General features: G+C 40.7%; 11 protein-coding genes across 16 annotated transcripts; 6 read left to right on the top strand and 5 right to left on the bottom strand.

The window, feature by feature from the left end:
* Positions 1–3444: 3444 nt before the first annotated feature.
* On the bottom strand, positions 3445–7088 carry LOC116198538. 4 transcript variants are annotated; one of them, XR_004155341.1, is made up of 5 exons: positions 6827–7088; positions 6058–6496; positions 5303–5462; positions 3975–4151; positions 3586–3796 (listed from the first exon to the last, which is right to left on the bottom strand). XR_004155341.1 is itself a non-coding variant. In XM_031528704.1 (3 exons), exons 1-3 carry the CDS (start codon positions 6876–6878, stop codon positions 5399–5401), a joined length of 555 nt encoding a protein of 184 aa, XP_031384564.1. In that variant the 5' UTR covers positions 6879–7088; the 3' UTR covers positions 4988–5398. The 4 variants fall into 4 exon arrangements, 2 of the variants coding, with proteins under 2 accessions (XP_031384564.1, XP_031384565.1); XR_004155340.1 differs by having other exon boundaries at positions 3445–4151; XM_031528704.1 differs by lacking the exons at positions 3586–3796; positions 3975–4151 and having other exon boundaries at positions 4988–5462.
* Positions 7089–11490: 4402 nt separating this feature from the next.
* On the top strand, positions 11491–12783 carry LOC116201836. The gene has a single exon (XM_031533261.1). The coding sequence runs from the start codon at positions 11650–11652 to the stop codon at positions 11959–11961; it is 312 nt and encodes a 103-aa protein (XP_031389121.1). The 5' UTR covers positions 11491–11649; the 3' UTR covers positions 11962–12783.
* An 8137-nt stretch (positions 12784–20920) lies between these two features.
* Positions 20921–23989, top strand: LOC116201539. The gene is made up of 7 exons (XM_031532801.1): positions 20921–21363; positions 21700–21786; positions 21870–22130; positions 22308–22472; positions 22560–22613; positions 22728–22874; positions 23307–23989. The coding sequence occupies exons 1-7, from the start codon at positions 21199–21201 to the stop codon at positions 23682–23684; spliced, it is 1257 nt and encodes a 418-aa protein (XP_031388661.1). The 5' UTR covers positions 20921–21198; the 3' UTR covers positions 23685–23989.
* Positions 23990–28073: 4084 nt separating this feature from the next.
* On the top strand, positions 28074–28630 carry LOC116199034 (arabinogalactan protein 13-like). The gene has a single exon (XM_031529321.1). The coding sequence runs from the start codon at positions 28205–28207 to the stop codon at positions 28385–28387; it is 183 nt and encodes a 60-aa protein (XP_031385181.1). The 5' UTR covers positions 28074–28204; the 3' UTR covers positions 28388–28630.
* A 3513-nt stretch (positions 28631–32143) lies between these two features.
* Positions 32144–35375, bottom strand: LOC116200812 (mitochondrial dicarboxylate/tricarboxylate transporter DTC). The gene is made up of 6 exons (XM_031531729.1): positions 35131–35375; positions 34627–34710; positions 34257–34318; positions 33702–34063; positions 32707–32921; positions 32144–32591 (listed from the first exon to the last, which is right to left on the bottom strand). The coding sequence occupies exons 1-6, from the start codon at positions 35242–35244 to the stop codon at positions 32535–32537; spliced, it is 894 nt and encodes a 297-aa protein (XP_031387589.1). The 5' UTR covers positions 35245–35375; the 3' UTR covers positions 32144–32534.
* Positions 35376–40666: 5291 nt separating this feature from the next.
* LOC116200408 (tubulin alpha-3 chain) lies at positions 40667–43020 on the top strand. The gene is made up of 5 exons (XM_031531253.1): positions 40667–40923; positions 41105–41319; positions 41495–41694; positions 41843–42351; positions 42476–43020. The coding sequence occupies exons 1-5, from the start codon at positions 40811–40813 to the stop codon at positions 42786–42788; spliced, it is 1350 nt and encodes a 449-aa protein (XP_031387113.1). The 5' UTR covers positions 40667–40810; the 3' UTR covers positions 42789–43020.
* Positions 43021–43458: 438 nt separating this feature from the next.
* On the bottom strand, positions 43459–44697 carry LOC116200409 (ethylene-responsive transcription factor ERN1). Its single transcript, XM_031531254.1, has one exon. The coding sequence runs from the start codon at positions 44523–44525 to the stop codon at positions 43650–43652; it is 876 nt and encodes a 291-aa protein (XP_031387114.1). The 5' UTR covers positions 44526–44697; the 3' UTR covers positions 43459–43649.
* A 5539-nt stretch (positions 44698–50236) lies between these two features.
* Positions 50237–53205, top strand: LOC116199293 (pheophytinase, chloroplastic). 2 transcript variants are annotated; one of them, XR_004155513.1, is made up of 9 exons: positions 50237–50630; positions 50768–50860; positions 51081–51292; positions 51396–51540; positions 51632–51704; positions 51792–51938; positions 52044–52169; positions 52271–52464; positions 52576–53205. XR_004155513.1 is itself a non-coding variant. In XM_031529601.1 (8 exons), exons 1-8 carry the CDS (start codon positions 50335–50337, stop codon positions 52349–52351), a joined length of 1173 nt encoding a protein of 390 aa, XP_031385461.1. In that variant the 5' UTR covers positions 50237–50334; the 3' UTR covers positions 52352–52976. The 2 variants fall into 2 exon arrangements, 1 of the variants encoding a protein (XP_031385461.1); XM_031529601.1 differs by having other exon boundaries at positions 52271–52976.
* Positions 53206–54877: 1672 nt separating this feature from the next.
* Positions 54878–57057, top strand: LOC116199294 (cytokinin riboside 5'-monophosphate phosphoribohydrolase LOG8-like). Of its 2 annotated transcripts, none has more exons than XM_031529602.1 (7): positions 54878–55157; positions 55241–55353; positions 55437–55467; positions 55563–55662; positions 55775–55845; positions 56632–56775; positions 56851–57057. In XM_031529602.1, the coding sequence occupies exons 1-7, from the start codon at positions 55062–55064 to the stop codon at positions 56920–56922; spliced, it is 627 nt and encodes a 208-aa protein (XP_031385462.1). In that variant the 5' UTR covers positions 54878–55061; the 3' UTR covers positions 56923–57057. The 2 variants fall into 2 exon arrangements, with proteins under 2 accessions (XP_031385462.1, XP_031385463.1); XM_031529603.1 differs by having other exon boundaries at positions 54882–55157; positions 55256–55353.
* Positions 57058–57262: 205 nt separating this feature from the next.
* LOC116199292 lies at positions 57263–59394 on the bottom strand. Its single transcript, XM_031529600.1, has 2 exons — positions 59232–59394; positions 57263–59151 (listed from the first exon to the last, which is right to left on the bottom strand). Exon 2 carries the CDS (start codon positions 59114–59116, stop codon positions 57455–57457), a length of 1662 nt encoding a protein of 553 aa, XP_031385460.1. The 5' UTR covers positions 59117–59151; positions 59232–59394; the 3' UTR covers positions 57263–57454.
* An 879-nt stretch (positions 59395–60273) lies between these two features.
* LOC116200573 (IQ domain-containing protein IQM2-like) lies at positions 60274–63281 on the bottom strand. The gene is made up of 8 exons (XM_031531408.1): positions 63088–63281; positions 62260–62665; positions 61984–62164; positions 61811–61899; positions 61609–61699; positions 61282–61521; positions 61082–61183; positions 60274–60984 (listed from the first exon to the last, which is right to left on the bottom strand). Exons 2-8 carry the CDS (start codon positions 62658–62660, stop codon positions 60274–60276), a joined length of 1815 nt encoding a protein of 604 aa, XP_031387268.1. The 5' UTR covers positions 62661–62665; positions 63088–63281.
* Positions 63282–68332: the final 5051 nt, after the last annotated feature.

Here is a 68332-nt window from a genome sequence, read left to right as displayed (position 1 = left end):
AGTACAGCGGAACAGTAAAACCCTAAAGATATTGTTTGCAAGTACAATGCAACAGCTCAAAGTCCGACGGAGGACTCGGTGAAGGCTACTAAAAACAACTATGAAATGGAGATAGTAAACCATAAATGAAGCAAAAATCGACCTGCAGCGGCGTTAACCTCCAGAAACGAAGAAACGAGAGTGTCTGCAAAACAACGGAAACCTAAAACACTAGAAACAGAGAATATGCTAGGATCTTAAAATGTGAAAGGATAAAAACCTTAAGAATTTGTACTTTCAAAACATGGGAGGGGAAGTTGTCGCGAAATTACCGTGATTTTAGGAAACAAATACTGGTAAATAAATCTTGGAGAATTTTCCAGAAAAACACATATTGGTTCATATCAATATGATAATTTGTCGGAGCGGATTATAAATCAAATCCCGCCAAGTTTTAAACGTGGGAGGGGAAGTTGTTGCAAGATGACCGTGATTATAGGGAACACTATTTGTAAATAAATCTCAGAGAATTTACGAAAAATCACATATATTTGTTAATTGGATGGAGTGAGAAAGAGCCCAGAAGGGCAGTTTGTGACTGCCCAAGAAGTTTAGGGGATGTTCTGTACTTTTCAGTTTTTGATGACGTGAAAAATGAAATCTACCAATCTGGTGTTAACCCCACATTACCCATCACCGTTCCTCTGAGCAGCAGAGCCGCCAAGTATTGGAGCACATTAAGCTTCACTGGTTCTCTCTCTCTCTCTCTCTCTCTCTCTCTCTCGGTGGTTTTGTTCTTGCCTAGCTGTCGTGTTCTCCATTGGGTTAACGAATTCAATTGTTGTTCGAGTCTCGATAAAGTTCAAATCTTTCAATAGATATGGGCTGAGGTTTGTTGTTGCGACTGATCGATTGTCTAGCTAGAAACTGCTAGAAGGGAGAACGATGGCTTATGCGATGAAGCCGGCTAAGTCTGGTTTCAAGGAATCTGAGCCGCAGCGGAGAAATCTTCTGGAGACTCTAGAGTTGACTTTACCGCTCGAAGGAGAAAAGGAATCTTGCGATGCTCAAGCTCGAAGCAGAAGAGCGAAGACGATCATGATCACTGATGAACTAACTCTCTGAGGTGAGGAGCAAAGATGAAGAACAAAAGGAAGAAGACTAGGGTTTTCGTTTGATTCAATTCTGCAATTTCATTTCGAGTCGGGAAGGGTTTTCTGTTCGGATTTCATTAAAAATTTATGAATCCATGCAACCGGCCGGTTCGAATGGGTTCGACGAGTTTATCTAAAAACCGGCCGATTTTTTGGATTCGTCGATTTTTTGCACATTTACGGTTTTTAAGCTAATCGGATCGGACATAGGTCGAGTTTTCGGTCCGACCAATCGAACCGGCCAGTCCAGTCTGATAACACTACTTATAATTGTTATAATTGTTAAGAGTTCCTATGAGTAAAAACTTAAAACGCTAATATTTTAGATGAAGGCATAATCTTTAGTTCTACCTATGTGTCTGCTTATTAAAAAGAAAAAGCATGAAAATCACATCATCAAAACCTCAGATACTTATCAGACTATTGAATAAATATCCAACCAAAATGAGGAAAGAAGCTTTTTCAATTATAATACCCTGTAAATAAGAAATTGTCCCTAAATTTCCTATCGTAAATACAAAGTGCCTTTCTCTTGATAGTGCAAATAAATATAACATATACAATAATTATAATTGGTTTTTAAATATAAAATTTTCTACGTAACATGAGATAATTGAATTTAGTTTTATTTATTTCAACAATTCCTTTTATTTGAATTCATATTTATTTCCCCTTTATTAATTCTACACGCACCGTGAATTGGCGTCTAATTATTAAACGATAATTTAATAACATTGCACCTAAAGTATGTATGATTTAACTCGATGTGTAGCACGGGTTACCTCTAATTTAATTAATTAATAAATGGTATCTATAGCGACCAGCAAGCTCGCTTGAGGTGAAGGTCCTTTCCGATGGACCACCGCCAGTGCTCCCCCTCATTCAATGGTTTCTTATTCCTTAAAAAAAAAATCTATATTTTAATTTTTTAAAATAGAAAATTAGTCAAAAGCCACGTCAACAGATATTTTGGCATGACCAAAATATAATAGCTGCCATTTCAAAAAAAAAAAACAGTTAACGTCATATTTTTAAAGTAGGGGTGCAAGTGACTTTCTACTAAATTGCAAGGAGTGTACACAGAATTTATCTCATTTAATAATAGATTCTTATAAAAAAAATTGAAAACTGTTAAAAGCGAAAAGGGGATGTTATAAATGTTTTGAGATTGAGCGGGACGGTGTTGTCGGGTTGCTTCAGATGCGTGCTAGGGCTATGATTCCACCATTAATCAACTACTTTACGGAGAAGATGTAGTCAGAGGTGTGACTTCATTTTATTGCTCATTTTGTTTGAATGACTCATTTGCCCATGAAAAAATTCATGCACCATGCACATGATAGATTTTGACCAGAAAAATCACCGGAGGGTGCAAGTTATTTATTTCATAGAAGGCCAGGGGATAAAGTACGATTTTTAAAAGGTTGAAGGGCAAATATTGCGTAGCCCCAAAGGTGACAGGGCAAAATATTTTTTATCTTAGTAGAGTGAGTCAAGTATCAGGAAAAAAAAAAACTCTAGAGATAGAGCAATGATTTACTATTTCGTAAATTCATATTTATTTGAAAAATCAGATGATGGGCATTTTCATATTCAGTCAAAGAAATGCACGAAACTATACTAAGGAACTTTTAGAAGATATCAGTAAGTCAGTTTATCTTGCTAAAAATGTCCTACAGGTCGAGCCCACTGCAGTGCCCTGGCTGATATGGGATAGGCCTCTTCAAATCAACACCACTTTAAGGCTCAAATTACTATACTTAGCCCAAGCCCATTACCTAAAAGCCTCAATTCTGTTATTACATCTATATTTTTTTTTTCGATTATAAGGAAGGCACATGTACCTAATGCAATGAAATATAAATCTTAATAGCTAATGAATGGATACTATTATATCGAGTAAACTAACAATTTCGTCCCTACGATGAACTATTTGGTTCAATCGGGTTCTTGTTTTGCACCAATTGAGTTCTTGTAAACACCAATTTGGTCCTTGCATACATCGATTTGGTCCCTTTATACTCATGAGATGCATCAATGTGGTCCTTACATTCGTAACTCCATTAACTGTCTGAATAATTTTATTATCAAATAGGTCATTCTGCTTTTTCTTAAATTTCTTATTTTCATTTATCCTTTTTTTTTTAATGTGAGAGGAGCTAGAGAGGAGTGAGGAGAGAAGAAAAATGGAGCGTAAATTGAGATCGCGATTGAAGAAAGTAAATAAATTTTAAAATTTTATTTTGCAAAGGGTTATTACAAAAATTAAAAGTTACACCCCAAAATCATTTTCCAATATAATGGTGCTAGATATTACAACTTTAAAATAATTAATATAACACTCTCTTTCCAATGTTCATCATGAAATATCACGGTTAATTAAGAAGCATTTAATTAAGTAGGCGGAAATTAAAGATAAACTAGTCATGTGACCCATGCATCGCGCGGGCGCTTGCAAATTTCAATTTTAGTTGATAATTTGTAAACTGAATTTGCAAAGATGTTTATAGAATATTAAAGTATCCAACTTGTATGAGTCTCCAATTTCAACTTCAGTGGACCATACCGGGAAATTGGAGGATGATACAATAATCTCTTTAGTCCTCTTAATCTTTTTTGTCCTCTTTTTCTTATTCCCTCGCTTGAACACTCTTATCAACTATCTGCAATCACAACCAAGTCGATCACAAGTCTTAGCAAAAAAATTATAAGAAAATTCAAGAAATTGTAGCAAGTTCAATAAGAGATCCATAAATGAATCAAGTTAGTAGGGGAGATGACGATATAATATAAAGAAAGTATAAATAGGGCATCGATCGAGCAGTTTATCAATTTCGTCACCGGTAATATAGAATTATTTAGCTTGGCTTCCCTTGCTTCTCGATCTCCTTAATTGCCCATCCTCCAAATGGTATAGTAAACCCCTGCTCTTTTACTGTTGTTGATTTTCTAGGCGCCTCCAGTCCTTTGCCCTTCGCTTCCGCTCCTCTCACGTTCACGTTCTTCTCGCAGAAGACCCTCATATGGAAAAAAAAAAAATTTACACTTTGATTTCATTCAATCAATCGTAAATTCAGAAAATAAGGAGTAAAGCAGAACACAAAAAAAAAATATCGCAAATTAAGAAAATAACAATGGAGAGCATAATTTATATAAAAACCGAGAGAAAACCACATATGGATTATAAATTGTACAAATAGAGACATTATGAGAATGAGAGAGAGGGATATATAGAGGAATCTTGGGTTTTGCTCCTCTTTTGTTCATTCAAGTGCAATTTCCACTTCCCTTGGATCAATTCTGTTTTAAGAAGAAAATATTGGCAGGTTGCATATGAGAACATTTATGGATTAATGGACGTTTTGCTCCCTATTCATTAATAAATTATGCACATCCAATCATAGAGGGTGTAGGATAGTGATGCACATTTTTGTATGATAACTAAGAGATTCAACATTCGATACTCATTGTGAGACTATATGTGCATCTTTATTAGTTATTAGAATTTTTACTTTATTTTATTAGGTCCTTGAGCCTCTCTTGTAACAAAAAAATTGTACACGTGCATATTTTACCCAAAAATTATGTACATGCATATGAGATTAATTCAATCATTTACATGTTGTTAATGCAATGCATGCATCGCCAGAGGCCCCCAGAAAAGTCTTCTCGGTATGCCAATCCAGACGAAATATGAAAAAAAAAAAAAATTTAGGGCGAAATATGACATTTTAAAACGGACGGACGGATACATGGATCTTTTTATTAGAAATTTAATTTTTTGAATAGGCCAAGAGATCAATCACAAGTTAATGAGGATTTGTAAAAGATGACATCTCATCAGGGCTTTACGATTTTTATATATTTATAAATTTGCAAGTTCATTAATTACCTATAACGAGTTAACCACCTAACTATCAATTAACAAGTTCATTGGGCTTCGCCCCCTAATTTACCCCAAAAATTAGCAAGTTTATTAATTATCATTTCTCCCAAAATAGAAGAAATGAAAGAAAAACAAGGATGAAAACAGAAATTTAGTGAAACGTAGAGGACCAAAGGTATAATTTTCCACTAAGGAGGTAATCCATCCGTTGCATCCAATATTTCTCATGGTTAATTTGCCATGAGCTGAAAAGTTGAAAGAACAAAAGCAGTTAAAAACACACCAGTCGGGAACTTCTCGGCAAACCCGAGATGAACGGAACTACACTGAGAATCGAAGTTCTTCGCTCATTCTACCATTCCGTGGATCGCACGCACGATCAAAGAATAACACAAACACAGCCTCTGTTCCCATCTCCCTCCCTGTCGGTGTCATCTACCTCGCTGCAAGAGAAAACCACGGATTTTCTGAGGACAAGAACCAAATTTAGCATATATGGATTCAGGGACGCAGTGAGACAAGTGAAGGCTTTGACTCAGGAGGATGAGAAAACAATAATTGTATCGATGTTTCCTATGCCTAAATAGTTCGCTTTCGATCAATGGTACACCCAGACCTTCAGATCAGAAACAAAACTACGACGGGAGACCGGTCAAGAATAATCTTCTGCAATGTTCTGAATGCACAAAAGGATGATGTATCGATGTCCAAAATCTTTTACTAAATAAAAATACGATTTTCTTCAATTTGTAACCAAACTAACATAGTATCCCCCCACCAAATCTCCTCAAATCTGAGCCTACAGAATGTGATGTTAACTCCCATTCCATTTACATTGCTTAACCATATCAATCAGGGATTCATATATTAACCATGTTCTTTGTTGTTGCTCTGCAGATGCAACTCATATGATCAATCAAATTACTCAGCACATGCCTTCTGTCTCGGATATAAAAAGTCCTCAAGAAACTATACCTTCGAGCATGCAGCATTTCAATTCCGTAAAGAAATCGGGTAAATAGGAGATTGATTACACACCTAGACTCGTACTCCCTGATCTCAACAAGTTCCTTCCCTAAGAAATCCACCCATTGCACTTTCTTCTTCTGATGCGCTTTTGGTTCCAATTCCGAAGGCACCCTCCTGAGGCTGCTCTTGGAGCAACGACCAGTTCCCTTCGCAGCAACTAAGCTGCCATCCTTCACCTCTGTGGTCTCAGCAGGCGACTGATCCGAGGCATTGGAGACCGAGACGAGGGTTGAAGGCAGCTGAGGGCCATTCTGCAGTTTCAGCGGCCCGGAGCCGGAGGTGTGGATGTGAGGAGAGGGCTTGCAGAAGCAGATGAAAGGGCAGTAAATTCTGCAGGATAGAAACTTCATGAAATAAGATTCTTCTTGCTGCGTTCTTCTGTCTTGTTCAGCCCATGGCTTCCTCTGCAACTGAACAGATTGGCGTAGAGAAGATAAGAGCTCCAATTCTACATCAAAATGGCGCATTCAACAATCGAAACCATTGGCAAAAGGTTGCATTTTTCCAGAAGAACAAAAACCTCGTGCTACACTAATGGCTCTGAAACTCAAGATTATAACCCCTCAGAGAGAGAGAAAGATGAGCATGGATTTGCGAGAAAGAAACACAAACCCAGAAACAAAAATTGAATCTTGCAAGGTTAGGTGGTGAAATCGAGCTCTCTACTGAAATGGGTATGCCCGAAATCGATTAGTTGAAAAGGTTTCCTCTTTTTGCTGCTCCTGGGAATGGACAGACAGCCTCTGCTTTAATCCACTAGGAAGAAAATGAATCCTACCCAGAAACAAGAAAATTCCATACTCAGTTTGAGGAATTCCACCCCCACTCATCAACCTCTGAGATTGATAGAGGAAGAAAGAAGTCCAATCCAAGCACGAAATATCAGAATTAAATATAAAAGAACAGAAAGAAAGGCACTAAGTCCATAGACCTCCATTGTAATCGGAAAAAAAAAATCTCTACAGTGAAGAAAATTGGACAACTGTCCGACCAAAACATTTTATAATGCAAACTTTTAATCTTAATCCTCTCCAAAAGCGAGAACTCAATTGGAACCGCCTTATAATCGTTTTATGTGTCCAGGTCTTTTTAGAATGAAAAAGTACCCCTTCTTTTCACTTTTCTTTTTTCTTTTTTTCTTTTTTTTTCTTGGCTTTCTTTCTCTTTCACTACCAACCAACACAAACATGCCTGGGCATCTTTTTGTTCACTTTAATTCCCGGAACAGCTTTGTGATAATCTTTTCGACGCATGTATTCCACCCGAAAAAAGGCGAAACCTAACGTGGTTTAATGAGAAGTCTTGCATTTGATCCAAGGAAATCTGTCGCGGATAAAACGGCATTTAAGCGACGAGAAAAAGAATTTGATTAGATTCCATACATATGGGGATGGGGTTGTAACATCAAAAACAGATCATCACCATCTCAATGCATATTCTCCTCGATCATCCGCAGCTCTCGTGCTCACGTTGGGTCAAACAGGTCCAGCACAAGAACAAAATAATGTCCTTCCAAGGTCAATGGTGTCAATTACTTTAATGTGGGCCGTGCTTGAAGTAATAATCCTTTGGGACGTTGAGTGTTGTAACTATGCTCGCAAAAACGCTTGGAGGATGTTGCGGTTTCCTCGTGTGCTCTTGTTTCTGTACTCCTGCAGGAAGTCATCATAGAATCTGCTTGGATTAGATGACGAAACACTCGAATTTTAACTAATCTCTTCATTGTCCAATTATACAACAGGAGAAGATATTCCTTTCCCGAAACATGTGATTTTCTTTGAGAAATCTCAAATAGTTTACACGATTATCCTTTTCTTCATCTCGCGTCAAATTGCAGAGAGAAAATTCTTACATTCCTTTTCCTCAGGCTTCATGCAGAAGTGCACATCACCATCGTTAAACATCAGCTTTTTGAGGTAAGACAGTAAAGAAAAGAAGGCCATAACTTTGTTTTCTGTCTGGTTTTTTACTGTTTGCCATTATGTCCTGTTGCACCCCCCTTGCTTTTTTTACTTTGGCCATGGCCGCAGATGATGTGATGATCAGACATAGAAAAAGTGGCTTTCGTATGGTAGGGATTGCCTACCATCGGTGGACTTACGTAATAAGAACCCGAAAGTGAAATTTCTTTAGAGCAGCAGTGCCTTAAACCCTCCTATATTGGTTTATTGGAAGTACAATTATGTCATTGTTGAGTGCCATGAATAATTTCAGACATAACGGTTGACGGAGTAGGACCGGCAGGCGGCCATTGGTGCTGGTTATGAACTTATGAGGCTCCAAAGGAAAGAAAAAAGGAAAAAAAAAGGCTTAGCACAAGTACTCTCCATGCTATTATTGATTAGAAAGAAAAACATTTTCCCGTTTCCATCCATTAGGGACAAGCGCATGCCCTAGTATGTTATTGATTATGGGTGCACAAAAAGGCCACTCCTTTTTGCAGCTCATGCGTTGCTCGAATTTAAAAAACGATTAGTGCTCTGATAGCACGTCGGAGATGTATAGCATAGGGTAACCAAGCTCAATGGTGTGGATAAGTTCCACTACAGGCAAATCGTAATGAGGTAACTGTTGGATTAAATGCCTTTACAGCTGATATCTTTGGTGTGCTGTCACATGGGATGGACGAAGAATGCAATATAAGTAATCCCTTAATTGTCTTAGAAACCTACATCCAAACCCCAGTGGGAGGGAGGGGACATGTGAGATGGCGATAGCATGTTGATTTAGTTTCAATCCCTAAATGACCCCGGCTCTGGCCTTTGCGGATGGTTCTATGAATCAGGACAAACTTTGACATTTTTGGACCACATAAGTACCTTGTGAGCACATAAGTACCTAGTGACCACCCAATGAGTTGTGAAGTAGAGTGGACATTTGGAGCTGGTATAATTACCAAATTTGAACTCACCACCATGGGAGCACCTAGAGAGCAATTTCATTGAGTTGAACCAATGGAAGCCGTGCCACGAAGGTAATGTTTAGGACCATCAAACTGCCTAGAGAGCAATCCGTTGGAATTATGATCTTTAACGTTCCATTTACCGAAATGGTCCTTTATTTTTTCTTTTTTCTTTTTACAGAAGTAACACTTAGGCTCCTTCTTTATGTCAACCTGAGCATGCGCTTTGCCCTTATCTTTATGCTTGGCATGAGTCTTTTTCCTCCCTTGCGTAGCCAGATGTGCACTCTCTCCCATCTCAGCAAATTGCTTCCCTTCCTCTTGCACACACATGGCCAACTGCTCATTCATTGACTATTTTCTCATTGTGAGTGTTATAAGAGATCTTAAGGCCCCATATTGCTATGGCGGTGAGTTCATAATGAAGTGCACTAGGAAGGATTCAGACATATCAACCCCCAAGTTTCTTTAGTTGCGTCGCGATACCTCTCATCCTCATGATGTGATCAAGTACACCCTTGACTTCGGTCAATCTCATGGTTGATAACCGGGTCATGAGGGCGCTAGCAAGTGCCTTATCTGAAGACACAAACTACTCATCTATGGTTTTCAGCAAATCCTTTACATTATTACGCTCTCCAATGGAACTACTCATACTAGCAGGTAAATGCATCCTTATAAACATCATGCATATGCAATTAGATCGCGCCCACAGTTCATAAAGAGCCACCTCATCCGAAAATGCTAGCATCCGTAGTATATTGATCAGAGGTCTCCAAGCTCGATTAATCGTGGGGTCACACACGCACCATCTACGTGAGATTGTGGAGAGCTTGGAAGGCTTCCGATCATTCTAAGAGTACTTCTTGGAGTCTTGGGTGAATTCCGAATATTGCTCATGATTGTTCGCTAAGCTCGGGATCGTCTAGTGTCTATGTGCAAGTTCTAATTCGGTCTCTCGGATAAATAGTTTAGAATCAATGGCTGGAGGTAATCCTAAGACTTGCTTCTGCTATTAATCGTGCACTCTGTATTCAGTGGGAATTCCAATATTTAATCCCTAAGCAATTGAGATTTGGTGATGAGAAATATATGGATGAGCAAAGCAAAAGTTACGCCATAGATCTAACGTCATCTAGGACCATGAAAAGTGTCCAAACAGCGTCTGGCACATCAGTAACAATAAAATCTTAATAACTATTAAAATACATAATTGTTGGAAGCGGAACGGAGAAATGCGACCCACAGACAACGAAAAAAAGAAGAGATGAACACAAGATATACGTGGTTCCGGATAGGGAGGGTCATTCATACCTCTATGGGCAAAAGAAACACTTCTAATCTTCGCTATGAATGACAATCCCATGATTACAGGGATTTCTCTTGGTTTTTAAAAATATCACAAGATTAGAAATTTTTGCACTTTTTTGCGATTTTACCACGTGAACTCCGTTACATATAACCGTTACACACAAGACTATCTCGTGCCCGAAGAACCTTAAGTAGGAATCCTTACCTCCAAAGTACAAGTTCTCCAAGTCCCCTTATGCAGAGGGAGTTTCGTTTGAAAGGTAACTGAAAGGCTCCATATGGATCGAAAGCATTACAAGCCCTTCGCTTCTGCCATAGATTTCATTAGAAATCCGCTAATTAGATTTTACAAATTTTAATCAGACCTAATTTACATTCTTGGCGCTGAGTTGTGGGCTATAATACATGGCGAATTTCTTCTGAGTTGGGACTCGGGATTTCACAGTCTCATTCTTGAGACTAATTCTGAGGTAGTTTATTGATTCCTTACCCCCACATGATCGTGATTATGGGTGGAATGGTGCTCTTCACTCAGATATAGGTGGGCTTCCTTCGCAGGGATTGGACGGTGACATACATACATACCATGAAGGAATGGTTGCGCTCATTGGTTTTATCAAATAGTGCTCATGTCTTTCCTTCGAGTTTGTCTAGTTTAGATCGTTACGCTCTTAGGCTTGATGTTTCGCTCTTTTATGATGCCGAGGCTCGTTTGGTTTTGGAGTGAAAATATTTTTCACTCATCCCCACTTCACTCCACTTTTTATTTAATTTAACAACACAATCATTATTTTTTTTCTTATTCTTCAATTTTTTTTATCTAAATTATTATTTAATTTAATTTTTAATATTAAATTCTCTTAACTATTTTTTTTTTATAATTCAACAATACAATCATTACTTTTTTATCTAATTCCTCAACCACATTATTATACCCCACTTACATATATATAAATATTTTTTTTTACTAATATACTTATTTGTCTTATATCTATTTCAATGAAGATGAAGTTAAATTTCAAAATTTAACTATATTATCAAGCGGATCTAATTTTTTTATTGCATCCTGGGCTTCGGCCCTTATTTCAAAAAAAAAAAAAGGAAACCCCAACAAGAATAGTAATTTAAGATATTATTGAGAGCAAAGTTATTAAAAAAGAAATCAACTTTTCGGGTCAAAGAGAGTGAAACCACCTAGAAACTAATTGATAAGACCGGCAAGATTAATTTGATCCGTATAATCTACGGAACAGAACAACAAAATCATACAGATTTTTCGAGCCGACAGAACAGTAAAAAAGAAAAAAAAATCTTGATTCCGAGGTTGTCCGGATTCTTGATTCCACGACCCAGCAAGAAACAGGAAAGAACGGAGCTATTCCGTCCAAATGGTGTTCAACAGCGGGATATTGATCAGAGTGATGGACGCATCGGCCGACATCTGCCAGTACACGGCGAGGATCCACGGCCAGGACCGTCTCGAGAGCGGCCAGCTGCTGGATCTCATCTGCTGCCTCCCTCTCCACCACGTCGGCCGCCTCCTCCTCTGCCTCTGGACCTACCTCTGCGTCTCTGCCCCCGACTCCTACTACTACTCCTCCTCCTCTTACTCTGACTCCGACGAAGATGCTGGTGACGGTGGCGCTTCCTCCGCCACCGCCGATTACGTTGTCCTTGACTACGACTCCAACTCCGACTGACTGACTTGTGGGGCGTGAGGGTTTGTGTTTCTTGTACAGTTGACACGCTTGAAAAGCTGAATTAAAGTCTGTATACTTCTCCTGGATTTCGAACTGAAGGAATTGGGGATTGGTGTTGGCTTAACCGCTGGTGGAGATGATGTATTTGATGGTGGCTGCTCGAAATCGGGTTTGTCTTTCGGTTTGTTTCATCGAGGATGTTGGATACTGGGTCATTGACTCATCGCTGGAGTTTGATAGATGAATAGAATACTCTGGTATATTCCTCTCAATACATTTGCATGGACATAGTGTTTGCAAACATGGGAATGATATTGTAGAATGTTTTCGGCTCCTAGGATCTCCTTTCCTGGGGTTATTATCGACGTAGAATGTCCCATTATCCTCTTAGATTGGTGTTTGATATTCGAGGGGAGTGAGTTGATTGATTTGTTGAATCGAGGACTTCAATGTCTGGATTCAATCTCCCTTTTGCTGATTGTAATTCTGTCTGTTCGGTGGAAAGGTTTCAGTTGATACTTTGTGTCCCCTCCCTCATCTCTTTAGTATCACATTCTTTCTCTTGCCCAAGTATATGCTTGTCATAGCAGAGTCCATGTTCCTTATGAAATATAGATGCTTGTGATATGAATTTGAATATGTGAATATGCTGAGGGTGCTTTTATTCTCAACTGAGCAATCACTTCTCAGGAGGAGCATTCTGAGTTGTTCTCTGGTCATCCTTGTGAGGCTTGATTGTACTACTGAAAAATAGTGAATCAAGTTGCTGAATGTATACCCTGACTTCATCATCTTGGTATGGTATGATTAATATTTGATTTTCTTGAACTTGGAGAGTGTTTCAGCACGTTTACCTTGCCTGAATTTGTAAGAATGATGCCAAACCTGAAGTTGATTTCTGCTCTCTTCACGTGATCTTTCAGATTGTTCATTCAGGCAAAACAATTTAGGTTCTTGCATTATTAGAAGTGGAGTTGGAAATAGGCAACTAGTTTGATTATCATCAGAACAACTGATCCTCATAATGAAGATGGTGCAGTTTCAACAGTTAAGGTCAGAGTTCATTTGCTGATCCTTGTGGAATGGCTATTTCCAGTTTTATTATTTTAACGTTTGAGCACTCCAGAAGTGAAGTCTCCGATGCTCGGTTTACAGGTGCTTCAGTTGTGACTTGAGATATGGATTTATGATAGTTAAAGACTTCAATATAAATTTCAGGTTCAGGCTAAGGACAGTTTAAGAACAGATTATAGACTTGTTTCTGCTGGAAAAAAATGATATCTGAGAAAAGGTCTGCCGAAAGTAGTACTGAATCTCCTATGAAATTCTTTCAACCAGATACTGATATGTTGTACGATGGGTTTTGCTTGCATGAGAATTGTCATACGAATACTTTTTGGTAGTTCGCTTTGTTTTTCGTCTCAATCATACGAGATCGCAATCTGTTCGTATGCAAATCGACAAAAATCAAAGTTGGTCTCTGCGGAGTCATGTTTAACAACTTGACTGACTGTACTACTTGTGTTAGCGTGCTTCAGACACAACGAGTAGCCTAAGCAAAGTCTCATTATTTCATGGCGCCAAGGAACCTCGAGATTGCCTTCTATAATTCCTTGTAGTCGATCTTAGCAGCGGAGGGGATGACGGTCTTAGATCCTCAAGATCTCCATGTATCTATCAGCACTAACCCTACATGGCATAATGCTCCTTCCCCCTCCACCTTCCCCCTCCTCCTCTTCCGTCTATTCCTTCCGTCTGTGCACATCGATTTTCCTGCAATTTTGAATGATATATGCACCCCCACCTTTGGCAGCTGAAAACCTTTAGTTGCCATTTCCATCTTGTTCAGCTCAGAAATGAGGAGAAAAATGATAGTTGTTTGCGATGAGTTCTGTGTTGCTGTCCTTAGGCATCGAAATTAACTATCAAGGCTATAGAATTTGGGGCATTCTCCAGTTTGTTTTTTGGCAAATGTTTTTCGGTCGCAGATGAAGATTATGCGTGATTGAGAGGAACGCAATTTAGCTGTGATTGCAGGTGTTTGTGAATTAATCACTATGCTCTTCGAGATTCTCCTTTTCAGTGTATGTGAAGTATCAGTTTGTCGAAAGATTCATGCTTTATTGCTTCATAATATGTCCTGTTAGTTAACGAATTTATGGGAACACAGTATGTCAAACTCCGGTAATCTTGAATATTCCTGTGAATCGGCCGGGAAGTCTTGGTTTTCTTGTTCTCTCTGAACTCGCACTTCAGACGTACTACCAGCAAAAAATTTTCGACCGCACGGAACAATGCCAGTAGATATATCTTTTGATGGGAGGAAATGAGTGAGTATATTATATGAACTCGAGTTTCATTGCTGGCACAGTACACTGATCCCCGACTTGCTATCCATGTGGATGCGGCCTCGAGTCTTTTGACTGGTTGTTAAAGGGGGTCGAAGAAATCATTGAGCGGCAGAAAGTTCAGACAAAGGCTGATCTATCCTCACCTCGTTCGTTATCATATGAAAACGTGCAATGTTCATTAAGAAAAGAAAAAAAGACGAGGAGATAAAGGTAAAAGAGGATCCCATTTTCTTTTCGTTGCTTAGAAATAGACATACTTATTGCTCCTTGATCCCAAAAATTGTACCTCTTCTTCTGGTGGTGTGGGATGCCAATTATATCTTAGCTTGACTAATCTTCATTACCGTGCAAAGTTTCATAGCTTTATGCTTTCGAACTTGATTAGTTAGCAAAACCAAATATCTGTGATGGATATATACGAATAAATCGGGGGCGGACAGAACGCGAAGTTTTGCTTTTGAAGTTAATGATTTGCTTATGACCGTTATTAAGATTAGTACTATCTGAACCCCGAACTTGCTTATCCTCTCTTAAATGTCTTTTGGAATGATCAAGGAATCTGTGTTGTGGCCATATATTGCTGGAGGGAAGAGTGTCGGTGCTCGCCGAAACCAAAATAATTGAACTCCCCAGAACATCAAGACAGAAGAGAGCAAAAGAACTTAAACCTCATCTTCATCGAAGAAAACTTCCAACCTCGTTACTGCACGGTTCGAATAGCTTGATGATATCGGGATGTTACTGATTGCTTCCGAGAACTGTTCATGAACGCGCTCGCGTTGTTGATGGTAATGCACTTCGATCGGAACATGACATCTGATCGTAAAGAGAAGATGACCCCAGAAGGGACCAAGAACGGCCAAGTTGTACTCCTCGTGCGAGTCAAGTGAGTGAAGACCCCCACCACATGAATCAATGCACTTTGTCTGATAATACAACCTCGTCACCCCCACCGCCACTTCTTCCACCACCTGTTTGGTCTCCTTGTCCACAGCACCACCTTCTATGATGTCCCCAAATGGTGCATGTGAACTGCTCATCTCAATCGACTCTCTGCATTTGCACTACTTATGATTGGAAACTCGAAGTTCTCCTTCGATACGCGTGACGGGACTCGGGTGGAAGACCTTGATAGCTCCCTGGATGCGAAAACGAGCTATGGACCGCCAAACTAGAAAAACCAACTCTTTTGGACCTTGATAAGCCCGGAGGGGCCGCATCACGAACCGAACCGAGCCGAGAAGAACGCAAAATCTGGGCTTGGAGCTGTGGGGCCTATGCAAATATTATGATTGATTCAAAAGGGGCAATCGAGAGTGGCAATGAAAGATGGTGATGATCTCTTTTCTGGGTGTGCTGGCCCTTTATGCAACCCAGGGACTGAAAAGGAAAATAAATAATAATAACAAAAGTTGCCTTTTTTATTATGGAATTTTATCTGTGGAAAAAGAAAAATCTCTATAAAGGTTAGTTTTCACGTGATGGGAATTTATCCAAAAAAAAAAAAAGAATTAGAGTGGATTTTTCTGAGATCAATTGAGAAGGGGGGAGAAAGATTACAGTCTTTTTTTTTAATTTATTCTCTATCTTTTTAGCTTATTGAAACATTAGCAAAATCCAGATAATTTTGTGAAGTCTAGACAGCAACAGACCCAAAATTTGGATCGACAAGCTGAGTTCTTAGAGGAGCAAATAAACAGCTAAATTTTTCTAATAAGGAATGAATATGAGTAATTTTATTGAAATAAAAACTATATATATATATATATATTTTAATATATAAGTAGCTAATTTTTTCTAATATGGAATGAATCTTTAAGGGAAGCCACTACCCATTCCAACCTTCTCAGTCCCTAATCCATCCCTAAGAATAGAAACGAATCAGAAGCTCACATCAAATATCATCTTGGATTTTGAGAAGAAGCTGATTTCGTTTCATAAATTTTAGCCTAGTCTAGACTTCTTTGATCTAAGCATATGATCTTATCGAATTGATCCATAGAAAACATTATTTTGTCTCGATCTAAATTATAGAAGACCACCAAAGTCTAGTGATATGGTGATTAAGGGTTGAATCAGTTGTCTTGACATCTCAAGTTTAAGTCGCTTCATATGCAATCAAGTTTAAGGAAAACTTGAACTTGGGGCCTATGGCAGTTGCCTCCACTAACCGCAAGGCACTAGCGCTTTGATGGAGGTTGCGTCCTGTGAGAATAGTTATACCAATTAAAACTATTGAAATTCAGGGAATGTGATTGTTAGTACTCCAAACTCCCCGCTTTTTTCAAAAATACAAAATTATTGAAGGAGCTGAAAACGATTTTACATTATTAAGCAAGATATAAATCTAATTTCTTCCACACTAATTACTTTCATGACGAGTCCAGTCAATTCGTCCCATAATTGTTCGAGCTTTCACTAATTGGATTCGATTGTGTGGGACCTGATGGAAACCAAGACGGCGGTGGCTATGCTGCGAATGAGTATGCAGATGTGACTCGCTCGTCATCTAAGACTGTAAATGTGACTCCTCTCTAATGAATTTTGCAAGCCACTCTCTCTTGTTCACCCTGTCCTCTCCATTTAGTTACCTTCTTTAACCTCTCCTCGCGACATTTCTTATCGACATTTCTTTCGGGACGGTTTTATTACTGTAATTCGATTTTGATTACGATTACGATTTGCAAATTTCTCATTCCAAAAATCAGAAACGGTCCCGGTTCAGACCGAAAACCGTATGCCAATCAATCTAATCTAATCTAATCTACTGATAGAAAGAAAGTTTACGGGAAAGAAAAGGGGAAACCGGGAAAGGAGAAAAGAACACAGCTACGTGTTCGGCCCAGATGAAGAGGAGCAGCTCCCGTCAGTGACCCGCGGGTGAGTTAAGTAACGGCGTCAAGTCCAGTGGTGCGCAACGGCTAGTTTCGCCTTTTCAATAGCAACAATTATGACCACCGGGCGTACGAAGGCCCAGAACTTTGTAAGGTGCTTGAAAACCGCGGGGCCCACCTGATTATGTTGGGCCTCCGTGCACCGGGTTTACACAAGAACGTAAAGCTTCCCTCGGCATCAGCAATAACCAGGAGAGAGAGGAAGAGCTGACGAGCTCTTCAATTCAATTCAATGGTTGGGGGAAGAGAGAGAGAGAGATAGAAAAGAATCTATGCTCGACTTTTTAAAACCTGTTTTTGAATGGAATCTCTGTCCCCAAAAAAAAAAAAAAAAAACAGACACGGATGATGACTCAAATTTGCCCCTATGATTTTTCATTGTATTTTCGACTTGATTTGACCAAAGTAAGAGTATTACGGTGCGTTTGATTTTAGAGTTAAGTAGAGTTGAGTTTTGATTTTAATTTGGCCGTAATGATTGTGTTATTGAATTATGAGAAAAAGTGTGAAAAAGTAATTAATAGTTGAAAAAATTTAGTATTAAAAATTGAATTGAATTGAATTGAATGGTTAAAAAAATTAAAGAAAAAAATGTAATAATTGTGTTGTTAACTTTTGTTGTGCAGTGAGTAGATTTAAAGTTAGAGTTAAAATTTTAAAAATCAACCTTAAAATCAAACAAGTTATTAATCTTCTTATCTCTCCTTGATGATAATTGAATCAAATTTATTCTTACTTACTTGCTATACCACTGCAAATAATGATGATTTAAAGTTTTCCTCTTCGTGTTAGCTATGATTCAGATTTTCCTAAAGATGTATATAGAAATCTAGTGCATAAGTTGTATCTGGTTTGATTATTATTCAGAACCATTGTTATCAGAACCGGACCGGACCGGCCGGTTCGACCGGTCGGACCGGGAACCGGCACCAAGTCCGGTCCGGTTCGCCTAAAAACCGAAATGGCAGTTTTGAACCGCCGGACCCATTGAACCGGTCGGTTTTAAGCAAAATTTCATTAAACCGGCCGGTTCTATGGGTTTTTATGGGTTTCCTATTTAATGTAAAAATTGGTTGGTTGTATAAGGATTTGAACTCATGACCTCTTACTTTTCATATTAACATACTACCAACCAAGCCACCACCACTTTTTTGTTCTTTTAACTCTACTTTTAAGTACTTATTAAAATAAAATATTTATTTTGAAGTAAGAAATATTAAATATAGATACTTTCTTATACTATTGTTATATTTCTTTAAAATCATCATACTTTTATCTTAATTATCATAATTTTTTTAATAATATGAATATTTATTTTATTTTAAATAAACGAGCGGTCCGACCCATCGAATCCCCGGTTGGACCCATAAACCCATGACCCCGTACCCCTTCCGGTTCATCATCCGGTCCGGTTCTGATAACACTGTTCAGAACCCTTATTACTGATGGATCATTTTCTTCTCGGTCAAATTTCTCTTCCGTGTCATTGCATTTTTTAGGGGGAATAAGTTACCATTTTAATTACAAGTGATTATTATATGCCTAAAAACCTTACAAAATTCTCACATCCGATAATATTGGACAGGGAGGAACTGGTTAACTTTTTTTATCCTTGACCCAAACGTGATGCGAGATTGTTTCTTAATTGCTTTTGTTTAATCTTACAATCTCGGAAAGGACCAAAAGATTGGCATAATCGGCTTCTCTCCTAACTACCAAACAAAATGACATGAAAACCTTTTATTAGTTTTTGTTTTTTCAATCAGCCGAAAATACTTGAAGAAAAATCTAATAATCAATAGTAATGCAGTTTATCTGAAATTACATGATTTGATCGATTGTAATGTCGCATTAATCTTATTTTCTATTCCCATTTTTAATCTTTACAGTTCACAAATCGATACAATGTCGCTCGCCTTATGACAATGTCCGGTGATCTATACATAAAAGTGCCAAATGAGCCATTAAATTGCTAAAATATGTCATCATCTACAAAATATAGTTTTCTTTCTATATATTTTTAATTTTTATGTTCTCCAAATGAATATAAAGTGAACCTTTCGTTCCTTGTGTAACTTGTGTTGGCCGGTAAAGGGATGAATAAAATATGTACTTGACCATTACCAGAAAGAAAAAAGATGTGTTTGACCACTCTCTTAATTGGGTGTCTAAATACTTTTTTTAATTATGTGCATCGTACTATCAAAATAGAATAGTTCACGCCTCTTTTTCATAATAAGATTTTAGATTTGACTCTTGCGAGTAAAGAGAATTTACGATTGAAAGAGTTTTATTTTAAGCGAACTAATCTGATTCAAATCTGAAATAATCGACACCTAGTTGAATTCTCAAATACGATGTACTGCACATCGAGGGGGAAAAAGAAAAACTCAAGAAGCTCAGCAGTAATTTTAGCCTTCGAAAATTATCAAATATATGTATAATGTGATCATTATTTTTAAAAAAAATATCTTTCTTGGAATAATTATACTGAGATGCAATAATGTACACATAAATAAATAAATAAATAAATAATTGAGTGAATAGATGAGGTCGTGGAGGGGACGCCACGGTGTAAAACGATTCGCTGACTCGTGCCTGCCCACTCCGTCAATAAAAGTGGCTTTATGGCAGATGGAAAAGAATTTAATTTTTTTCTTTCATTGGATTCCCTTTCAGTTTCATATCATGGAAAAGCGTATAATTATTGTATATATATCATACAAAAGTTCAATAAAATATTTATCCAAAAAAAAAAGTTCAATAAGATAGCAAAAGAAATAAAAGAAAAACGGAGAGAGGATTAAAGATGTTATTTTGTTTCGTGCATGAAATCAACTAATCGATGATGAATCGTCCTTCCAATTTTAACACCAAATTTTGCCCCTCCTGTCCGAGGAATTTGTTTGGTGAAAGTGAAGTTGGGATCCATACAAGTTTCCTTGCATGAAAAATAATTTACACCCGTTCGATGTTAATCCATAATGCCCGACTTCCGTCCCCTACTATATGAGATGCCGAAACATTTCGGCACATGCACATGCACTATGCCCCCAGGAGAGTCGTTGCCGCGGATCCACGGCCCTCTGCAAGTGAATATTATCGAATGCATGAGTTCCTTTGTATCATAAAAATCAAAACTTGATGAAGTCAAACACACTCATATGGAACCATTTCCATCTCGAAAATAGAAACGGCAATGGAATTGGGACGAAATTGGTATACACTCAAATAGCCTACTTCGAATAGATTCTCCAATTCCGATACCGGAAATACATTTTCCTTGGAAAGAAGGGACCATTTTTTTTTCCCCTCGAACAGATGGAAAATTGATCCCTTTTTTTCCTCTCTGTAGGAGTGATTCATAGATCGATGAGCTTGAGTGGACATAGACACGGGCAAGAAGCGATGGCAGTTGTCGGGGTGAAGACGATGGAGTCGTCATTTCCCATATTTGAAAGTGAGGGGCAAAACGGGAAGTTCGAGTGAGGGGCCCTGCCATAAGGACAAAAGATTTCCTACGCGAAATGGGAGGAGGGGGCTGTGCTCTCTGCTCTGTGCTTGTGTCCGACTGTGTGCGCGTGCTGCGTTGTCGTGCAACAGATGACACCATCGGTCCTAAAATCCCTCCTTTTCCCATTCTTACCCCCAAAGGACCCCAAAAAAGATTAACACAAAGGACATTTGCTATAAATAATCAAATGGAAAACGCCCCATTAAAGCTCTCTCTCTCTCTCTCTCTCTCTCTCTTCTGAGTGTGTCCCTACTCACCGGCGCAAGAGAGTGACCGAGCTAGTGAGGGGGGGGAGCTCGAACTGGCTGTGGGTTCCTTGTGGGCAGAGGGCTGTCTGAGATTTTGCCTTTCTTCTTCCCACATTTCTCTAATAAGGGTGTGAGAGCTTGTGGTCTGAGCTTTGCAGTTCCATCTGCTGTGCTCTTTGAGGGATTTTGCTCTGCTTTTTCTTTCTGGGTTTTGGGAGGAAGATTCAAGAATGAGGAGGGATCGGCAGCTCAGAGCTGCAGCCGCGGCGGTTGTGTGCTTGCTGGGTCTGGTGTCGCTGGCCTGCGCCGGGAGGGTCGATGGCGGTTCGAGGCAGAAGCTGGAGGTGGAGAAGCACTTGAGGCGCCTGAACAAGGCCCCTGTGAAAACCATTAAGGTTGTCCCTTTTCGTTTTCCCCTTCCTCCTGATTCTTGCAGTTGTCTCTAACTCTGCTTGCTTTCCCTTTGAATGAATGAGTGAGGAAGTCCCAACTACAGCTGACCTTAGTCACTGGATGGCATGATTGCATTCTTTCTCTCCTCAGAAAAGAAAAAAAAATGATTACTTTTTATTCAGTAGTGTTTGTTCTTTTTCTGGGCTTCTCCAAGATTTGTATTTTCCATCTTAGTATGCAGATTATGTGAAGGATTGATGGGTTAATCATCCTTCTGTCTGATGGGTTGGGAGAATCTGAGAACGTTGGTCTTATAATCTTGTGGTTTGGTCTCGCAGAGTCCCGATGGGGACATAATAGATTGTGTCCACATCTCTAAGCAGCCTGCATTCGATCACCCTTTCCTGAAAGACCACAAAATTCAGGTACCCATCTTTCCATTTCCGTCTTTTTCATGATCTCAAGTTTCTGATGTGTGACACTTGGGGTTTGTTCCTATGACATTCAGATGAGGCCTAACTATCACCCGGAAGGGCTGTTTGATGAGAAGAAGGAGGTGGCTGCAGAGGCCAGAGAGAGGGAGAATCCGATCAAGCAACTGTGGCACATGAACGGGAAATGCCCCGAGGACACAGTTCCCATTAGGAGGACAAAGAAAGATGATATCTTGAGGGCAAGCTCCATGAAGAGATACGGGCGGAAAAAGCACAGGACCGTCCCTGTCCCAAAGTCTGCTGACCCTGATCTCATCAACGAGAGTGGCCATCAGGTACATGTGCATTAGATTCTTTCTGAGGCTTGCAGCCACGTTGAACTTTTTCTTACTATTATTTTTCTGTTCCCTGAATTTTTTTTCTTTTCTAGTCCTTTCTTTCTTCTTTTCTTGCTTTTGTTAAGATATTGGGATGTTCCTTAAACTTTGTTCGGCTTTATTATCTGTGAGCAGCATGCCATAGCTTATGTTCAAGGAGACAAGTTTTATGGAGCAAAAGCCACCATCAATGTATGGGAGCCAAAGATACAGCAACCCAATGAGTTCAGCTTGTCTCAGCTCTGGATCTTGGGAGGTTCCTTCGGTGAAGATCTCAACAGTATCGAAGCGGGTTGGCAGGTAAAATCTTTAAATACTATCTTACCGGAATCGCTACGATTCCCACTTGGTTTTCTTATATAATGGTGCTGTGATTCCTACTTGCAGGTCAGTCCTGATCTATACGGTGATAACAACACAAGGCTCTTCACTTACTGGACTGTAAGTAGCTTCCATAGCACTTTTTACCGGGCAAATGTCCAAATTTTACGAATGAGTTGTTCTTGTTCGGTGTATTTGATAAATGTCTGGTTTTTGAAACTCTTTTTCCTGCAGAGCGATGCATATCAAGCGACAGGTTGCTACAACCTCCTCTGCTCGGGCTTCATTCAGATCAACAGTGAGATAGCAATGGGAGCAAGCATCTCCCCTGTCTCTGCTTATCGAAACTCGCAATATGATATCGGTATACTTGTCTGGAAGGTAAACTCCCAAGGCCATTAAAATGTGCAGGGCCAGCAACATTTTTATTTTAAGTCTAGATATTGAAAAGGAGACAGAGGAGAGTGTAGGTCATGTTGCCAAGAATACTTTGGGACACGAATTGAGATTGTCCTTTTCTGTAGAATGCATAAATAATTGAAAAATGGTGCCCCTTGTCAACACTAGAAGCCAGAACAGGACCTATGTGCAACTCTCAGAGAGGATTCTTAGAAGCATCAATTTTTTGTTTAGATGTTGCTAATCTTTGTCATGTTCTTAATCAGCGCCTTCTAGTAGTAATCTTGATATTTAAGTCAGTGTTCTGGCTCCTAAACAGGACAGAATATGGAGTTGTAGAACCTTTTAGGTTTGTCTTTTTCCGTTGTATTGTATTGTATTCTTAAAATTTTTAACTTTGAAACCTTTTTGCAGGACCCGAATGAAGGGCACTGGTGGATGCAGTTCGGGAACGACTACGTCCTGGGCTACTGGCCTTCCTTCCTGTTCTCATACCTAGGGGACAGTGCCTCGATGATCGAGTGGGGAGGGGAAGTTGTGAACTCGGAGCCCAACGGGCAGCACACCTCAACCCAGATGGGCAGCGGACACTTCCCGGAGGAAGGATTTGGAAAGGCCAGCTACTTCAGGAACATTCAGGTCGTTGATGGGTCAAACAACCTCAAGGCACCCAAAGGGTTAGGGACCTTCACCGATAAGTCCAGCTGCTACGACGTTCAGACAGGGAGTAACGGGGACTGGGGCCATTACTTCTACTATGGAGGCCCGGGCAGAAATCCGAACTGCCCTTGAACAATTACGACAGCCCTCTATATACTCACTGTTTTCGGTTATAGGAGGTCCGGGTAGTCAAACGGTGTCCTGTAAGCGGCTGGAAGTTTTTGTGTTGCACATAGAATATATCGTCGGTCCATGTTAAGAGGGGTTGTGACTTAGGAGGGATGACCAAAGTTTCTCCACTTACGTCTGAAAGAAACGGGTCATGGTCCCCTTGCTATCTCTCTCTTTGTATTCTATTTGTTTGTTGGCTCCTCACTTGGGAGTTGACTGCTTTGTTAATGAATGAAGTAATCTAATCCCTTATCTTCACAATCTCATCTAATATCAGTACTTTCCTCTTTGCTTACAATCTCTCTTTTTTGCTTTCTAACGTAAAATTACGATATGCCTTCAGTTTGTTGGCTGAAATAAATTACTGCTCGAGCATCGGCTTACTATATCCTTTCATTCGTGAGGACTTGGGATCAAAAAATGTCTGCCTGGATTAGATTCTCTCGACATGTAGGGGCTCTAAAGGTCACCAAGATCAAGCTATTTCGACTTCCACCACTTCAAACCCATCATCCGGAGCCAAACCCCATGCTTACCCCGATCATTCGGATTACGGGTATCGAACTATCCAGTATGTTTCACAATCGGGTCGAAGTTCGGGGGATGAATTTCTGCAGAATCATTTCGAGAAGGAAGGTGATTGAGCAGAAAGGCCCACCTCAACTTCTTCCACTTCCACCATTCCCCACTACCAATGAAAACTACATATCAGCACCATTTGTCAGTTTCTTCTCCATTTCTTCATGAACTTTGGCTATTTCTGGTTTCTTTTTTTCCCTGTGCTCATGACCCTTTTGAATTTAATCAATGAATTCAATCAATGAATTGTTTGTTTATTTGCTGTTTTTTTTTTTGTTTATTTGCTGCTGTTTGTTAACAGATGAAGGCTTTTTTGCCCTGTAGGGTTGGTCCCTTGGATTGAAAGGGTCATAAAGTCCTCATTTCTGGGATGACTAAGTCGAATCTATATGATGTTTTTGTTGCAGTCACTTTCAAACCACCCACCTAGGATGTGTTGTCTGAGGACATAGTGGGAAGAAAATGATTGACAGTTGTTTCCCAGTTCTCCATGTCTTAAATTATGCCAGTAACTATATCTGTTGAACCGACAACTCGAGCCTGATTCGGTAGACAAGCAGTTCATCGCAGTTCAAGTTGGACATTATTAGGAGAAGCGAGGCCCTCATTGTATCTGACGCGTCCAAAGGGGTTTGCTCGCCTCCCTTCTCTCTTTCCATTCACCTTAACGGCTTATGCAAGACTTGACCTTGCGAACCGTGGTTGCCTTAACCTGGTCATGTAAACGATCTTTCTACCTTTGCCAAGTGCAAATGCTCTTACTTGACCACAACCGAGCTTTCCTATTCGTCCCATTTACGGGATTCTTCATTGGAAAAAATGCATTTCGAGCTGTTGGAGCAAGTTTAAGCTTGAAGTGACTTCGGTTTTGACCCTCAACCCCGATCGATAAGTGTGAATGTTTGATGTGGGATGTGGTCATTTTATTGGGCTTTCAAAACTGAGCAAAAGGATATGGGCCTGGCCCATGGTCCGGCCCATCTTATGGTCACCCATTTTCTGATTAGACTTACTCAAGGATACTTTTGTGTTCATAAGATTGTTTGCATACTTCTCTTGGATTGTGTGTTAGAATTTACTGTTCCTCCATTATTCTTTAATTAATACCGAAAAAGGATCTCTCTTTTTTTTTTTTTCCGCTCCTCCCCCCTAGCCACTCTCCAAAAACCAGCAAATCCTCGTTTTCAGCCTCCGCCCGGCGCGTCGGGCGTCAACTCTTCCGCCATCTGGAAACGAAGCCGCCTCTCTACCCTCCGGTGGTCTTACTTTTCTTGATGGCTCCTTCCCTCCACTCTTTTTTTTTTTTTTTTTCGGATGGGTAATGGTGGTGTGGTGGTTCGATTACGTCCGGCTCCGTCGCGGTGAGAACGTCAATGTTCCCTTCTCGATGACTAGAGCTCGTCCCCTTCTCCGTTCGGCGGTCATCTTCACCGTGGTGGCTTAGTTCTGGTGGCCCCTAATGTTGATGGTCTCCTCACCATGCAACTGGGCCTCCTCTCCTCCGGATGGCAGCTCAGACTTGTGGGGAAGCTGGAGTGGGCTCTCTGGCTGTGACAGCAGCCCTCCCCTTCTCCTCTCCGTTCGGTGGCGTGGTGTACCCCGATGGTGGCGACCTCCCATTCCCGTCGGAGGTCGCTCCCCCTCTCTGGCAGTCCAACCGGTTTTTGATGGAGCAAAGCTGCTACTGGCTGTCGTCTGGGTCGGGTAGGTCTTAGGTCGGGTCGAGTTGAGTCCATTACTGACATGTTGGGCCGTCAATCAGAGCTAGGATGATCTACACCTCCCAGCTAGTTTACCGATCCAATTTCCTCCTCTTCTATGGTAGTTTCTTGTCTTCGGTCTTCTTGCCACTTCTTTGAGCAATAGTATCCCCACCTACCACGACAAGGATCACGATTCTAGTTGGTTTGATCTTCCTCTCGCCTGATCAAATCAATTTTTTTTTGTGGCTTGCATTTTGTTGTTGATTATGAATAGGTTGGCTCTCCTATTGACGGTAACTGGTTTGACCAATCGAGGGAGTTCTAGCCACTCAGCTGCTAGCTCTTTCGATTTGATTGTCCTGAGGTTGGGCTATTAGGGTTATGTTGATTAAAATCGATTGACATTCACCGATTTGAACCGATCGTAAGAACTCTAGTTTCTTCGATTTGATTGTCTAGGAATTGCAATCTGTGGTGGGAGCCTGCGCTCGAATACTGATTCAAGGCATCCTTCTTGCTCTATCTCTTGCAATGAAGATTGAAATTCTCAACGGATTAATGGACTGGATTGAAGATCTCCTTCCCAGTTTTTTCTAGGGTATGTGGTTGAGTTGTTGCAGGAATGTAGTTGCTCGAGATTCTTAGTTTCAGGATAGCTTACTACAATTGTAATGCCTTTACTCGTGCCTTTTTTAGTCTATTTTCTTTTGTAATTTGTCCGGCAGACCAACCAAGTGTCATGCTCTTGTAATTCATGCGTAGTGTTTGGGTATTTTCCTCTATATCCACTTTTGCAGCAGACCGCGATATCCATTTAGATATCGATGAAGGATCCTAGCGAGGCTTTCCTAGTGGGACATCGGAGTCAAAACACCACACTAGCCAATCAAGTGGAGACTAAAATATTATTAATAATTCAATAAGATTAAACCAATCATATAGCACAAAATATGTGAAATGAGTTATCTTTCATGTATTCTATGGAGATAGATAGTTGTGTTATTGAGCTATACTAATAATTTTCTCTACACAAAGCAATAATACACTATTGATCCGAGTTGGATTTCGATGATATTGAGCTCATTTCCAGGATTTGTATGGCCATGAGGTGGTGCCTGCAAGCAATTATTTTGGAGTTCTTGGTGGCTCACATGGTTTCTCTCTTGGACGGGTCCCACTGCCAACTCCTTGCTCCTCTAAATCCTAAGAATATAATTCAATGGAGTGAAACTCTTTGATTCCATTACTTAATTAAGTCATGAAATCCATAGCCTGAGCACGTTAACAGGATGCATATATCCAATTAAGTCATATATTCGGAAGACATCGAAGAAAATAGAGCGGATGAGGTGGTGGTTTAGTGGTTTTAGTCTCACCATTCATGTGATTTGGTAATCTCAGTCTCGAATTTTAAATCTCTCCTAACAACTTGAAACAATGCACCCTTTGGACCTAGGCCTTTTGTGACTTCTATAAATTGTACTTAGCCATCCATGCAGCTGCGTTGATGAGATTAGTATTGGCACCGATTGTTCAATTACTCTAGTATGTTTGTTGTCAACCACAAAAGTCCAGTCATTGCGTAGCAACGTCCGGAAGATCCTTAATTTTATTTTTATTTTTTAGAAAAAAAAAAAGGAAGATAGACGCAGAAACATATACCTTTGAAAAAAGAATATCAAAATGACAGTTACAAACAGGACAGCAAAACATGGGTGCCCACATATCATTTGAGCCACAGCTGTATGGCAGAAAATTCCAACATCTCCCCTGTCAAAGCCCCTAAACTTTCAATCAAAATAATTATATAAGTACCCGCAACCAAATGTTGTAATACAATTGCTAAATCTTGCCGTAAATGAACAGAATTTACTTGCAATATAATAGTTCGAAACTTACTAAAATCACTTTATTGATAGGATTGAAATAACACCTATGAAAGGATTAATTTCAGTCAGACCACGCGATCTCAGCGACAAAGAATACATGTTGTTTTTGGGAAAAATAAAAAGATTTTTTTTTCCCTCCTCTCTCTGCTCAGTTTATGTATAAATAGCCTTCATCCACAACAGATTATCACTCACACCCTGCCTCTTTCACCTCACAACCTCCTCTCTTTCAGGGCCACTTTGTCTTTGAACAGAGGAAAGAGAATTCGTGTGTTCGTGTCATAACCAAACAATTCTTACTTTCAAAACAATGGAGGCGGTGAAGGTGAACCTCTTTGTTGCATTGATGGTGGCTCTCACGGCATTCGCAGCCATCCAGGAGGCCGCTGCCGAGGGCGCCGCCCCCGCCCCAAGCCCAACCTCGGATGCCTCTGCATTCATCCCGACCTTCTTCGCATCCCTCGCCGCCATTGCGTTCGGGTTGATGTTCTAAGTTTCCTATTAATTTAATTACCATATCTCCTTGAATTAACATGCCAACGGGTTTCCTCTATTCATCTTTTTCATTCTTACACAAAGATTATTGGGTATGAATTGTGAAGTGATTCTGTATGGTTGTGTGGGAGGATTTTGTATCATAGCTTAACATTTCTTTTTTCTTTTTTATATTGTACTTGTGTACTTGTGATTCATTTGCTGTCATAATAAATGAAATTCCTTTCTTTCTTGGGTGTTATTGTTCGCGTTTCGGGTGTTTCGGCCTCTGTAGTTGCAATCCGCAAATTCGGTTCAGGAGATTTTCGGTTTAATCCCGAGAACTAGAAACTCTCGCTAGGACATAATCACTAGCTTAGGTTCATGAAATATACGTAACGATATATCACGGTATGACAAAATTGTGAGACACTTCCTCTTGAGCTTAGGCTTGATTATAATTATTCTGAAGTCACTTTAATGGTTACTCAAGGGGGGCAAAAGGGGTGAATTAGGGTCGAGGCCCCATTGCATTAAGTAAAATGATGATTAAGCAATACAATATAGAAACATGGTGGCCCCAATAATATCACCAAATAAAAGGAAATCGAACCAGACGGACAGTTATTCAACTTGCGTGCACCAATAGGAAGCCATGACGTATAATGCGCTAGCCAATCAGCACATCTATTCGCCTCTCGGTAGACGTGCTCCACCACCACCATCCAATCCCATTGAATCAAGCACCGAATATCCTTTATAATGGCCCCATTCCAGCCCACATGATCACGGTTAGTCGAAGCATATTTGATATTACCTTTGAGTCTACTTCCAAGATTAGCCTCGTGACTCCTGAGTCCCATGCCATTTGGAGTCCTGTCTTGACTGCCCACCGCTCCGCTACAAACCGCACTAGCAAAGCCGATATTATGTGCAAAAAATAAGTTACTTTAATGGTGAACTTTCATCTAATAAAACTTAATATTCCTTTACCTTTTCCTACGATGCTGCAAAAAAGAAGGGAAAAAAAAATTATGAAGGCCAATTTGTATGGTAATATGTATCCTACTTAAGCTTCTTGGTTCACTCACGGAAAAACGATACCACCAACTCTCCCCATATGAACCCCAGTGAATAGACTCGTCATAACTTCATCTTACGTGACCATGGTACAACCGCGCATCGTTGTGGGAACGTTGTATTTGAATTCTTCATCATCTTGTTCCACTAACAACAATTATGAATTGAAGATGTAGTTTGGGATGATGAAGTATCGACTATATGTGGATGAACATGTTTAGCTTTTGGTGCAATGAAGTAAGTGGATACATACAACTGGGAATGGATCGAAGGGAGCCAAGGAGACAATCGCCCTTTTAAACTTTTGAAATTATAAGAAAAGTTTGTTATTATGATTTAATTTTTGATAAAAATTCACTATGTTTACTCTCTTCATTCGAAAGCATTATCAGTGTATCTACCCCCAAATCATATTGTGAGGCTATATATCTTTGGCACATGGAGGGGGTGGGGTGGGTGAAGGATTTGTTCAATCTTAATGGCCGCCCACATGAACCTCCATCAATTCATTCATCACCATAATATATATATATATATATATATATTGCTGAATTATAATGAAATATATGTTTTCCAAAGTGTATACTCTAATATTCAAAAACCTAACATGGCCCGACTAATCCAATTTGAGCAAAGTCAGCCCACTAAAAAAGTAAGAGTGTGTTTGGATTTAAAGTTGAGTTGAGTTGAGTTTTGATTTTAATTGATTTGTAATGATTGTATTATTGAATTATGAGAAAAAGTGTGAAAAATAATAAATAATTGAGAGAAAGTAATGATTAAGTAATGATTGTGTTATTGAATTATGAAAAAGTAATGAATAGTTGAGAGAATTTAATATTAAAAATTGAATTGAATGGTTAAAAAAATTTAAAAATGAAAAAAAGTAATGATTGTGATGTTGAATTGAAGATAAGTGGAGTTGAATTGAGTTGAATTAAAAAATTTTTAAAAAACAAACACACCCTAAAACTCTCTCAGCATAAATTTTTTCACTTAAAAAAAACTTGAATTTTAGATGTTGTTTAAGAGAAATAAAAGTCGAACTGTATAAACCAACTCATCTTAATTAATATATATATATATATATATTTATTATTATTTTTAAATTTTTGCCTGTCTATTATAAGAACCGAAATTGGGTGGACCGCCACAAACCCCAACAGCCCAAGTGCCACCCACGTTCCTCTTTCTTCATCTAGAGGAAGAAGACCCTCTTCGCCTTATGGCACAATCGGAATATGGAAAAAGGTTAATCTCTTGCATTGCCACGAAATGTAATACAGTTTGGCAGATTTTACTCATAGTTTAGAGATTCGAAACTCGATAAAAATACTTTATGGTGAATTTAAAATGTTATTAAATTGGATTACGAATAGCTTATAGTGCTACGTACAAGAGTTGATTGTTGTCCAAAGTTTTATTATCATTTTGCATGTGATGGTGTTCAAGTTGTAGTCAGGAAGTCCTCATCCTAGCTTTATAGATATGTGATTGAACTCATGTCGTTTAACAGAAACAAAAATAAAACGTTGTTTCGAAGATAAGTGTGCATGGTCTGATCTCGTCGAGAACAAGATAATTTTGCACGTAAAAACAACTAGATGTCAACCACAGTTTTTTTTTTTTTTGGTAAACTACGGGCCGAACCCTAAATACGATTAATTAAACTAACCAGTACGAAGACAAGGCAAAGTGTATCACGAAAGAGAACCAAGAGATGATGGTGTTGAATTGACCTGTTTTCTCTTGCGGCTGAGGAACTGGCCGATTAGCAAAAATCCAAGTTATAAGATCTATAGTCCATTTGATTTCAAAGTTAAATAACTTTGATTTTGATTGTGAAAAATGATAAATAATTAAAATGATAAATAATTATGTAGTGTGTTGAGTTAAAGTTAAAATTAAAATTTTTTACTTGAAAAATGTATATTTTTATTGTGTAGTATGTTGAGTTAACGTTAAAATTAATTTTTTTGTGATTTTAACTACAAAACCAAACGGAACATCGACTTCGGGTCCAATCGCTGTTTTTCAAGAAGGAATTTCGACAAAATTGTCATGTCACCCCATGCAGCTTTCTTTTCTATTATTACTTTCACCCACTGAACTTTCACGAATTGGCAGGCAGCGTCCTCGTTTGAGAATCGATACAGTAGATAGATGAGAACCCATAATTGACAACTACCTACAGAAAGTTAGGACTTAGAGCTGTATGTTCTCATCGTGATGCTCAATATGGAAAATTATGACAATATTATGAAGATTCGGTATTCGGCCTGATTAAGTGGACGGGAGCTTCTACCGGTCCAAAGCATCAATGGTCACTCTTCTTACTGGGTCAAGAATGGCCGCAGTTCTTAATACGGCCTTAGCACGTGGATAACCGACATGACCCGAGATGCAGCAAACCTTGATAAGCCGATGTGACCAAGTACACGTCAAGATACCACATGCCAGAAAATCTTGTCATGCCTTCGGCATCATACAGCCCCATCATCAATCTACCTTGTACCGATCAATGAAATCATTCAAATTTCATTTTTATTTTCTCCAACAATCTTACCTTGTACCTACCCACCATTTGTGAATTTAATCCAAGGAACGGAGACATATTAACGCTGATCTCCTGAATATCAAAATGGGCAAAATGCAGACTATAAGCCCGACTGCAACATTATAGCAATCAACAACAAAAAAGAAACCAATACTCTCATGCCAAATCTTAAAACCCCTTCAGAGAGAAAAAAAAAATTATTCGCCCCGAAACATATTCTCCTCAGTCTTCCAAATTGAGAAAACCCCTTAAATTACTCCGGAAAATCGAGAAATCATGCCGTCCTAGTATATAGTAATACCCTCACCCTATCAAAGCCGCTACAACAATTTAAAGATGAATCAAGCAGACCTAGCACTTCAGCTGTGATCACATCTGCAAAAATTCCTAATGAACAATTGAGGTTTGCATCAGAGGGTGGGTGAAATCACCAAAAGAATGTGTCCCCTTGAGGACTACAAGACAGCAATAGTAGTATTCTTTATTAATGCTTGCACTCCAGAGAGAATCCGGATATCCGCCAAACAAACTACAATCCGATGGATTTCTCTACCTTTTGGATCTGGTTCAGGAATATCCAGGTCATCTGCAAAATCAAAGATACAAGAATCATTTTTTAAGTAATGGGTGAGGCCTTTTACACATCCAATAAAGCGTAAGCAAATTTTTGACATAGGGAAAGGAGCAGAGAGGAGTGTTACCATCACGTGAGGGGCAATTCTGACACAATATACTGGAAAGCCCGTGTAGAATTTGAATGGTCCTCCAGCTTTGAGGGTCTTCATTGCACAGTCGAAGGAGCCAGTATATGGATACTTTCCCTGAGCATCAGGCTGCATCTTCTGGATTTGGGTCTTGACATAATCGAAGGGCAAACTACAAGCAGCGGCAAAGAACCCAGAAACAGTACTAGCCCCTGGAAGAAGGCGGGCAGAAATGAAACATCAGCAAAGAAACAGAACCAGATCTCTGTACATACCAGCTAAAGGGGCAATTATAATGACTCAAAAGTGCAGAATCCCCAACGTCACTTCAATCAGTATCATTACCAGGCAAACAATCAACAAAATAAAATTACACGGGTGCAAGAAATGTAATTCGTGCACTTCATCTGCTCACTTTAGTTGTTCATTCTTGAAATACTCCTTTTCTTTCCTAACCAATATGAGTAGGAGGGAAGAACCTTCAACTACAAAAGATGCAGTGAAAAAGTTTCCTGGTTGAAATGAAATTAATCGATACACCTTCAAGAGCCTATGACGTAAAACTCAGTTCTGTTAGAAGGGCAAAAAGTAATGGCCATCAATCCCTCTAAGGATCATATAGATGCCCTCAAAATAGTGTGAAAAAGGTGTCTGTCAGATTCATGAACTTTAGATGACTGTACAGAAGGTATTAGCCCATATTAATAGATAAATTATAAGTTTCTCTTGCAAAAGGATACACCAGCACATACAAAATTTTCATAGCAGCTAGAAATTCTACATATAGTAGGGATGTCATATTTTATAGAGCATAGTAGCTGTCAGTGCAAGGCTCCTCAACCGAAAACAAATGCTTCTATGATAACAAATATAAAAATAAACCAATATTCCGCATAAATAAACACATATACAGTAGAATGGATATCAAACAAAAGAAATAGATGCAGACATATCCAATAAACTTTCACATCCATAGTTCATGAAAACATTACCAATAACTGTAGCAGCTTCACCAAAACCAAGTGAGTCCTTGCAGAATTCAACACTTTGGTCATACGAGGCAAGCATTCCCATGTTCAATGCCATTGCTCTCACCACAGTAGGACCAGCTCCTTTCCATAGTGCCAGAACCCCTTCATCCGCAACAATACGGTAAAGGGCATGGAAAGCATTGGTATAGTTTCGGCGCTGGGCAGCAGGCAAAGTAGCATCAGCTTGCATCCGAATAAGTGCTAAATCTGCTGGACTACCAACAGAAGCCCCAATAGCACCAGCAGTTAAACCACATAAAGCCTTCTGATATAGGGGTAGAGGCTTCCCATCATTGGCTTCAATTGCTTTGGCCGTCAACATTCTAGCAAAATGGATCCGCAGTCATATAAAGATGAAAACATAACTTGAACATAATTAGCAAGACCACTTGAACACATTTTATGGCATGAAAACCAGTATCTCAATAAATTGCAAAGTGCATAGCATGAAACTAATAAACACAGCTGCAAAGGCAGATCAACCAATTCGGCCAGTCACAAATTGAATATACTCACCTGAACGATCCAAGACGGGCAGTTGTATACGTAGCTTGCCTAAGCAGCCCTGCAGAAAGCCCCTGTTCAGGTATGTGAGAATTTCAGTTAAAATTTATTAGATAAGTTAAAGGTCATTATAGCAAAGCCAGTAAGAACTTATGGAACTCTCAGGCCCAAAAAAAAACCATCATGTTGAACAAGAAAAAACTTGCAGATGAAACAGATGCCAAACTACAAAGATAGACTAATCGCAGAGGTTCTGAGACCGAATCCAATTTTTTCACACAAACACACACAAGCACACTTACGTATTCTCCGCCTACTAGATCAAGCTGTTATGGTAATTGAAATGGAGATACATGCTGGCGAAAAGTGATAAGAACCAAACCTTGTAGAAGGCTCCGACACCCTCCTCCTTAAGCATGGTCTTTGTCACCTGACCTGCGGATCCTTGACCCAATTGAATCCTCACCTATAGCAATGGTACCAAAATTAAGAAATCAAACCAAAAAAATGGGGAAAAACGATAAAAGCTCAAATTGAAATCCTGCATTTTTTCTTTTTTGGGATACACTAGACACTGTAAGATAACGACTGAGTTTGCACTGGCACCCCATTTACTCTCATTTTTCATACTGTTGGATCGCGGGAGATGTAGGTTTGGCTACAGCTTCCGGTCTATCAACGGTCCTCACATAAGACAGAGTTGCAGATCTGATGCTTCCGAAATAATAATAAAAAAAACTAACAACTACAACGAAATGGAAACCTAAATCTGAGCTAGCAAATGAGCTGATCAGAGCAGCAGAATCAGATCGGGAAGAACAAACGGATCACGAAGTACAGCAATGAGAAACACGATCTCCACAATGACCGAGCTCGCTGATCGTACCTTGACCATATCGATGGGCTGGATGACGCAGGTGGCGAGCATGCCGGAAGCACCTCCGTTGACGAAGGGCTTGACGGTAGGCCACACGCCGCCGGCCTTCTTCTCCTCTCCCATCTCAATCTTGATCTGGATTGACGCCCCCGAGGTCCCAGAGAGAGAGGGAGAGGGAGAGGGAGAGATGCGTACGGTGGAAGCGGAGAGGAGGAAGGTGGGGGGAAGAAGGAGCGGCGCGCTTATTAAATATACGAAGGAAAGGTAGCGGTGAGGGGCGGGTTTTGTCGACGACTGCGAGTGAGAAACGTTGTCTTCAACGGAAGGCTGCTTCGCTCCCGTTTAATGTATTCTAGACCGTCGGATCGAAGTCATCGCCCGATCTGGACCGTAGAGGGTACAACTCGGGGGCCGATCGGCACTTGCGGGCAGTGGCTGCTCTCCGGCGAGCTCTTTGACCTCCGATTTCGACTAAATCACGTATTTGCCATTATCTTTTCTAATATTATTTGAAAAGCAAATTCTGCTGTATGGAATCTCTCGTTGGAGTCTATTGCGTTGCCCTTCTTGCCCCTGCAAAATTCAATAAAGGGAGAATGGCAACATTATGATGATTCGGAAAGTTACAAATTCAATATCGGCCGCGGCTGAAAACTAGCGTCCATGTTCTTTGGAGTCCACCACCTTATGGGTGGGCAACGCTAAACATGGATGGCTCGGCGATCGGATGACCGGACAAGCAGGACTAGAGGAGTGATCAGGGACAGTAATGGAAATTGAATTAAGGGCTTTTCAAGTCAATAGGGAACTGGCTAGCAGTCCCCTAGTTAAATATCAGGCCTTAAGACTTAAGAGACATGTTGAAAATGGTTTGTTGAAAATCGAGGAATCAGATTCAATTATAGTACATAAAGAGTATATGATCGCATATTGTTTAGTCATTTCAATCTAAAAAATTCAAACATTAGTAACGTGTGTTTGTTGAAGTGGTTCAACACTTATTTTCCTTAAATAATATCTCAAGTTTGAGTCTTATGAATAGAGAAAATCCACATTGAAAGAGTTTTATTCCTTAATAAATTGGCCTGACTCGAAATTGATTAATTGAAGGCATATAGATTTTTGAATACTAGAGAATATAAATAACAAAAAAAATCAGATAGTTATCATGTCTTAATAATGTATATATTCTTCTCGTAAACGTTAAGACATTTCCATGATAACAATACTTCTGCAGAAATTGAAAAATATTATTGAACGAGGACAATAAAAGTTATAAGAAATCTATTCTTATTGCTCCAAAAGTGGGGAGTGGAGGAAGAAGTACTCCCACCAACTTGGACTTGCATGTGAACTATTTCCAAGTCCAACTTCACATTCACCAAACTTTCAATATTTCCACCTCACACACGTGACATTTAATTGGGCAAGATCTTTACTTTTATCATGCTTTACATTCTTTATATCATGAAACTTTACGTCAATTTGAAACCTATAAGTTTTTATCATTTTTCGACCATTAAGGCTTTATGAGTAGTGAGAAATCGCATTTACAAATTCACTTCCACAATTTCTCTATCACATTAATGCCGTCATTAAATTATATCTCGCAATAGTATGCCGTACCAGCGAGACGAGACAATGACATGGAGGGTAAATGGGTCATTTCAGATGGGTGTGGGGTTGTGGTTCAAATTTTGACTTGGAAGGGACCTCAATGCTCAAAGGCCAACAACCATTGACTTTATGTTGAGTGAGACAGATGAGCCAAAAAAGATTCAAAGCCCCTTTATTCAGATCCAAAGCAATTTTGAACCATGAATATATCCCGAGGGCAAATTAGGAAATGCACGTGACAGCCGTTGGGCCTTGCCCCCGGCGTCAATTGAGAGTTTTATTTTTCTTTTTCTTTTTCTTTAATTCCGAAAAATTCCGAAAGCGGGCGATACTTTCCAGGTTGCGGTCGCTTTGACGTTAGGAAAAAAGTCACGAGCACCGAGGGTGTTTTTGTCAATTTGACATTTCGGAATATTTAATTTCGCCTCGTGAAAGGAGAACCTTGCTGCTCCGATCAGCAACTTTCTCCATCTGAGTTGTTTTTGCCCTAGTCGATGTTGTCATTATCGGACACGGTTTCTTCGGAGGATTTGCTCGATCAAAACTCGAATCCAGCTTGATTTTATTGAGCTCAAGCTCGCTTGTGTGCCCCACCCTAGTAGCGCGGTGAAACTAACTGAACTTTCCCAACCTCATTCGCATACATATGTACATCCTACCAATCCTAATGATATATGCTTTCCACGTTAGGCTACACCATCTTTTGAGACATTTCGATGAGTGGGACTTTGGACTGTACCGACCATCTCCGCCACGTGAGCTTTCCATTCATTCTTTTCAGGAATCATGACGACTGACATCATGCATCGTCCGAATTGTTTCGTTCGTGGAGTGGTCCTAACAAACCTGCAAAACCATTGGGCTGCTGAGATGGACCCCGATGGTAGGCCAAGCCCACATATCGATTGCTGGGTATGTATGAAGAAATGTTGGCAAAGGCGAGGCCTAATGGGCCAAGAACAAAGCCTTCTCTATTTTTGGGCTTGGGAAATGGTAACGCATTTTCACCTTGCTAGCTTTGCTTATTGGACTTCTAGTTCTAATTATGAGAAGGGAAATGCCCAAAATATATTGCAGGCGAGGAACCACATTTTTTCGATTATAATGGAAGTTTATGAACCTATTTAGGGGATAAGAGATTCGGAAATAGAGAATACAGAAAGTGCCACTAACAACTAATAAGAATCGAATTTAGAATCTTTTTGTAAATTCCATGTCGACCGGTAGTGTTATTGTATTAAACTTCCTTTCTGTGTTGAGGATCACATGTCTTGATCATAGGAAGGGAAGATAAAAATTGCAAAGTAAAAATTTGAGAGGAAAGAAAAAACGTAAATGGGAAATGGTGTTTTCAATGGTCAGCTCTGCAAAGACACCAACATAATCTCTCAGATGAGAAAATTTTAGAGGATCATACCTCAAATAACGTGGAAAGGAAGAACCAATAAAAATTCTTTAATGAATAATAATTATGACAACTATCCAAGTGATTAGCATCAAGTCTCTAGTTTTATGCAATTTGATAGGTTTTTCCTCACACCACGTGACGAGGTAGGATCACTCGATAACTTCTCTTCTCGGTTAGCTCTTTTATTTTATTTTTTTTCATATATATATTTTTTTATTTTTTTTTTGTAAGTTTTTATGTGAAATTTTAATGAGCTAATGTTTAGGCGCCTTTGTGTGACCACAATTTTGGCACGTGTAGTGTAACCACGTTGGGGCATGCACATCTTCTCCTATACATACAATGGGCAAATTTGGGCCAACTGTTCGGGGCCGCTGGCATGGCCCATGACGAGTTTTCGCAATCAACTTTAGAATATCAAAAAGCGAAATGTCATTTTATCACGGTAGATGATAGAGATGAATGGCATGTGATCTACATGCCAAAAAGCTATCGTATTTCCAGCTCAATTCATCACGAGAAGCTTGCCATAAACCTCTTTCAAACCTCAAAACTCCCATTCAATCACCGCAGATCACCAGTTCGGTAAGATTGCTGGCAGCCTCATATGTCATTGGCGACCTCAACTTTACCCGATCGAGGCCGCCGACATCCTCGGAGGTGGTCGGCATTGAGTCCATTGCCCCTCTCAGTTGCCTATTTCCATCCTTACAAATAATTTGTTATTGTAATCGAAGTTAATTATATCCCTAAGCCGGATTTTACATATTGTCCATGCAATATCTTGTCCCGTCCAGGTTGTCATCCCATCTTCGCGTCCACGTAGCACAAAATAGAGATCTCTTAAATCCTATCCTTATCTCGACCAACAAACATATCATAAGTGTATGTTTCACGCGCATGTCCGACACACGCGAACAATAACTGTAGATAAAGGCTAAGAAATGAGAATTATTCGCAGCCATAGGCTAAACACCACGTGATTTCACTGAAAAATATATAAAATGTTAAGTTAGCTGCCAAGCCATTACTCCTTTTTATCTACTTGATTAGTTGAACTATCGAGCCATCTGAGATGGATGGGAATATAAATGCCATGTGATTGCCAACCTCATCGAGGTCACCGTCATGAACACTCAAAATATCAAAATTCCAGCTTTCCTTAAGGTCCCACAAACCCCCAGCCCGTCCACCAAATGGAAGAACAACCGTGGTTAAGTCCCCTTAAATATCTTGCAATAATTGGACCCATACCTTACATGTTGCATTTATACAATAAAAAGCTCATCTTCTTAGCCAGGCCCAGATCAAAAGGAAGAATCTCCGAAAAAAGCTTGCCATGTTTTTGTCTTCATTAGCATTGCCAACAATGTTCGGTACGATATCATGTCTCATCTCGTCTCATTCCTAAAAATATAAACCGAAGTGTTACCAGCGAGATAGGCTCGTTTTTAGCATAGACTCTACGACCTTATCTGCTTGGAAACTAAAATGATGCAACTGGCCTAATTACGAGATTTTGAGCGATGATCTGAACTCGATTAGACGTGTCGTGGGTACGTTGCACGTCGAACCCGCGCCCACTAAATAGGATTGTATTGTATTTACCCCAAAGAAATAGTAGTGTAAATTTTTTTTCCCCCCTAATGAATAGAAGGCGGCAGCTGCAGTAGGACTTTATGGTTACCTATTAAGCAATGTTCAAGCTTTTGTATTCAATAGCGAACACATTAAATGAGCTGAACAACCAGCGCAAATACTAGCCTTATTAATGTTGTATCCACCAAAGACTTAGTATATATAGTTCACCATGTTCTCTATTCCCATGCCCAAAAAGAACACGCTTCTAACAAATGTTTTCGACAAATACGTAGAGGGGATTCAAACCAAAGAACTTGGGTTGCCAAACTGTATCGGAGTAGAATTCGAAATCACTAGATCATCACCTTTGAAGATAAGAGTAATGATAATTTGAAACTAACTAGAAACATCTTATGTTCGGAATTAAACTGGTATTTCAACTAATAAATTGAAATAATATTGCTACATCCTTTTAATAATCAAGCTAAAAATTCTTATAATTTAAAATCTCACTCATAATAATATGAATTGTGATTTGTATAATATTCAATGACTATTCAACGGATATGAGTTTAATTTTGAGTTTGGAGGGATGATTTTTGAAATCGAAAACATCCCGTTCGCGCGAACAAAAAGACAAAAAAAAAAGAAAGTAAGAAAAATAAGAGAAAAATAGTAAAAGCCTGCCTGCAACACAACGAAGCATCGCATGTCATTTGTCCCCACAGCCGCACATGGCCCATCCGCCCAGTAAATTTTGATTCTCCATTCTACCCTCACTCACCCGACCATATTAACGGGATTAACACCCGCAGGGGAGACCCTCAGGGGGCACTGCGGTCAATCCAGTCAAGCCAGCGGGTCCCACAGCAAGGCTGGCGTCGAAGTGGGACGTCCGTTTTTGCTATTATTAAATTTTGAGGGCGGATCCCAAAATTCTCTCAAATTCCCAATTTTCTTTTTTCTCCTTTATTATTATTATTAGTTGGTTCTCTCGAGCGGTTCGAGAGGAACGCTTTCATTTCGTCCTCTTCCTTCTTCGATCGGAGCGGCAGAGCTAGGGTTTTCGCTGCCGCCGGAACAATGAGGGAGATCATCAGCATACACATCGGACAGGCCGGGATCCAGGTCGGCAACTCCTGCTGGGAGCTCTATTGCCTCGAGCATGGCATTCAGGCTGACGGCATGATGCCCAGGTACACACCTTTTTCCCTTGTATGTACTACTTCCGGCAATCTAGGTCTAGATACGGCTGATTTGGTGAAATTCCGTCGCTTGGATCTCGTTCAGTTCGGGAATGCCGTGATCTGATGCCGATTGGTTGGTTCTATTTGGGTTGCGGTCTTCTGAATCTCGTTGTTCTGCCTTCGTCTGCAGTGACACTACCGTTGGGGTGGGGCACGATGCGTTCAACACCTTCTTCAGCGAGACTGGCTCCGGCAAGCACGTCCCCCGGGCTATCTTTGTCGATCTGGAGCCCACCGTCATCGATGAGGTCCGGACCGGAAACTACAGGCAGCTCTTCCACCCTGAGCAGCTGATTTCCGGCAAGGAAGATGCTGCCAACAACTTCGCCAGAGGGCACTATACAGGTAACAGAGCATTTGTCTTTTACAGATCTCTATAATCTGTTAGATTGAGAAACTTCCTGCATATTGCATCCGTGGTTGTGGACTTGTTTAACGATTTGCTTCCAACGCCATTTGTGGGAGACGGAAGTGTCGATATATTGGTCTGAAGCCTGATTGGATGTTGGGTTCTTGGCAGTTGGGAAGGAGATTGTTGATCTGTGCCTCGACCGAATTAGGAAGCTAGCTGACAACTGCACCGGCTTGCAAGGGTTCTTGGTATTCAATGCTGTTGGTGGTGGGACTGGTTCTGGTCTGGGGTCTTTGCTGCTTGAACGCTTGTCTGTAGATTACGGGAAGAAATCGAAGCTTGGGTTCACCATTTATCCTTCTCCTCAGGTACTGACTGATATGGTCTTGTTCTTTCAAATTATTTATGACAGGGTTGTGCTCTTTTTATTTTGAATTTACTCTGAATTTCTGAAAGATGTCACGAGGTTGTGCTTGATTCAGCAGGAGCTGATTACGGCATTGTTTTCTTTGGCAGGTTTCAACAGCAGTTGTGGAGCCATACAACAGTGTGCTTTCCACTCACTCCCTTCTTGAGCACACTGATGTCGCTGTGCTCTTGGACAATGAAGCTATCTATGATATTTGCAGGAGATCTCTCGATATTGAAAGGCCAACTTACACAAACTTGAACAGACTGATATCTCAAATCATATCATCTCTCACAACCTCACTGAGGTTCGATGGAGCCATTAATGTGGATATCACTGAGTTCCAGACAAATCTTGTCCCATATCCTCGAATCCATTTTATGCTCTCTTCATATGCCCCAGTTATCTCAGCTGAAAAGGCATACCATGAGCAGCTATCAGTTCCTGAGATCACCAATGCAGTGTTTGAGCCATCAAGCATGATGGCCAAGTGTGACCCTAGACACGGGAAGTACATGGCCTGCTGTTTGATGTACAGGGGAGACGTGGTTCCCAAGGATGTTAATGCTGCTGTTGCCACCATCAAGACAAAGAGGACTGTTCAATTTGTCGACTGGTAAGTTTCCTTCGCCAACTGTTTGTGTATAATAAAGTTGAGAGACCGCTAAAAGTGAACGCGATATGTTTATTTATAATCAAAGACGATGCATTACTCAGATCTGACTGGTTGGGTTAAACAGGTGCCCCACTGGCTTCAAGTGCGGGATCAATTATCAGCCACCGACAGTTGTGCCAGGCGGTGACCTTGCCAGGGTCCAGCGAGCTGTCTGCATGATCAGCAATAACACAGCGGTGGCTGAGGTGTTTGGCAGGATTGACCACAAGTTTGATCTCATGTACTCTAAGAGGGCATTCGTTCACTGGTACGTTGGGGAGGGCATGGAGGAAGGTGAATTTTCTGAAGCAAGGGAGGACCTTGCCGCCCTCGAGAAAGATTACGAGGAAGTCGGTGCTGAAGGTGCAGATGATGAGGAGGAAGGTGAAGACTATTGATAGAGGAGCGTGTGCATGGACAAAGATATATTGTCATGTTTTAGGATCTGTGTTCATAGGGTCTGTCTCTTGCCCTGCATAATTCCTGTGTCCTGTTGTCTCTTGGATTTCTTTTTCTTGCTGTGAGTTTCGGAGAAATTGTGCTTTTGTTATGTGTATTGTGCTTTTGCTTCGTGTCGGGGGAGAAATATTTTTTTCATCGGTTATATTTTTCATCATCGCGTTTATTCTCTTCGTGCATCTACCCATTCCTTTGTGGAGATCATTGGATTTAACTTCGGATCTGCCCGGTCAGTGCTACACGAAGAACTTGATTAGTTGAACTCATCATTTTTAGAAGATTTTTTAGGGACAGTTTGCTTATGTAGTTCTTCAACCAAACTCCACACATTATGGCTCCATGATAAGGCCCACGAGAGGCCAACCGACATGAGTGTCGTGGTCCTGAGACTTATCATTTATGTTGTCATTTAATTATATTTTGACCTTACACCTGCAATAATCGCGTCCATCGAATCTGCCCGAAAACATGCATCCATTTTTATGGAAAATATAAAGCCAACTACCATGAAACGGTGGTTGCTTGGCAGCAAAACCACTCATAAAGCCTATTCAACAGCCACAGCAGTTAAAACTGTTTTAGCAACAGAGAACTAAGTCGACTTGAAAATTATCGCAACCAAGCTATTTGATGACTGCATTCCAAGGCCGATTCGAATTCGCAATATTACAAGTTTTGATTCCCAGTTACTTCCCGACTTCCTCGGAGACATCTATTCAACTGAACATGAAAAAACAGAATCCTCCATTACATTGGAACCGGATCAACTCCTATGTTCTCAATGGGTAGTGAGAGTGAAGTCAGCCCTGACAGAACAACCGACTGAGAGTCGGGAGATCCCACAGTGATGGAGCTTCGTCCAAGTTATTATACGACTTATCCAAGCACTCATTCAACCCGTTCATTGCGTATAGAGATGCGGAGATTTGCCTTTCCACTTTCATGCGATCGAACTCACTCAGCTCTGCGGCCTCCCCTGCTCCCGCGAACAATGAATCCTGTCTCAGTACCTCCTCTGCCTCCTGGATTAACGTGATGGGGTAGCCATAACTAAACCCAGGCATGACTGCCCACGAGTAGTCATTCTGGGATATGTTCGGTTCATATATACCAGTACAGTAGCTCAAGTCAGGTCTATATGCATCCGAGCTAAACATCTGGGCATCTTGGGATCGAATGCCACTAGATGGGGAATTAACACCGCTGCCATTACAGTTATAGCTGTTACTGCTGGTAGGAGAACTCGTTAACACGACGCTGGAGGGTGGCACCGTGGAATCTGGCACGGGAATCGGCTTCTTTTTCAAGCTTAGTTTGTGATTAAGGAGCTTCCTGATCTTGATGGAAAGAGCGGAGTTTATGGGAGCACTCCGGTTGGAGAAGTTGGTTCGGGTATTGGACCCGCGAAGCAGGCAGGCGGCCTCGTCGTAGGCCCTCGCAGCTTCCTCGGCCGTGTCGAAAGTCCCTAGCCACATCCGTATCTTCTGGGTCGTGTCTTTGATCTCCCCCACCCATTTGCCCGAGGGCCTTTGCCTCACCCCGACAAACTTGGTCCTGGCAGAGTTCATCCCCATTCCCGATGGCCCCTTGGACTTTCCAAGACTGCCGCTGCTCCGCTTGTTGGGTGAGAGAGACACCCGCGATCCCTCCTGCTGCCTGTGGAACTGAATTTCCATGGCACAGTTCCGGAAGACAGAATGAACAAAAACTATCAGAGACTATAAAGCAAGTTTTGGTTTGGGGGGAGATGACAGAGGAGGAGGATTATATATAGATGAAGAAGAAGACAATGTCCAACTTTTTGGTGATGTGGGATGCCTTGAACTTATGTTCTTGTCCATTTGCGTTGACTTGGAATTTGTTCCCCTTTGGGTAGATGACTGATTAAGAAGAACAAAATGAATCAATCAGTCAGTCTTTAATTTAGAAATCACAAACCCTTTGTCACGTTTGCTTCTGTCTTTAGACATGCAACCCATTTCCGGAAACACAAGAAAACATGTCAACAATCATGAGAAAACATAAGGTTTGAAATGGGAAAAGGTCAATATTTGGAGAGTTCTAGCAGGCCCGACTGCACGGGAATTATCTGAAGCTCATGGATCCTGTAAAAGAACATACGAAGTTTCTTTTAACGTGAAACGTCTGAATTTTACAGAATACCATGTGTCGCTGCATCGCACGGCGTGTCTTCTTCCTCGTTCTTCTTTGCAATTGTCAACGGAAGAAACGCTAAAATTCGTGAGGAGCATGATGGGGGTGACACTTGGAGGCACGAGAGGGGCCAACCAATGATGAGAGAGGGTCGGGTGGGACCCTTCGGGGAGTACAATGATAGGATGAGGATGAACAATAGTGGTTTAAGGGGTTTGTTGGGTTCTTGGTGGAATCTTAATTAAGCACGCCCTTTTAATTCAATGGGAATCTCCCTATCCTCACAAATCACCTAACCCTGCTGTTCTTTGTCTTGAAAGAGTCAAAGGGAGGTAAGATGCTTGCCTCTTTGGTTCTGTTTACAGCAAAAAAATTTCCTTGGAAGGGATCAGAGTTGAGGCTCTTCCGTACCGTCGGAGGCTAGCTTACTAAGGTCCTGCGAATCCGTTCAGAGGCTCAGATCGTAAGATCCAATACTTTGTGAGCTGTGACCGTCAGACTTTGCTCTGTTCGACGAGCTTCAAAACTCCCATGCAGCACCTCGCAGTCGTCAATGACCGAACTTATTAGGATATTTGTTAACCGGAGAACATGCTTATTCCGAGTCAAAAATAGATTTAGCATCAATGATCGCTTAGTTTCTCCATACAGTATGAGCGGAATATTCCATTTGTAGCAGATACTGGTCTTGAGTTAATTAAATAGGCAAAATTCGCCTTGTCTTGCGAATGAAGTACGATGGTCGTGAAAGCAGTCCTGTCCGTCCTGGGGCAAGAACAGTATTTCGTCTGTCGATGAAGACAACTCCTTACATTAGGTGGTCGCACACATCATGCTGATCATGACCTCTAGGTTCAGCTGAACCGTCTCAACCGACAAACTCACGACTGTGGCTTTAGTTTAATGGCGTTGTTGTTGCAGATATGAAACAGGCCGGATGAGTTTGCTGCAGAGTCAACTCTTGGGGCCCTTTTGCCAATTTTCCCACATAACACTGACAGGGACAAGCTTTCTGGTTTTGGTCCATTTTTCCGGCAAGTCGAATTAAAAAACATCATCTGCAAGCAAGAGAGAGGAAACTATAGTTTAGAATTGTTTTGTTTCGAAGTTGAAATTGTACATGAATCAGTCATGAGCCCGAAGAGTTGAATTCCTTGAACTTTGCCATCAAATATGGAGCACAGTGCAGGAGCCTGGACTTCCTGGAAAGGGCATTCTCTGTTTCCTGATTTTCATATTTCCTGAAGATCGCAGCATCACTTCCATATGTCTAGCCAACTCTATTCATCGGAACCGGGAATGAGAAACCGACTCCTATGTTGTCATCGTCCCACACCCGATCCTCCCCCCTAAGGAGGGTCGAGAATCTAGCCCACCCATCTTGCAGCCTCTTTGCAGCCCATAGCCATCTGAAGGAACCACCTATCCCGCTTATCCTTGCTTACGGTCCTTCGTCGCCAGTTTTAAATAACTAGATGGTAAACTAAGTTGTTTTGATGAGGTTGATCTCTTATAATGGTTAGTATATACTTATAGTCACATCTTAGAATTCCATGCCGCATCAAAGAGCTAAGTTGGTGTTCCATGGGTGCATGTCTCTCCGGTCAGTCGATTTCATGCTTACGAAAACAACTGAGGACATTTTTAGCTTATAGCAGTATTGCTCTCATTCACGTGACCATCATGATTCCGATGATTAACATACATCAATAGGCTTGGTAAACCATTTTGGATGTGCTGTGCCGCATTTACACGATGTGGTGTCAACCGAATACTAAAAGATCAAGTATTCCCGAGAAAAAGGGTTTGATGCAGTGACATTGTCCTCGATCTAAGAGCAAAAAGTTATGAGTTCAATCATCGTCAGTGGGCTTCCCGTGCCCTTTTATTTTTCTTTACTATTTATCTTCTTCTAGGTTCATAAGTCTCTTTAAAAAAGAAAAAACGAAATTCTCAAGTTGTGGGCTTCTTTGACTGGGCTTGGGCTTACCTGGGCGCCTTTCTCTGGCCCATGCAAAGCACATATAAAATGAGAAGGGATGTGGCCTTCGAAATGGTTCCCAGGCCTATCACGTGGCCCTGAAAGGACCAGTGCAATTGTTTGTAGCCATGAAGTACGGCAGGAGCTAGAAGGATAGCAGATCGTAGATGCCTGGATGGTCCGGTTGATGGCATCGGTGTGGAATCCCACCCGCAACGGACGGTGGAGAGGATAGGATTTGATTTGGACCATCAATTGGACTCTATATAGTTCCATATGAACTGCAGAGGATCAAACCCGATCTATAGGAGGGCTCCATTTTGCTCGTCTTTTAGCCAGGTCTCTTGCATCAGCTGCAAACTAGAACCGTGATGTGGGAAAATTTTTACTATTTCGAAACTAATTCGGCCTTTCTTTTTTGATAATAAGGGAGGCACATAGATTTAGTATAACGAAATGAAATAAAGCTAAATGAAGGAACGCATAAGTCCCACTAATGAGGATCGAACCGATGACTTATGAGCTCCGAAAGGCGCGTTATATCACTACACCAAGACCCCTTCCTCAACTTGATAGGCCACCTTTTATTCCCGATAGATAGGTCTCCAAAAACTTGATAGCCGAAGGGCTTTTTATGTCCTTCCTCCACCTCTTATAGGGCCTACCTCATCTTCTCGGTATAGTAGGCCCCGCAAGACAAACGTGAACCATTGTTATCAGAACTGGACCGGACCGGCTGGTTCGCTTAAAAATCGAAAATGCATAAAAAATCTAGCGAACCCAAAAAATCGGCCGGTTTTACGTGAACCCATTCGAACCGGCCGGTTCGCGAGTTCATAAATTTTAAGCGGAATCCGACCCGAACTCCTTCCTCCCGACCCGAGCGGAATTGTAGAAAATTAGAAATCATCAGAATGCAGAGCAACAGAGTTGAAATCTGGAAAAAATCGGAAACCCTACATGCCCTAGTCGTCTTCTTCCCGAGTTCCTCACTTCCCCTTTGACTCTTCCTGATGTTCTTCTTCATCAGCTCATCTTCTCCGCCTCCTCTGATTCTTCTTCTCCTTCGAAACCCCCTTGACTCGAGCGGAAATTGCAGTGTTATCAGAATCAGACCGGAAATCGAACCGGCTGAGGCATGGGTCTCGAGATTATCCATCTGATGCTTAAGCGAATCTTGAATTGCTCAAAGTGATCGAGAGAGTATGAGCAAAGAGAAAGAACCCATTATGTGTTGGGTAGGAACCCAATCATACATGAAAACGCATGTATAAACTTAAAAAATCAATATATAATATATTAAAGGAGAACAGTAAACTCTATAAATCTCTATTCGAGAGCTCTCAGCTCCAAATAAATTATCGAAAACTCTCAGCTTGTGATTGCATGACTGCGTCGTTGATCAATTTGCTCTTATTATAATTATTTAATTATGTTTTCCGTTCATCTTCTTTTACCAACTCTTTACATCTCCCTCCCCTCTGTTCCTCATCTTCTCTTTCTCGGAAAAACAAACTTAGAATATTGACCATTCTATTAAAAATTAAAGCAAAATAAATTTTCTTGGACACAAACAGAGGAGTCTCAATATGCATCTCTCCCTTCATCGCCTCACCCCTCTGATTGTTCTTCACCCAAGAACATCTTTCTCTTCCTCCCCTCTCCCTCTCCCTCTCTCTCGATTTTTTTTTGATGAATAATTCATAATATTAATATTAAAAGATAGTGTCTGCAAGAGTCATGGGGTCATGATACCCTTCAAAAGTACATAGAGATTGAAAATTGAACCTAGAGCCTAACCAGAATGGGCTGAGGCAGAGTGAGCCGAAAACATTAGTATTCATTGTTGCTGCAATATGGGTCGGTGCTTCCCCTATGCCTTGATAATTTTTGTGTTTCAGATGTATATATTTCCTTCGGATGTTTTCTGGATGGCCTTGATGAGAGCAGGAGGGGGCACCATTAAGTTTCAAGCGGCTTTCGATGATATACATTCATGCGATGGCAATGAAGATCATAATAGTTTTGAGGCATATAAACCGAGTCATGAATACTAAAGTTAACGACATCTATATACATGTTATTCATGTTGACTACTGCAAAGAGGAGCTTCCATTTGTACGATGAATATCTTTCACATAATCGTTTGGAGCATATCTATACTCATGATCAAAAACCATTTCGAGCCTACGCCATTAATTATATATCAATTGTTGTAAATATTCTATTCATATATATACAGTATGTATTATATCAATTCAGTAAATTATTCTTTTAACGACACATGCCAAATCTTATATGTGCCAATTTACGAAGAGAGGAATACTCTAATCAATTGATTTTCGCTCTATCTTTCTTCTCACGGTGCCCTTCTTCATTTGTTTTAGATTGCCCTGTATCAATCCTCTTTTGTGTATCGGCCTTTTCATCTTTCGTCATGAGATTTCTCTTGGTTCATATACACGAGTTTAATATATTCAATTGGTAATTAACATAACATAAGGACTCTACTGTGTTAAATTTTTTTTACAGCATCTTACATAAAATATATACGCACATTTATTTAGTATTAGCTTTACTGAAAATTAAGTGTAATTCACTTAGTAATATTCATATAGTATCCGATACTTTAATAATTGAGTATTCATTTAAAATTTGAAATACCATTGCAAGTGTAATATCTGTATGGTGTGGATAAAATTAACACTTAAAAATTACCACTTAACATAATGTATTACCCAAAAGTGAAATTGTGCGGATGTCCATGCAACGCGCGCCACATGAATAATTATAGATTAGATTCTCATTCTTGTTAGTGAAAATTTTTATAGTCTATTTATTTCTATTTACTTGACCTTAACAAGAAAGCTTGCATCTAGAATTATGATTTTACTAATATGACTACGTGTCATCATGATACAAGTTTTTCCATCGTTGAATGCGTTGAATCCCACGACCCACTACACCATTCCATGGTAAGAAGATTTCATCTAACGATGAGGGCGGAATTATATTAAAATTTTTCCCGAAATTAAATTGAAATTTCTTGACCCTGAGCTGACGGTTATGTCAGTGCGCCTATCCCTATCTCGGAAAATAAGAAGGAAAAGACTTCTAGAAAAATAATAATAATAAAAGAAATGGAAGCCCCTCGGCCGGCCGCCGAGGAAGATCAACTGTCCCCGACCTGTCTCTGACACGGCCACGTGGACCAACGGCGTGCGCTGATACCTTCGATAATTGCCGACCATTCATTTTCTGACAGACTGACGCCAACATCTCCTTCCCCCCCTCCCTCTCTCTGTCTATGCCTGTCGTCTGCGTTTCGAGCCTTCCTCTGCTCTGCAGAAATGGCGAGCGCCAGCTCTCCATCTCTGCAACTCCGCAGCCTCGAACTCCCTCTCCCGCCTTCCCACCGAAGAAGGACCCACAGTAGCATCACGTCCTTCGTCTCACATAGTTCAAACCCTCCGAGCAGCATGGCCAAAACCCCGCTTCGTCAATCCGGTGTTTCCCCCCAATTCCCCCTGTCTTCCCGCCTCGAGCTGGGCAATGGGTTCTTCACCGCACATTCCCTCCTCAACGATTTCTCGGTGGAAGATAATCGAGTCGAAGATGATAGCCCAACTGCTGAAGTTAAAAGCTGGTAATGAGAGCTTATTCAATCAAAAGTTTCGGTTTTGAAAGTAATTCCTTGGAGATGAATGGCTGGATGAGCTTACGGCATGATTATTGATGTTGTTCGTAAGTTGGTGATGTACGATTTTTTTTTCTGTGGTGTAGTGTGTGGAATTGGAGGGGCTACTCGATACGGTACCAGTGTTCCGGGAACGGCGGGCCGGCATTGGTTTTGATCCATGGTTTTGGAGCCAACAGGTCTACACCGTTCACATACTGATTATCATTAGCAGACAACTGTTTTCTAATAGGTATCAGATCAAATGGTTATTTGTTAATCAATTCAATTTCACCTGTTCGCTGTCTCGACTAGCTAGCTCTTGTTTGTCGACATTCGGGATTCTGAAGTTGTAAGCTTTTGCTTTTTTCAATATCGGACGGGATTCATTGACGTGATTTTATTTTTTCCTCATTTCAGTGACCACTGGAGGAAGAATATCCCAGTCCTGGCGAAATCTCACAGGGTGTACTCAATCGACCTCATTGGTTACGGCTACTCAGATAAACCGAACCCTCATGAGTTTGGAGGCGACCCATTCTACACGTTTGAGACATGGGCCGCTCAGATCATTGACTTCTGTCATGAAGTGGTTAAAGACCGAGCATTCTTTATCTGCAACTCCATTGGAGGTGATTAGTTCTCTGATTCTATCAGCTGTAGTAACTTGATTGTGGATGCTATTATGTATCTTTCGCAAGGTTGATTGCTTACACCAACTTCATCATCATCTAGGAGTTGTGGGTCTTCAAGCTGCAATTATGGAACCGGATATCTGTCGGGGAATCGTCTTGTTAAATATTTCTTTGCGAATGCTGCATATCAAGAAGCAGCCTTGGTATGGGAGGCCCTTGATCAGATCCTTCCAGAATTTGCTGAGGTCTGAACTCAAGTTCCTCTGTCCGGCCAGCTTAAACGATCAGAATTTTCGAAGATTAATGATGTTGATAAGTTGGTTGATCAATGTGTAGGAACACTGCAATCGGGAAGTTCTTTTTCAGAGCTGTCGCTACACCCGAGTCAGTCAGGAGCATCCTTTGTCAGGTAAATGGTTGCAGTTGGAAGGACTGCTATAACTCATGTGACTCTTTCTTGTGATGGTCGTAATCAACATCTATTGCCTGCTTTTAGTGTTATCACGATCCTTCCCAAGTGACTGATGAGCTAGTTGAGAAGATCCTTCAACCCGGGCTAGAGCCTGGGGCCGCAGACGTATTTCTTGAATTCATTTGTTACTCAGGGGGGCCTCTTCCCGAGGAACTTCTGCCCCAAGTGAAGGTCAGTCTCTAAAGAACGAGATCTGATAAGCCATATACCGAGACTAACATTCGTCACATGATCTTTATAGACTGTTAAAATGGTGTTTCTCTCCCTTCTTCTCAGTGTCCTGTCTTGGTCGCATGGGGAGATAAGGACCCGTGGGAGCCCATAGAGCTCGGACGAGAGTTCAGGAATTTCGATTCCGTAGAGGATTTTGTTGTTCTACCGAATGTCGGTCACTGTCCTCAGGTCTCCCTCTCATCTCTTTGTATATGTCCTGTGATTCTTGCTCGTAAATTCATATTAAATTTGTGACGGAAAGCAGTTTTCCTGTGCTATTCTGTGTAAAGGATGAAGCACCACAGCTCGTGAATCCACTTGTGGAATCATTCGTGGCTAGGCACGATATATCGTTTGCTGCAACCACATAACACGACCAGCCTGGGGGGCAGGACAGCATTCTCTCGATCGTTCCTGGGGAAAGCCATCTATCTATATATATATACATCGGGTCACATTTTTTAAGTTGTTACATAATATGATGGTAAATACACGACAAAGGAATCAGTTCTTCTGTACTGAACAGCTGATAGCCCGAAAATTTCATTCGTTTGCTGTCTCATCTTTCTTCCTTTTCTTTCCCTTTTGGGCTCAGTTTGGCAATGAAAGAACCTACCCAGTGGTACCTGTCCATTGATAGAACCAAATGTCGTGGCGATGAAGATCAAGCTTTGAAGCAGCCGCCACTTGCCGCTCTCATCAGAAATTACAAAAGATGTCCTCGATCAATATGGTCTTCTTTACTATAAAAGTGATGAGTCCCACATGTCATGTCTCACGTTAAGATTGGTCCTACTTGGGAGAAGCCATGGACGAACAACCGCACCTCATGAATAGTTAAAGGTTGCTGCAACCACCACCTCCTCGTTGCAAATGGTGGGTGGTGCCTTCTCAAGACATGTTCAGGTCGGATTGAGTTCATGATTTCGTTGAGGCGGCCCAAACTTCTGCTGCATGGTCCACCTTCTGATAATAAAATCGGACCCCAATAGAGATGCATCGAGGCAAAAGCATCATCGGTATCATCATGCTGTTAGTGACATAATGTAGTGTGAGTGTTATCTTCTGCATGTCGACATCTCCAGTCAACTATTTAATGATGATCTAAGGCAATAAGTAGGATTATGTGGAAAAATCATACAGGCTAATCATGGGAATTGCTCAGAGTGGAAGAAAAACGGAATGGTAATCTCCGTCAGTGGCAACGAGAGCCCATTTCCATCTCCATCGCTTCCTTTTTGCTCCTCCAAATGCTCCAGTTTTAGCTATCATGTTATCGCGAATCCCAAGAACACGTCCAATAATTGGGCAATTTTCCTTTTATCACGTGACTGAATATCAGTTCAATCAAGCTCAGAAGAGTCAATCTGACAACAGTAAATGATTTAACTTTTACAGGCTTTTATTATGACTTGATTCAACTATCTCGAATAAAGTTGTCGAAACACAATTTGGGCAATCTCAACACTGATCCACGCGTAACGTTAAGCACAGCCGTTCCTTATTTGTTTATTAATTCATGTGTTTTTTACCCTTTGATATAATAAGAGGGACAAAAGACATAACAGCCAATATCATCTTCAGTGAAACTTTGAACTGAAAGGCCATCTCACCAACCCCATTTCGTCTCTTCCCCCTTGCCCTTAGCTTTCGTGGCGCTTCAAGTCACTTTCACACCAGTAAGACTCTCCCTAATAAAATTGCACAGATGATCAGAAAACAATCTAAGTTGGTGAAGGTGAGTAACCATTTCTGCTGAGACAAAATTTTCTTTTATGACAAAAGACCACCTTGGATAAGCAAAACAATTCATACCCTGAGCTCCCATTCGGTTCTTCGGGCAGTCGGTAATTTTTGAGGATAATTGGGTTCTTATTTGCTCGAGCAAAACCAGAGGACTCAAACATTGTTTCATGGAAGTTGACATGATCAGTGACCTAGATGCAGAAACAATGGGAACATCTTTTCCCAGAGATGATGAGAAAAAAACAATGGTGGGACTAGAAGTGGGCCCAGTGCAATCATCATCCTTATTGCACGCCCAAGCCCACCCCTTTTGTTTATGTAACTTTGACTTGCCATCACTACCTCATAGTTTGCTAGGAAGTGGACACCATTACTAACTACATGGAAGCTGTAATATCAAATTTTACTTTCTGTCTTGAGCTGTTATGATCCATTAATGCATGATCGGCGAATCTGAACCTAGAGTTTGCCGTAGACGTGTGTCGAGCACCTGGAGAGGTAGAGGGCCGCCGTGCCCCAGTTAATTTCATTTGCCGATTATGATGGAGATAGAGCAGCAACAAAGTAACAGTACACACGAAAGCCACTCACGACCAAAACAGGAAAAACTAAGGCTTCAACAACGAGTCGGTTCCATAGAAAAAGGTCTTTATCATCCACAAGTCGTGCCTAACATCTCATTTATAAACCATAATTTATGTCCAGATCAGTCAATTTCTCTCATGGGAGGAAAGAGGAAGATTCCTTACAGTGAGTATCTGTTTGCTCAGCCACCTGAAAATTGGACGGCCAAATGGAACAACAAGAAACGAGCAAAGATCAGTTAGAAAGGGTGACTTATGTATCCATTTATTGGCTAAAAAAAAATGTAAATTTGCAAACACAAACAGTTCTAGTTGGGTCTCCGATCCCAAGGAGGAGATGAATCTTCCCCTACTTTCCAGGAAGCCGAATAGTTCCATTGTTGTTGTACCCACCAAACAAATAGCACATAAAAAAAAAATCTTTTTTTTTTCAGTGAAATCACTAAATGTGCTTGGCATATCAGCTCGGGCATTAGCTCTGATCACGAAATACTTCCAGTGGATTTCGAATCTCTGTGTTATAGGTAAAGTCGGCCAGTCCACTATACATTTAAAAAAGATGATAGGCGACTGAGAACGATTTCTCTCACGTGTCATGCAAGTCTTCATACACACACACGCCCAATTGTCCCTGAGCTCTGTGTCCTACCACGAATATTACAATCGGGGAAGAAAGCTTTTTTGAGTCTTCTTTAAGGACTGAATCAGAGGCTCTCAGTCTTTTGGAATCTGCAGAAGAAGAGGATCTTTGATGGGCAAATTCAGGAGGGTCTGTGTCTTCTGCGGAAGTAATTCCGGGAACAGAACGATATTCAGTGACGCAGCTTCCGAGCTCGGAAGAGAGCTGGTAGGTGATCTCTCCCACGAACTCATAAAATGCTTGCCCGTGCACGTTTGATGCAGCTGAAACTTATTCAATTTCTTCTTGAGGTACTCGTGTCACAGGTTGAAAGGAAAATGGATTTAATCTATGGAGGTGGCAGTATTGGTCTTATGGGACTGGTCTCTCGTACCGTCTTTAACGGCGGCTGCAATGTTCTCGGGTTAGAAAATGGACGTAACTATATCGTTTAGATTGCTGATATGTGCTGCTTACTAATCGCTTTGTCTCTGTGACTGGCCATAGGATTTCCCCAACAGCTCTGCTTCCACTCGAGGTAAATAGGTCCTGCAGCTTTCCTTGTGTCTCTTTGATGCAGACATACGTGCACAAAGACGCAACTCAATATTCATGAATCAGTAACTTTCTCAGGCGACACGAAATGCAGTAGGAGAAGTGTTGATAGTCTCGGACATGCATCAAAGGAAGGCTGAGATGGCTCGTCGAGCTGATGCTTTCATTGCCCTGCCCGGTGAGGATATTACCACTACAGACTTGATGAACTTAATACGCAGAGGCGCCATGGAGCTGATGGATATCTTTGAAATTCTTGCTCTTTTTTTTCGTGTTGATGACTGATGAAGGAGGGTATGGGACTTTCGAGGAGCTACTCGAGATGATAACTTGGTCCCAGCTTGGTATCCATGCCAAACCAGTAAGTTCTCTTCCTATTCACCGCTGTAGAATTTTCACAGAATATCAGATATTTCTTGATCGAAGATGTTCTTCCCTCGTCTTAGCTCTAACACGAACAAGACGTTGCATTAAGTTAATCTTCACCTCGTCATACTATAATTTAACTTGAACCGAGAGTACAGAATCTCTTATCTGTCTTTCCAAGTTATGCGATTTTTCGTGGGTACTGAAAACATGTAAATTATCAGAAAGTCGGCTATCAGCTGAATTTTCTATCCGGATTCTCATTCATCTGCTAAAGATTTTTCTCAGAACAAGAATCTTTTTCTCTTTTTCTTTATATGGCATGGTCTAGAGAGGTCACAGTTTCGATTTCACATGCTGCAGCTTCTAGGATCGACCATATTTTCATTAGATTCGGCGCAAAAGTCGTCCTTTAGGAACAGCGTAAGCTGCACAATCTCTTTGTTTTATTAAGCATTAAGTGGGATTACTGAAACAGATTAGCCCTAACTGATAGTGATAGCCATGAAACAGACGCGACAACCATTTTTTTAATGCTAATCAGTGATTTCGAATCTTTTACATGAAAGTGAAGTCTGTCCTTACTTTGATCAGAAGCAGACAAAGCTTAATATACTGTGCATGGGACCGGCATGAAACATAATATAAAGGGCAGTTGCAGTTCGTAAGCTTTGACACGGACTCTTGGAACTGTAAATCGCTGGATTCCAATTACTGCACGATAATCATAGTTTCTCGAAAAGAAAAGCAGCAAGAATTTCTTTCCTTGCGTAAAACGCAGGTGGGCCTTTTGAATGTCGACGGGTATTACGACTGCCTGCTGCGGCTGTTCGACAAAGGAGTAGAAGAAGGATTCATAAAGCCGGCTGCTAGGAATATTGTCATATCAGCAAAGACTGCTAGAGACCTCATGCAGAAAATGGAGGTAACTCCTTGCCATGTAACTCCCTTTTCATCTTATGAATCCAAATTCACTGACAGGAACTCCGTGTATCTGCAGGATTACGTGCCCGTGCACGAGCAAGTAGCGCCAAGTCATAGCTGGAGTGAGGAAGAAATAAGCAATTTATAGCCGTATTCTTTTATAGGAAATGAATTTTGTTCTCTTCTTCGCAAGTTCTTTTCCTCTCTGTCTTTCGGGAACTGAATGACAGACTTGGTGCCTTTAATGGCAATTCTGACAAACCAGATCATATTTGAACTTTCAGTGCATAAATTTTAAGCGCGCGCGCAGACACACACACACACATATATGTTTATGTTTATTCTGCAAACAAAGTAAAGAAATACCAGCAGCAATCTTGGTGTAGAAATGCCATACAAAGCGGAAAGACAGAAAAAGGATGCAGAGACAATTTCTTCCAAAATTCAATCAACATCAAGAGGGCTAAGAGCATATAAGGCTGCAAGAATTCAAAGCAAAGGCAGTATTGGCATGTGAATATATCCTGAATAACTGATATCATGGGTAACGTGCATATACAACAAGAATCATGTAATAATCTCGACTCATCTATTTCAAAAAAGGGGACAAGTATACAGTAACATACAAGAGATGTGAATCAGTAAACAGAAAAACCACCAAAAAGAAGCCTCCGACCTGTTCAGCAGGTATTAATTCCATCCTTGCAATCTCTCGTTAAGTTGTTGAATGTCTCCACGCGGACCTTTGCTCTGTATAGAACCTCAGTATCCACGGCGACTCTCATGAACCCATCAAACTCCACTGGTTTCCCATCATTCAGCAACCTTGTCTCGTTGTACCACTCGCTCGTGTTCCCCCAGAGCTCCTTGTAGTCCTCAAGCAGATGGACCTTATAGTATGACCTCAACTTGTCAAAGTAGTTGTAGAAAGGCTCGTTTGTCGCAACATAGAGGTTCCTCCCGGGCTGAATCATCCCCTTGAGCTTTGCAACGAGCGAATCGGGAGAGGTATCAGAGTCTAGGTTGGGCCACAGCTCCTTGTTCTGGGCCTTCTCGCCTCGAACCACATGAACTGCATCAAAGTCCCAATCCATTCGCCCGCTAATTTCTGAGACTATGTTCATTAGCCTCTTTGATTTCCATAGAGCATGCCATGGCCTCTGAATGTACCTTTCAGCTTGCCCTTCACAGACTCGATACCAATAATTCTCTGGTTCAGGAGCATCGAACTGCCTCCATATGATGGTGCTTTTATCTCTCTTAAGTTGCATCGGACTAACCTTATAGGTCGGAACTTTCTGAACAGGAACCTTCTTTTTGTGGGCCCGGTTCCATTTCTTCCAGTCCCGAATAAACTCGCCTTCCTCCACAATTGAAGCCACCTCCTTAAGATGCTCAAAGTCAAAATAGAACCGAAAATCCTTCCCCTCCTCGTCCTTATTAGTCGAACTGTAAGTCGCTGACAGACACATACTTAAATCCAACACGAACGTCCGGTTTAAGTACCTTGCTTCCCCTAACCCGCACAAGATACTCCACAGATAATGATTTACTCCCTTGCAGTAATCCCCTCCTCGCGAATAGTACAAGTACCTCCCTTTTCTAAAATTCACATCAGACCCTAAACTCGGTATTGTGTCATTGATCTCATCATCACGAATCGGAGCTGAGATTTTCGGAGTAGCACCGCCAGTTGTCGCGCTATACCGATTCTTAGGCCTCCGAGCATTAATACCTGAATGCCAGCCTCCTGGATGAACTACTTTAAACGTACAATTCTCTCCTATCCCAATCTTGAACCTCCTAAAGTCTCTATACTTCCTCCAAGACTTCTCCTTCTTGTTCCTGAACCTCCACGCCACGTCACACTCATCGGGTCTCGACCCGCTAACTGGAGTTTGATACTCCAAGAAGGCGATGGACTTAAAAGCCCGAAGATTGAACTTCTCGACAGCGACAAGGACCCGCGGGTCCGAGCAATTAACTGGGCTCGTGGTCATCTCCCTGCAGCCCGATTCAAGCTCCAGCGAGCTCGCAATCTTCTCCTCGACTTTCTCGATCGACGACTCCGTGATCGCGGAAGCAGGAGCGATTTGAGAGAGCTGCAGATCCTCCCCCGTCCTGAGGATGGAGTTGTCGTTCTTGAAAGTGGCGTTCTCGCTCTGGGTGAAGAACTTGGTCATGGCGGGAGCAGACTCGAGCCATGGATCTGGGGACTTGTATGTGATGGCAATCACAGTAAATATGAGCACGCCGAACACAAACACGGAGAAGCACAGATTGCTGATGAGCTTTATCAGATTCTGCCCTACTGGCTCTGCAATTGGGTTCGACTGTTTCATGGACCCCCCAGTTCTTGACAGCAATGTACTCAGAGCTTCAAGATGAATCAAGAAACGAATGAGAAGATGATCAAACTCAGCTCCTTGGGGGAGAATCTGAGAAGGGCATACTCACAATTGAAAGGGCGATCGACGGAGATCTTGGAATTGGGGTCTCTGCAGCTTCAGCTGTCAGTTCAGTGGGCTCCCCCTTTTCTTGCGAGAGCGGCGTTCTCCTCCCGTTGTTGGGGTGTCAAAACGATTCAGCTCCGTTTCGGAGAAGGCTATGATTGTCTACGGTCGGTTACGTTACCGGATATGCGCTGTCCGAACTCTGAAGTTGGTCGGTAAATGTGGTTTATGGTACGGTATTTTGTCTGAGGCCCAAATTGTTCAGGCCCATGATTGAGAGCCCGGCTCATTATGACCTCTTAGGCCCAAATGTGCCTTGAGGGAGCCCTCTACCACGCAGGCATGGAAGCTGGGGAAGATGATTGCAATTTCCTCTTCTCTTGCATCAAAACATGACAACATATTCATGTTTTCCCGAATGGTTTGAACTCATGATGATAAAAACTTGACTCGGGGCTACCGTTTGGTAATTGATGAGATCGACTGATCATGGGAGCACGGGGTGTCTCATGCAGATAGATCGTTCAAGAGGTATTGTCTGCTTTGAGCGTAATGTCATTCTGATGTGAGATAACTGATGAGGTATCGGTCTTTGTTCTTTGGTAAAGGTTCCTCCTGGAGGAGAGAGTCTCCCCGGTCTTAATCAAGACCATCGTAAGATTGAATCTTGTAGCCATCGTTACCGTTTCGAGAGGTTAAAAAAAACGTTTATATGGTTTTGTCAACAAGTACTGCTCCAAAGGTGAAAAAAATGGAAAATTCCATCTTTTTGTTTTTGAATTTTTGTTTTCCTTTGCATTGTAAAAGGGCATGAAAACCCACAAAATTTTACAGTGTCATCGTATGTACAGAAAAAAAAAAACCAAAAAAAAAATTGTATGCCTGAGCTAAAACCGATGAATAAATAAAAATTGAGAAAGAACACCTATGGCTATGCTAGGGGTAACTTATGTTCTGTTTGACAGTTTCTCTTCATGTCATGCTGTTTCTATCTGTTGTCTGTTTCTTTTTGTCAAAGAATGAAGTGTTTCGAAATGAATCCCTATTCACATGGAAAGAATAGGAAGCCAATCAGGAAGACTCCTACTCAACGCGGACTTCGGCCTGCAATGGACACTTCCTTCCCAAGGATGTTCAGTCTCCGACACGGTCGAGCTTAGCTTCACCGGGCTAAGTCGACTGGCACTCCGTGGAGAGAAGTACGACCTTGAAAGCCCTGCACTTCTCGGGGATAAGTTCACATGCTCAAGTGCCCGGACCTGAAGCTCAGGAGGGTAGTCCCTCACGTAACGGATGCGTGGTCCGGCCCCAGTTGTCCATTTCCTTGGTTGCATAGAGCTCGACTCCGGACGGGGGCTATTTTGCTTCATCTGCGGGGGCCGTTCTTCCAAATTGTTCTCTGCCCGATTATCGTCATGTCCGGAAGCAAATGCATCCTCTGCGGTCTCATAACCGCCCACAGGAGAATCAAGATCGGGATTCTCGCTCTCAAAACTCTCGATCAATTCATTCCTTTTCGGTATTTCGAGATTGGTCAGCTTTTCACTAAATCTCTGGATTCGACTTGGTTTAGGAGACCTTAATTCTGTAGAAGGGCTAGTCTCTTTTTCCTCTGAATCTCTTGTCTCATCAGCTGAGTTATCTGCACCTATCTCCGATGAATCAAACTTCCCAGACAAGTCCTCCGCGGAAGGATTGCTTCTCAAGTAGGTGCCGCTTCTTGTCAAGGAGTGTTCTCCCTCGTCTACCGGCGACAACTGAGGGAAACGTGAACAAGAATAGGCGTTAGAATTTGCCAAGACTCATTCATTAATAGCATGAAGCCGTATCGAAATTAGGAACTCTTGAATGTACCATTACGTCTGTTAGATCCACGTCATTCTCTTGAAGAAACGAAAGGAAGTCTCGAAAGTTTTCTGCTGTGGGTCGGTAATGACCGCTGTGAGGCCATGCTGCCTGTGGAATAACAGGGGAAAAAAAAACCGTTTTAGGAAATTTGTATAAGAACAAATGCATACTGTCCCAAAATCTTAGAACAATGATCGGATGAGTACCTTCAGAATCCCGTCTTCGACAACTAATCTTCCCGCAGCCAAAGCTGCCCCACCAGCCAAGAAGCTCGAGTGTTGGAACGAGCCCTTCTTCTTTCTGCCCACGTACATCGTCTTTGAGGTGCCCAGGACAAAAATCCACTTGACATCTCCTGCTTCGCCCATGGTGTGGAGAGGCTCACCGCTTTGCTTGTAAAAGAGCTTCCCGCCCTCCAGCGAAACTTCATATGCCTTCCTTTCCACCTAAATGATAAGAACGGAAAATAAGCAAGACATTCCAATATAATATCGGCCGGAAGGGTCCGTAGGAAAACAATTTCAAAAACTCACCGGTCCGAGGTACTTGATGCATTGCTGCTGAAGCTTCAATCTCGAGCATTTGTCAACAAGATTCACTTCTTTCCCTTCCCCTACATCCAACCTGAAATTTTGCAGGGATGATTCGTTTCAGAATTAGTTATCATTCAAAGATGATGAACTTGGAAGGTAAGAAAAGAAATTAGTCGGACGTTTCCAAGTGGTTAACACTTACCAGTAAAAGAAGGGTTCTCGACTCTGACTGTGGAGCCACTTGACATAGTAAAAATGAAGGTTATGCCCATAACGATGCCGCGGATCAATCTGTTGAATATCAGCAGAAAACTTAGCCAAGTCAACAATTGCAGCATTAGCAACAGAAGCACTAGAAGGCTGACAAATACTTACAGCTTCAAGCCAGTGCTGCAACGCAAGTTTCTGAGCTTTGTCGTTCTTCGATAGACCTTTCCCAACCTTAGCAGCCCGTGTTCTAGCTCTTGACCATCGAGAAATGGCTGTTTCGTGTTTGGCCTCATCAAAGAAAGATACTGAGCTATTATTGAGTTCGACAAAGTCTAACACCTCCCACCTGTAACAATTCCGCGAAAATGTCTATATGAAAAACCGAAGAAAATGCATAGACAAAATAATTGCTCGAAGAAGTAACTGGTGGAGCATACGAACCACCTCTGCTGAACGAGAACTGCGCAATCCGCCAGCTTCCTTCTCGTGCGGAAACTCTTGTAAACTTTCTGGAGTTTTATCGCCGCATTGTGTTTGGGGTTGGATGGATCCAAAATGGGCAGCTCCTCGGATCTCGGAGATTGGACTTCCTCCAGTTTAGTGTTAATAGAGTTGGTGGTCTCGGGCTCTATTTTCTTAAAACTAACAGAGGCCTCTGTCGCCATTTTGTTTCCAGAGGTTTTCATTATCGTGGGCTGCGAATCCCGGTCGCCAAAACTGACGGATCGAACGACAGTCTTCGCTTCCTCATTTGCAAAATATACAGATTTCACAAGAATCGCTTCAAGGTTATTCTCCACGTCGATGTACTCCGATAACGGGCAGGAGAAAGAGATCCGCATTTGAGCTGAAAAGGTGACCAGGAAACATCAGAATATGAACATTTCACCCGGGAAAGAAAGGAAATAGCAAACTCGAGTCCAAGCAGGGACAAGACACAGACTTCATTATCTCGATACACATTGTCGAAGAAATCTGCCCATACAGCTAACGAATGAAGAAACCCGACATTTGCATTAAAAAAAATGGCAGTTTTAAGCAGTCGGGTACAATGTGAACACGAGCACACAATCCCCATTGAAGAAAATCATAAATCTTTGACTGCTAGTCAAGAAATCGTCGCAGAAGCCATTGCTACATGGGCTTCCACAGACACGGGAGTCTGAAAGCAGAGGCATTGGGCATTGAAACAAACAGGGCAAAGCTTCCATGCCGAGCAAGAAATGCTGCTGCCGAGAATCAAGAGAAAACAGAGCAGGGGAGAATTACCTGAAATCAATTCGATAAGCCGCGCGCGCGAAAGAGAAAATTGATTGCTATGTGGGCGTTGAATCAAGAACGAGAAAGTGAGGTGTGATTCTTTCTTGGCATGGGAATGGTATATTTCCTTTCACTAACGCTTTATATATCCTCTGTACAGAGCTCGATGCGTTTGGTCGTGGTTCCTCCCTCCTCTTCCTTGTAAACTGCTAATTACTAACGTTAATGAGAACAACTCTATCTGCTCATTGGCATTCTATATATATGGGGAGAGAAGGCAGAGAGAGAGAGAGAGAGAGAGAGAGAGAGAGAAGAGTATGTGTTTTCAGACCACGTGGACTGGACTAAAGGTTACTGTATGGGATGGGGGAGGGCGGGTAAATGAAGAGTTCGGTCAAGAGGGTGAAAAATCTTATTTTTATTTTATTTGTTATTTGTACTTAATTTATTTTCTTCTTCTTCTTCTTCTTTTCCATTTTTCTACTTTTAATTAGTCTGGGCAGCGTAAAGAAGAAGCCTTCTCCGTGAGGCCCAAGCAAGCAAATCTCTGTCAAATATAATTTCTTTTACACTTGATTTCTTCCCAATTTTTCTTTTCTTTTCTTTCCGAAATATGCCAAAAGATTAGAAACCATTATCATTTCTTCAGTGAATTCGAGTAAGCCCGAACTTCTCTCGTAACAGAAGAAAATGATGCGCGCACGCGATTGGCATATATGTGCGTGCAACGAGTGTTTTGAAGTAAAGAATCGATGACGTTTGATCCTTGATCCGTAACCACGTAAGTATTTTTCATCTGCAAACATGGTTTAATGGGCACCGTTGGAATCTGCAGTTCGAACTTTATATGTTTATGTCTTGGTGCAGAGCCGATTCTAGTGGATAAAAAATGTCGTATTCTTCTCATGATAAATTTTCTTATATATATATCATATCCAATCATAAACATTAAATAGAATGGTACCCTTAGCTAGAACACTTCATGTCAGTTATGCATCTGTATCCAAAGAATAGTAAGTAATATATACCTCCAAAGAACTTTTTAAAATCAATCAAAGTTTATCAAAAAAAAAAACGCAATTTAATTTAATTTTAATAACAAAAATTTTAAATTTCTACCTATTATATATATAGAAACTATATATATCAAAGAAAAGCGGAAAATATTATGGAGTAAAAGGCAAGGAAACATCAGAAAATTTCTGGGAAATAATCTCAAGTCAATACATATACATATACTCTGTTCAATTAAAGGGAAGGAAGAAGCTGAGACAAGGACTTGTTCCATAAGAACAATCGCAATTGCTTATGTCATCCGATGTTTCTCGGGCCTACTTGTACTGGTCTTACCTCCCACCCCCCCCCCCTCCCAAAAAAAAAAATGCCTTGAGTAGCTTAACTTGCAAGGTTCATTGGTCTCTTCCATATGAGAAAATATTGGATTAGTATTATTTATCCCCCAAAAAAATTGCCTTGAGTAGCTTAACTTGCAAGGTTCATTGGTCTCTTCCATATGAGAAAATATTGGATTAGTATTACTTATTGATTTGGATGTGTAACACCCAATTAAAATGATTGAAAGTGAGAAACTGACCCCGCAATGAACCCGCAAATTCTCACTTACGAGCATTTTAATAGATCGACATACTCATTGAATGTTCAGTCTCTTCCATATAACCATGCCCCACACATTCAATCACATCTATGCAGGGTCAAATTAGGTAATATTAGTCGCTAACATCACTCGATCAATACAAAGAATAATCACCAACAAATGTTGGTTCAAACAGTTCGACGCTTGTTTGTCTTAAGTAAGGTATGGTATTCGAGTCTTATGAATGGAGAAAATTCTTCATTGTAAGAGTTTTACCTCTTAGTGAACCGAACCGGCTCGAACTGAATTAGTCATGACCCATTAGACTTTAGGATATCAAGGTACACACCAAAAAAAAGAATAATCATTAACACATAACATACGCTCTCTTGTTTTAACCGAAGTTGAAAATCGTTTTTAAGGCACTTATTGATTCAGTTCGGTAACTAATCAAAGATTCTACATAAATACGGTTAACTTCATAATTCTTTTCTTTCGGTTACAAAGGATGACATGGGCATAATACAATAAACTTCATAGTTCTTTTTCCAGGTTACAAAGGAAGCTAAAGGCTTAATACAACAAGAGAAAAATCCTAAATAACTAATAAAGGAGCACAAGCTAATAAACGAGCACGAGTCGTCTCACTAGGTATCGAATTTCATACTTTCTTTTTCTTTCTAGGCAACCTCTCCAGTGAGTTTATGGAAACTTCGTGGCTACGTACCCCTCTCATTGAAAGTGCGCATCCATGCAAATTTAACTCATTGAAATTCTAGCACCGTGCGATACTGCTACCTGAATACAAGTACTATAAATCCACGCATGAGACTACGTAATTTGAAAAGAAAATTACCTCGTGATAACGAAGGGGACATATATATATATATATATATATATATACACAATCCGGTCGTTGACAATGTACGTGTCTTTTGGCGAAACACCTCCATACGAATACAAGAAGCCAGATGACTTATCCAATAAAATGAGCATAGTTTGGTTCTGATGATGTATTAGCACGCGTAAATTGGAGTCTTTGGATGGACACAATATGTTGGTTGAATACTTTTATTCTTCCGTTGAATTGAATATTTTGAAATTGGAAGCTCAAAGTCTTTGAAACTTCCCATGCAAATATAGAGAAAGTATGCATGACCCCACAAGTTGACTCGGACGGATTGTCCCCCAAATTACAAAAAAGGGAACCATATATATATATGTGTGTGTGCGTGTGTGTGGGTGGACACAAACAGGAAAAGTTCATCAGAAAAAAATTGAATTTAAAATCTCTCAAGTTTAGGTAAAAATATGTAATGCTGATATACTACATATATAGCCTCTCTCCTAGAATGTTTTATGATTATATATAGAAAAGGTTCAAAAAATGAAATCAATACATAAATTCTTATCAGGTTTGCATATAAGCAATAAATATCCTAATTCATTAATCTATAAGTCGTTGGAAAGTCTTCAGGTTTGCATGCCCTATCTAAGGCACATCCAAAGAGGGGTAATGGTTGCACAAAAATACGTGACTATTAGCTGTCCTACAGTATTATTCTAATTTGTTATGGGTGCATGTTTTCATGCAATGGGGGATTAGCTATAAATATTTTTATTGCATTTTTTTCTTCTTTTTGAATGTTCAAATTCAAGCTAGGGTTTAGAGTCTTCTCCAGGTACCATTTCATCGATTGATTTCTTTCTTAACTACTTCTACTGTGATGAGAACGAATAAGTATATATAGCATCTTATTCTAAAACATTTGATTATATTTTATGCTGGATGATGATGGATTAATATATAGTCTGAAGGCCGATGGAGGCAAAATCCTAAACTTTAGGTTTATTGTCGTTCATTTATTTTCTTGACTATTTTTTGTTCGCGATATATTACTACGAATACTTAGTACAGTAGGAATTGAGTAATTTTGCCTCGAATAATATTAGATAAATGACCAAATTTTTGCCTTTTCTTTAAGATAAATGTGGATATTAATAAATAATCTCAAATGTCATAACTTAGTCTTCGAAAGTAGCATTTTGTTTTTTTTTTCCTAATCCAGAAGGGCAGCTGTCAATAATTTCTGCCTTCTTCGATAAGCAAGAAAAAATAGTGGACAAAGAAAGGACTAATTGTAGCGGCACGCATTCTCGTTTGGTAAAGAAGAGGTGTTAGATTCGATTTTCGTCAAGTGAGACTATTTATACCTCTTTATTTAGATTTCATTTTCATTTCCTTATATTCGGAAAAAAATTAAAAAAAAATAGTGGACTTATACATACATAGTATTTATTTGAAAACATGATAAATACTCAAATATTTTTGGGGTCAAAAATTTGAAAACTATGTCAAGTCTTATCGGGGTCGTTGGTACATGCAACAAAAAAAATTCCAGTCACATTCTTTTAGGTCTTTACATTGGCAGGCATGCAGTCATAATAAAGCTTTTTCAACCATACACCACCCGTTCCAATATTTGGACCAAAGTGACTTTAACGCCTCTTCTCTTTTTGAATCATTCATCCTATATATCCATCATCTTGTCAAATTCAATGTCCCATATATAAGATATTAGACTTAGACTAGATTTACATCTACCTACATCGACCCATTTTCTTAAGAAAAATCTGTTATGTAGATAAATGCTGCAGCTAGCGGATAATATGTCAAATTCTAACCTAGCTAAGGATTTCACTTGATTGACCTCTACCTAAACTAACTTGACTCGTTAATCAACGTGATCTCATCTAAGAGAACTCATATCTAATATGAACACGGTGTTCGAGTTGGTAGGTTATGAAATTCAATATATTATAAACTCATACTTTTCTGTTTTGTTTTTCCGTGTGGGATGAACTCTCAACACCCGCTCTCATATGATAACGTGTGACTTTAACATTTCACTTACACGTGCCATGTGGACTCGAAAAATCCGCTCTCAAGATCTGACTATGTGCTGGGAGTGGACTTCCGTGCTCGCAGGAGGAGGGAGGTCACAATTAACAATGAATGCCACACTTGGGCAAGAGAGGAGATGCTCAATTATTAGAAGCTGGCAAGAAATTTGGCTTGGTATGAGCCCACACGGGCACACGACAGTATAATCTATTATGATACTATGTAAAATATCCACTAGGTCTATAAGCGATTGGGCTCATCTTCAACACAAAAAATTAAATCGGTAGGTTGTAAAATTCAATTTCTTATAAACTCATACTTTTCTATTCTATTTTTCCGTATGAGGTTAACCCACAAAAAAAAAATCTATAAAAATATGAAAGAAACAAGTATTATAAGTTTTACAGGATAATGTAAGACTTTTTCCCCCCCCTCTAACGGTGGAGGAATTGCAAAACTTATTATATGTATTAATTTTACCTAATATTTTCTCGCTGTATTGATGGTAAACACAGATATATACCCGACGAGGGGACAAACCCTTGTTTTCCCAATAACTTTATGGCATCATGCTTACATGTGTCGATCAATTAGTTGTTTAGTTGATTGATGATATCTTTGCGGCAATATTACCCCAAAAAAACAAGAAAAAAGGAAATCATAAGTAATACAAAAAATCTTTCTATTCAATATGAAGAGATCTTCGGTTGGAGGCCAGAAAAAAGAAAATTATTCCAATTGAAGTTTGAATTTTA

This window comes from Punica granatum, chromosome 3, assembly GCF_007655135.1.
Source record: "Punica granatum isolate Tunisia-2019 chromosome 3, ASM765513v2, whole genome shotgun sequence".
NCBI lineage: Eukaryota > Viridiplantae > Streptophyta > Magnoliopsida > Myrtales > Lythraceae > Punica > Punica granatum.
This window is presented reverse-complemented; position numbering and strand designations above follow the sequence as displayed.

Bases quoted from the DNA above. Each gene is read 5' to 3' on its own strand.
- LOC116199293 (XM_031529601.1), top strand. From the start codon at position 50,335: ATGGCGAGCGCCAGCTCTCCATCTCTGCAACTCCGCAGCCTCGAACTC. The intron at 51,705-51,791 runs GTAAATGGTTGC...GCCTGCTTTTAG, and splicing joins TCAGGAGCATCCTTTGTCAG to TGTTATCACGATCCTTCCCA. The intron at 51,939-52,043 runs GTCAGTCTCTAA...CCTTCTTCTCAG, and splicing joins AACTTCTGCCCCAAGTGAAG to TGTCCTGTCTTGGTCGCATG.
- LOC116199034 (XM_031529321.1), top strand. From the start codon at position 28,205: ATGGAGGCGGTGAAGGTGAACCTCTTTGTTGCATTGATGGTGGCTCTC.
- LOC116201539 (XM_031532801.1), top strand. From the start codon at position 21,199: ATGAGGAGGGATCGGCAGCTCAGAGCTGCAGCCGCGGCGGTTGTGTGC. The intron at 21,364-21,699 runs GTTGTCCCTTTT...TTGGTCTCGCAG, and splicing joins CCCCTGTGAAAACCATTAAG to AGTCCCGATGGGGACATAAT. The intron at 22,473-22,559 runs GTAAAATCTTTA...TCCTACTTGCAG, and splicing joins GTATCGAAGCGGGTTGGCAG to GTCAGTCCTGATCTATACGG.
- LOC116200408 (XM_031531253.1), top strand. From the start codon at position 40,811: ATGAGGGAGATCATCAGCATACACATCGGACAGGCCGGGATCCAGGTC. The intron at 41,320-41,494 runs GTAACAGAGCAT...GGTTCTTGGCAG, and splicing joins CGCCAGAGGGCACTATACAG to TTGGGAAGGAGATTGTTGAT. The intron at 41,695-41,842 runs GTACTGACTGAT...TTTCTTTGGCAG, and splicing joins CCATTTATCCTTCTCCTCAG to GTTTCAACAGCAGTTGTGGA.
- LOC116200573 (XM_031531408.1), bottom strand. From the start codon at position 62,660: ATGCGGATCTCTTTCTCCTGCCCGTTATCGGAGTACATCGACGTGGAG. The intron at 62,165-62,259 runs GTTCGTATGCTC...GAATTGTTACAG, and splicing joins GTTCTCGTTCAGCAGAGGTG to GTGGGAGGTGTTAGACTTTG. The intron at 60,985-61,081 runs GTACATTCAAGA...CGTTTCCCTCAG, and splicing joins TGGATCTAACAGACGTAATG to TTGTCGCCGGTAGACGAGGG.
- LOC116200812 (XM_031531729.1), bottom strand. From the start codon at position 35,244: ATGGGAGAGGAGAAGAAGGCCGGCGGCGTGTGGCCTACCGTCAAGCCC. The intron at 34,319-34,626 runs GTTTGGTTCTTA...ATACCTGAACAG, and splicing joins GTGTCGGAGCCTTCTACAAG to GGGCTTTCTGCAGGGCTGCT. The intron at 34,064-34,256 runs GTGAGTATATTC...CCATTTTGCTAG, and splicing joins GCCCGTCTTGGATCGTTCAG to AATGTTGACGGCCAAAGCAA.
- LOC116199292 (XM_031529600.1), bottom strand. From the start codon at position 59,116: ATGAAACAGTCGAACCCAATTGCAGAGCCAGTAGGGCAGAATCTGATA.
- LOC116201836 (XM_031533261.1), top strand. From the start codon at position 11,650: ATGGTGTTCAACAGCGGGATATTGATCAGAGTGATGGACGCATCGGCC.
- LOC116199294 (XM_031529602.1), top strand. From the start codon at position 55,062: ATGGGCAAATTCAGGAGGGTCTGTGTCTTCTGCGGAAGTAATTCCGGG. The intron at 55,846-56,631 runs GTAAGTTCTCTT...CGTAAAACGCAG, and splicing joins TTGGTATCCATGCCAAACCA to GTGGGCCTTTTGAATGTCGA. The intron at 56,776-56,850 runs GTAACTCCTTGC...GTGTATCTGCAG, and splicing joins ACCTCATGCAGAAAATGGAG to GATTACGTGCCCGTGCACGA.
- LOC116200409 (XM_031531254.1), bottom strand. From the start codon at position 44,525: ATGGAAATTCAGTTCCACAGGCAGCAGGAGGGATCGCGGGTGTCTCTC.
- LOC116198538 (XM_031528704.1), bottom strand. From the start codon at position 6,878: ATGAGTGGGGGTGGAATTCCTCAAACTGAGTATGGAATTTTCTTGTTT. The intron at 6,497-6,826 runs GTAGGATTCATT...ATTTTGATGTAG, and splicing joins TGGAATTTTCTTGTTTCTGG to AATTGGAGCTCTTATCTTCT. The intron at 5,463-6,057 runs GTGTGTAATCAA...TTTCTCTTGCAG, and splicing joins ATCAGGGAGTACGAGTCTAG to CGAGGTAGATGACACCGACA.